This window comes from Camelus dromedarius, chromosome X (genome assembly GCF_036321535.1).
Source record: "Camelus dromedarius isolate mCamDro1 chromosome X, mCamDro1.pat, whole genome shotgun sequence".
In the NCBI taxonomy this organism is placed as follows: domain Eukaryota; kingdom Metazoa; phylum Chordata; class Mammalia; order Artiodactyla; family Camelidae; genus Camelus; species Camelus dromedarius.
The window spans coordinates 59,964,026-60,025,291 of NC_087472.1; the positions used below are offsets into that span (position 1 = coordinate 59,964,026).

At 43.4% G+C, this 61,266-nt stretch overlaps 3 protein-coding genes across 9 annotated transcripts; 1 reads left to right on the plus strand and 2 right to left on the minus strand.

Annotated features, from left to right (window-relative positions):
* Window positions 1–5,918: 5,918 nt before the first annotated feature.
* ITGB1BP2 (integrin subunit beta 1 binding protein 2) lies at window positions 5,919–21,111 on the minus strand. Of its 3 annotated transcripts, XR_837056.3 has the most exons (13): window positions 20,482–21,111; window positions 20,172–20,221; window positions 20,023–20,079; window positions 19,800–19,945; window positions 19,003–19,097; window positions 18,843–18,901; window positions 18,630–18,700; window positions 18,411–18,510; window positions 18,027–18,140; window positions 17,718–17,780; window positions 14,112–14,150; window positions 7,382–7,535; window positions 5,919–6,149 (listed from the first exon to the last, which is right to left on the minus strand). XR_837056.3 is itself a non-coding variant. In XM_031446419.2 (12 exons), the coding sequence occupies exons 1-12, from the start codon at window positions 20,543–20,545 to the stop codon at window positions 7,530–7,532; spliced, it is 864 nt and encodes a 287-aa protein (XP_031302279.1). In that variant the 5' UTR covers window positions 20,546–21,111; the 3' UTR covers window positions 7,218–7,529. The 3 variants fall into 3 exon arrangements, 2 of the variants coding, with proteins under 2 accessions (XP_031302279.1, XP_010977061.1); XM_031446419.2 differs by lacking the exon at window positions 5,919–6,149 and having other exon boundaries at window positions 7,218–7,535; XM_010978759.3 differs by lacking the exons at window positions 5,919–6,149; window positions 7,382–7,535; window positions 14,112–14,150 and adding an exon at window positions 16,983–17,384 and having other exon boundaries at window positions 20,482–21,105.
* A 73-nt stretch (window positions 21,112–21,184) lies between these two features.
* NONO (non-POU domain containing octamer binding) lies at window positions 21,185–34,297 on the minus strand. Of its 2 annotated transcripts, XM_010978758.3 has the most exons (11): window positions 34,142–34,297; window positions 28,464–28,622; window positions 27,390–27,583; window positions 25,891–26,192; window positions 25,194–25,289; window positions 24,806–25,002; window positions 24,386–24,470; window positions 23,876–23,978; window positions 23,261–23,300; window positions 22,925–23,034; window positions 21,185–22,209 (listed from the first exon to the last, which is right to left on the minus strand). In XM_010978758.3, exons 2-11 carry the CDS (start codon window positions 28,612–28,614, stop codon window positions 22,075–22,077), a joined length of 1,413 nt encoding a protein of 470 aa, XP_010977060.1. In that variant the 5' UTR covers window positions 28,615–28,622; window positions 34,142–34,297; the 3' UTR covers window positions 21,185–22,074. The 2 variants fall into 2 exon arrangements, with proteins under 2 accessions (XP_010977060.1, XP_064339123.1); XM_064483053.1 differs by lacking the exons at window positions 21,185–22,209; window positions 22,925–23,034; window positions 23,261–23,300 and adding an exon at window positions 23,307–23,747.
* Window positions 34,298–40,340: 6,043 nt separating this feature from the next.
* On the plus strand, window positions 40,341–58,265 carry ZMYM3 (zinc finger MYM-type containing 3). Of its 4 annotated transcripts, XM_064483054.1 has the most exons (27): window positions 40,341–40,477; window positions 41,464–41,547; window positions 41,790–42,067; window positions 44,644–45,326; window positions 46,273–46,316; window positions 46,634–46,706; window positions 47,118–47,412; window positions 47,649–47,826; window positions 48,181–48,399; window positions 48,695–48,845; window positions 49,079–49,194; window positions 49,364–49,450; window positions 49,580–49,730; window positions 49,967–50,139; window positions 50,342–50,507; window positions 51,177–51,274; window positions 51,357–51,519; window positions 51,800–51,912; window positions 52,053–52,227; window positions 52,411–52,557; window positions 53,191–53,294; window positions 53,640–53,808; window positions 54,106–54,257; window positions 54,866–54,980; window positions 55,498–55,752; window positions 56,552–56,669; window positions 56,790–58,265. In XM_064483054.1, exons 3-27 carry the CDS (start codon window positions 42,060–42,062, stop codon window positions 56,980–56,982), a joined length of 4,146 nt encoding a protein of 1,381 aa, XP_064339124.1. In that variant the 5' UTR covers window positions 40,341–40,477; window positions 41,464–41,547; window positions 41,790–42,059; the 3' UTR covers window positions 56,983–58,265. The 4 variants fall into 4 exon arrangements, with proteins under 4 accessions (XP_064339124.1, XP_064339127.1, XP_064339126.1 ...); XM_064483057.1 differs by lacking the exons at window positions 40,341–40,477; window positions 41,464–41,547; window positions 41,790–42,067 and adding an exon at window positions 42,737–42,840; XM_064483056.1 differs by lacking the exons at window positions 40,341–40,477; window positions 41,464–41,547; window positions 41,790–42,067 and adding an exon at window positions 43,202–43,258.
* The last annotated feature ends 3,001 nt before the right edge of the window (window positions 58,266–61,266 follow it).

Below are 61,266 nucleotides of genomic sequence, written 5' to 3' on the forward strand. Positions count from 1 at the left end.
CCAATCAAGGTGTCAGCCTCCAGGAAAGCTCATGTAGATGGACACACTTGGAATGTCCGCCACCAGCTTTTATGTCCCCTGAGTGAGCCACAGCCGTCCTTCCACATCCCCAGGAGACCCTCTGAATCCAGCAGGCAGGTCTGGCCAGGTTCCTATGAAAACACGGCCTCTGCCCTTGGACATGGTGCACATGAGTTTCTGTGTATGCTTCTCAAGTGAATGGAGTCTCCGTTTCCCCCAGTCCCGTGGAGCTCTCAGAGCCAAGCTCCCCGGCCTTCAAAACCAGATGTCCTGAGGTCTCCTTCTCTTCTCAATGCCAGGACCTGAGCTGGAGAGCCTGACGTGGGGCTTAGAGCTCTCACTCCTGTGGGACTTGTAGGATACAAAATTAATACACAGAAAACTGTTGCATTTCTATACACTAACAATGGATGATCAGAAAAAGAAATTAAGGAAACAATCTCATTTATATTGAATCACAAAGAATAAAATACCTAGGAATAAATCTAACTAAGGTGGTAAAAGACATGTACTCAGAAAACTAAGACACTGATGAAAGTAATCAAAGATGACACATATAGGTGGAAAGATATACTGTGTTCATGGACTGGAAGAATTAATAGTTAAAATGGCCATATTACTCAAGGCAATATACAGATTTAATGCAATCCCTATCAAAATACCCATGGTATTTTTCACAGAACTAGAACAAATAATTTTAAAATTTGTATGGAAACACAAAAGACCCTGAACAGCCAGAACAGTCTTACAAAAGAAGATCAGAACTGGAGGAATCACACTCCCTGACTTCAGTACAAAGCTGCTACAGTAATCAAAACAGTATGGTACTGGCACAAAAGCAGACACATAGGTCAGTGGAACAAAATAGAGAGCCCAGAAATAAACTCACGCACTTATGGTCAACTAATCTATGACAAAAGAGACAAAAATATACAATGGAGAAAAGACTGTCTGTTCAGTAAGTGGTGCTGGAAAAACTGGACAGCTACATGTAAAAGAATGAAATTAGAACATTCTCTAACATCATATAAAAAATGCAAAATGGATTAAATACCTAAATGTAAGACCAGAAACCATGAAACTCCGAGAACATAGGCAGAACATTCTTGGAGATAAATCATAGCAATATTTTTTGGACCTTTCACCAAAGGCAAAGGAAATAAAAGCAAAAATAAACAAATGGGACCTAATTAAACTTAAAAGCTTTTGCACAGCAAAGGAAACCGTTGACAAAACAAAAAGACAACCTACTGAATGGGAAAAAATATTTGCAAGTGACATGACCAATAAGAGGTTAATATCCAAAATATATAAACAACTCATACAACTCAATATCAAAAAAACTCACAAACCTGATCCAAAATGGGCAGAAGACCTGAATAGACATTTTTCCAAAGAGGACATACAGATAGTTAACAGATGCTCTACACTGCTAATCATCAGAGAAATGCAAATCAAAACCACAATGAGATATCACCTCTTACCTGTCAGAATGGCTAACATCAAAGAGACAACAAATAACAAGTGTTGGTGAGGATATGGAGAAAAGGGAACCCTCGCTGTTGGTGGGAATGTAAATTGGTGCAGCCACTGTGGAAAACAGTATGGAAATGCCTCAAAAAACTAAAAATACTTAACTACCATATGATCCAAAGAAAATTAAAACACCAATTTGAAAAGATATATGCTATATTTATAGCAGCATTATTTACAATAGTGAAGATATAGAAGCAAGCTAAGTGTCCATCAACAAATGAATGGATAAAGAAGATATGGTGTGTGTGTATATATATATATATATATATATATATATATATATATATATATATACACAATGGAATACTGCTCATGCATAAAAAAGAATGAAATTTTGCCATTTGCAACAACAAGGAGGGACTTGGAGGGTATTATGCTTAGTGAAATAAGTCAGAGAAAGACAAATACTGTATGTTATCACTTACATGTGGAATCTAAAAAAAATAACAAAAGAATGAATATTTTTAAAAAACATAAAAAGACTCACAGATACAGAGAACAAACTAGTGGTTACCAATGGGGAGAGGGAATGGGGAAGGGGGAGGGGATTAAGAGGTATAAACTACTATGTATAAAATAAATAAGTACAATGCCATTTGCAGCAACATGGATGGACCTAGAGATCATCATTCTGAGTGAAGTAAGCCAGAAAGAGAAAAAAAAAATACCACATATCACCCATATATGGTATCTTTAAAAAAAAAAAAAGGGACACTATGAACTCATCTACAAAACAGAAACAGACTCGCAAACTTAGTAAACAATCTTATGGTTACTGGGGAAAGAGGGTGGGAGGGGATAAATTTGGCAGTTTGAGATTTACAAATGTTAGCCACTGTATATAAAAATAATTTTTTTAAAGTTTCTTTTGTATAGCACAGAGAACTATGTTCAATATCTTATAACAACTTTAAATGGAAAAAATATGAAAACAAATATATGTATGTATATGCATGACTGGGATGTTGTGCTATACACCAGAGATAGACACATTGTAATTGTCTGTACTTCAATAAAAATTAATTAATTAATCAATTAATTAAGTTAAAAATAAATAAGTACAAGAATATATTGTAAAACACAGGAAATATAGCCAATATTTTACAACTTTAAATGGAGTTATAATCTATAAAAATTTTGAATCACTATGTTATACACCTGAAACTAATATAATATTGTGAATCAACTATACCTTAGTTTTTAAAAATTGTTAATAGTTGGCAAGGATGTTGGGAAACAGACCCTCATGTATACTGTTGGTGGGTTTATAAATTAATACATCCTCTTTGGAAGGCAATTTGGCAAAATCTATTAAAATTAATAATACACATATTTCTCCTAGCACTTACACATCTAGGAGTTATCCTGCTCATATACATATTGGCAAAGATGCATGAATAAACATATGCACTGCAGTAGTGTTGTAGTAACAAAAGACTAAAAACCATTTAAATATCTATCAATAGAGGATTTATTAACTACATTATGATATATCCATAAAATGGAAGTTAATTTTAAGAAAGTAGAATTCTACACAGCAAGGAAAAAGAACAAACTACTGATATATTCAACATAGATGAAGCTCACAGACAATGTTGAATGAAAGTCGGAAGCAAAGAGTACAAACTCTGTATGATTCCATTTATATGAAATTCAAACACAGGCAAAACTAATCTATGACCATAGAAGTCAGAAAGTGGTTAATCTTGGGAGTGGATAATGACTGAGAGGGGGCTCATGGAGCTAGCCTCTGCAGTGCTGGAAATGTTCTGTATTTTGCCCTAGGGGTTGGTTTTACAGATGTATACATATGTAAAAATGTATACTTCATATTTGTACATTTTACTATGTTATACTTCAATCAATGAAAAAAAAAAAGAAATGAAGTGGGTTATATACTGATACAGAGTGAATGTCAAGATATATTTTAAGTATGTGTGGAGATACATACATATCTTTATCCGTACCCATATATATGGTGCACTGGCAGAAAGCAGAAGAAACAATGAGTAACTAAAACTCTACTGGGTAATTGCTGGAGCAGACTTTTGCTCTGAAGTCATCTGGTCCCTGGTGGCCTACAGCCTAAGTTTTAAAAGCCTCATGTTTACAGGTGGTATCTAATTAGAGTTCAGGCAAAGAACAGAGAAAACAGTGGAGCAGCAGTATTTGAAGAATAATAGCTGAGAACTGATGAAAAATGTCAGTCTTCAAAACTCAGGAATCCCAAACAGGAAAAAGAAAACAAAGAAAGAAATCCCCACCCAGACACATTGTAATTAAACTTCAGAACATCAAAGAGAAGATCTTAAAAAGACCAAGATACTCTGTGTCTACTTATAGAAGTATACAACATTACGTATCACATATTCTTGCCCCCCAACAATAGAGGAGAAAAACCTAAATCTAATCAAGCATCTAGACTTAATCAATATTCAGGAAATACAAGGAATAGGGGAAAACCACCACAGGGATGCAATTACTAAAATCCATTTTATGTAAAGTGCTATAGGAAAACCATTCTGTTTTTTCAACAAATAAATCCTATGGGAGGATAAAAAAGGGAGAGAAGGAAGGGGCACCTATAGATTAATAGATTTAAGGAACATATCAACCAATTGCAGTGTATAGTCAGTATTTTTTAATGTTTTATTTATTTATTTATTGTTTGGTTTTTTGTTTTTGTTTTAGCGGGGAGATAATTAGGTTTGTTTGTTTGTTTGTTTGAAGGGAGGTACTGAGGATTGAACCCAGGACCTTGCGCATGCTAACCATGCTGTATATCACTGAGCTATACCCTCCCCTCTAATCTGTATTTGGATACCGATTCAAACAAACTAAAAATAAACACACACTTATGAGACAATCAGGAAAATTTGAACAATGACTGTACATTTGATGATATTAAAGAACTGTTAATTATTTAGAGGTGGTAGTTTTGTTGTAATGCTATGAAAAGTCCTTATGTTTTAGAGATATATACCAAAATAGTTATGGATGAGATAAAATAACACAATGTCCGATATTTGCTTCAGAATAAACTTGATGTGTGGGTAGGGGAGCAGGGATTAGTGGAATATAGATGAAACAAGATTGGCCATGAGTTAATAATCACTGAAACTAGGTGACAGGTACGTGGGAATTCAGTATACTGTTTTCTTTACTCTTGTATGTTTGAAATTTTCTATAATGAAAGCAGGGGGAAAAAACCCAAAAGAAAAGACAGATTGATTACCTATAAAGAAATGACTGAAAGCTGATCTATCAACAAAAAAAATCAGGATTTAGAATTGTGTTTATAGTATGCCACTATTTGTATAAAAATAACATATTCACACATATGCTTATATTTGCATTGATTTATCCCTGGTAGTTCACGTAAAAATTGCTACTAGGAATTGCCTCTCAGTAAGGGAACTACAAAACTGGGGAATACAAATGGGCAACTCTCACATAACCTTTGGCACTATTTGAATTTTTTATCCTGTGCTTGTATACCTTAAAGATATTTTCTCAGTAGGCTAGGGACAGGAGAATTTTATAACTCGATAAAGAATATAGAAAAAAACTGCAATCATCATACTCAGTAGAGAAATACTAGTGGCATTCACCTTAAAGTCAGAACAAAAACAAGAATATTCACCTGATTACACAACTGTTACTGAACATTGCCCTGCAGGTTCTAGTCAAAACATTAAGACAAAAGAAAATGAAAGTTATAAATGTTGTAAAGGAAGAGTCATAAAATGCCCTTGTTTATATATGATATACAGACAGTCTAAGAGAATGAACTGAGATACTATTAAAGTTAAACAGAAAAAGAGTTTAATTTTTAAATTAGTAACTTCTCTCTATAAAAACAGTATCCAATTAGAACACAGAACGGGAGAAAAAAGTCCCATTCACAGCAGTGAAAACAAATTATAGGAATAAACCTAACAAGAACCATACAAAATATTTACATGAATAAAATTACAAAACACTACTGAAGACTGTAAGTATGAAGATTTGACAAATGGATAGATGTACAATATTTCTGAATAAGAAGATTCATAATTGAAAACAAATGTTCAAATAAGTATAAATTCCTATAATAATCTCATTAGGATTTGGGAGGAAAGGGAAGGAGTACTAAATAAATTGGTTCTGAAGTTCACCTGGAAGGACATATTAAAAAGAGCCAAAAAACTTAAAAGATAGAAATGAAGGAAGACTTATTTAATAGATTATCAATTTATTAAATAAAGCTGTGATATGTTTCAAGAATAGATAAATATATCAATAGAACTGAACAGAGAGAATTTAGTATATGACAAACATAGCATTTCAAATCCCTTCTGAGGCACTACTAAAAGTATACTAAAATAATATATAAAATATGTACAAACCCCAAAGGACAAAAAGTTCTGGGGGTTCTCTAGATGCAGGGAAGCCATTTGAGACATGGTAACTGAAATAGTAGTTGGGAAGAAATTTTGGTATAGTACAGAGAAGGATACAGATGAGAAGGTGACATTTTACCAATAAAACCATGGAAAGGCTCCAAGATCCAAGACACCAGGCACAGCAGAAGATCGGCATGACATATGGGGCTGAAAACAGAGTTTAATTGAAATTCTGTACATGAATATAGTCATCACCCCTTATCCGCAGGGAATATTTTCCGAGACCCCTAGTGGATGCCTGAAATCACGGATAGTACCAAACAAACCCTATATACATATACTATGCTTTTTTCCTATACATACATATCTATGATAAAGTTTAACTTATAAATTAGGCACAGTAAGAAAATATCTGAATTGTCAGCATCTACTCTTGCACTTTGGGGCCATTATTAAGCAAAAGGCTTACTTGGACACGAGCACTGCGACACTGAGACAGTTGGTCTGATAACCTCCAGGATAGCTACTAGTGACTAATAGGGGGGTAGTGTATACAGCATGGATAAGCTGGACAAAGGGAAACTGAAACCGTGGACAGTGAAACCATGGATAAGGGGGACCACTGTATTAAGTAAAAATATGCTTACCCTTTCCTGTAACCAGAGGAAATACAAGATAAAAATGAGATACCATTATTTGCACATCTGGTTGGTAAAAATTATTTTTTAATTGATAACATAAAGTATTGATGAGTGTATTGGGGAAACTGGTACCTCATACCCTGTTGGGTGGCCATGTAAAATTGAAACAGCCTTTGTGGCGGGAAATTGAGCAATATCTATTAACATTTTAGATGTATAAGGATGTATATACCTTCTTCCCAGCAATCCCACTTCTAGGAATCTATCCTCAAGAAATATTAGCACAAATATTCAAAGATACATGTACAATGATTTTCATTGCTGCATAATTTGTAATAACAGAAAATTGGAAACAACCTAACTGCCCACCAATAAGGAAATAGCTAAATAAATCATGGCATATCCATACAATAAAGTACTATGCAGCACAAGAAAGAACGTCAGAGATCTATATACATTGACATGGAAATATCTTCAAGGACTTTATCTTCAGTAAAGTCATATGCTTAATGATTAAGTAAGTTATAGAAAAATATTATAGAATGATTCCAAGTTGGCCAAAAAGAAAAAAACAAACTTCTCCATATGTATGTAGGTATCTGCTCAAACTTAGTGTCTCTACATGTTATATGCTTATCTCTGTTTGTAAATGCATAGAAAACGTTTGTAAGGATACACACCAAACAGCTAACAGTGACTTTCTCTGAAGAACAAATTTAAGGGTTCAAAATATTGTATTTTCCATTTCATTCACTTCTGCAAGTTTTTTTATTTCTTAAAGATGAAGGAAAATCATACCTATAAGTTGAATGTTTAAGTGTCAGATTGATGCAGATAATACTCAAATCTATCTTCAGTGCCGACTTGTCTCATGAACTCCAGTTTTGCATTGACAATTAACTGCCTGCCAGCATTTCCATTTGTATGCTTTGCCGTCATTTCAAACTCATACCTAAAATAAAATTCACTATGAGAATATTCAAATAATTTTAGTTCTAGTTCCTGGTTTTCCTATTTCTGTTAAAAGCACTAGCCTTCTACCTGTTACTTAAGCTTGAAGCCTTGGAGTGGTTATCTTATACCCTTCCCTCCCCTGTTAGAAGAAAAAAAATCAAGTCCAAGGTTTTTTTATTCTTTTTAAATAATATCTTACATGTCTCTTTCCTGTCTTTCTTTGCCACCCAAATTCAGGCCCTTCATTCAACAAACACTTATTGAGTGTATATTATATATGTGCTAGGCAGTTTTAGGTGCTGGGAATAGTGCAGGAAGACCTATATGCTAGTGAAAGAGAAATAACATACAAGTAAAAAATAATTACACAATAATGTTGTTAGCATTTATAATGCTTATCCTGTGCCAGGCACTGTGATAAATTCTTTAGATATGTTAATTCATTTAATACTCCCAATGACCCCATGATACAGGCATTATTAATCCTATTCTGTAGTTGGGGAAACTGAAGTCCATACCTCCTGAGTAGTTTAAGGTCAGAGAGTTAGTAAGTAGTCAAGATTTGAACCCAGGCAGCCTGATGGTATAGTTTGTCCTCTTAACTGTTATGCTATATTGCTTCTCATGTAAGGAAACCTCAGTTGATGAAAGGGCTTTGGAGAAAATCAAACAGGGTAATATGATAGTAACTTGGATAGTTACGTGCCAATTTGGAGAAGATGGTCAAGAAAGGCCTCTCTGAGAGGTGAATTGTTTATGGAAGAACTCAAGTTTGACCTGTGAAGTTGCTCACTCTGCATTTTGCTAATTGCATAGGCATCGTACAGTTTCTATGTCTGTATTTCCTGCAATTGGCAGCTGGACCCAAAGGCTAGATCAAACTCAGGCTCCATCCCTTTTGTATGACTATAGGATAGACATAATGTCTGATGTCTGTTTATAATCTGAGAAGCTGTTGATGCTTACTACCTCTATCTATTTATTGTGGATTGCAAAATGGTGATATTCTACCTTTATTTCTTTTTATTCATTGTACTAGTTTTGGAAAAAGACATATCCCCTAATCTACTATTTTGTTACCTAGTTTATCTAGGAAAGGCAGGATAAGTGCTTGCTTCTCTCCCTTTATTGATGAATTTTTGAGATTGTGAATTGTTTCCATATCATGAGTGGTGATATTTGAGCTGAGACGTGAATGACAAAAAAGAGCCAGCTACTCAAAGACCTGGAGGAAGACTATTCCTGGCAGGGGGAGCAGATAGTACACAGGCACTGAGGAAGGAGTGAACTGCTTAAGTTTAAGGAACACAGAAGACCAGCAATGGCCACATTATTTTTACTCCTACCTTTGTTATGGACTGAATGTTTGTGTACCCCTAAAATTCATACATCGAAATGCCATCCCCCCATGTGATGGTATTAGGAGGTGGGGCTTTGGGAAGGTAATTAGGATTGGATGAGGTCACGAATGGGATTAGTGCCCTTATAAGAGTCATGAGAGAGTTTGTGCTTCCTCTCTCTGCTCTCCACCTGGTAGAGGTCCCTTGCCAGATCTTGACTCTGCTGGCACCCTGATCTCAGATTTCCAGCCTCTAGAACTGTGAGAAATAAATTTCTGTTGTTTATAAGCCACCCAGCCTATGGTACTTTGCTCACAGCAGCCTGAACTGACTAAGACATATCTCTTAAACCTATTATTCTCTCCTCCATTCTTATTAACCCACACCCACTTAGTCTGGGGTCTCATCTTTCTCCCCTGGCCCACTGCAATTCTCTTCAATTGGGTGCGCTGCCTCCAAGCCTCTATCTCTTCCACCTTAGTCAATTAACTTCTTACTCACAAAAAGCTTTCAATTCGGTGTATAATTTTTTTTGGTGAGAATGCATCCATAATTTTATTAATAGATGTTATTGGCAAAAGAAGATCGATTTAATGGAGGGAGGTGTTTGCTAGAAAGTATCGCTGGACATCAGAGAGCACAGGCTTTGTAGTTAAATCTGGATTTGAGTCCCAGCTCTGACACCTGACAGCTGTGTGACCTAGGGAAAACTATGTAACCTCCCTGAAGCTCAGTTTCCTCATCTATTAAAAAAAATAATCCTTTAATACACTGTTGTGAGAATTAAGTGAAAATATATATCCTCATTTGAGATATATGTACATATAATATAGAAATATAGATCAGAAAATATGTGTATGTATACACATATTTTATTACAGTGCTTAGATCATAGTAAAGGTTTAATAAAGAGTAGTTTAATTTTTTTATTCCCCTTCCCACCATGTATCTTGCAGAAGTTCTAGTTTTGGTGATGAATTCCACCTGTTTAAACGTCAGTCATTGCTAAGAGCTGTCCTAGAGCCATCTGAGAAGATCCAAAACCTAAGGACCCAACTGGGATCTTAGAAGAGGAGCTTGATACCACACCCCTCTAGCCCAGCAGAGTCTCTTTGAAAAGCCTGCCTGGGAACCAGCGAGGCCCTTGGTTGATCAGTGATATCTCACATTGATTTAATGCTTTTCCAAACCACTTTTAGTCTCTGATCACCTCATCCCTAACCTCAGCGGGATCTCTAGAGGTACTTTACCTCTCACTTCATCCAGATCAGTAATTATCTCCCAGTTACACCAGATTCAGTGTTACTGACTCTGGGACCCCTGCCTTTCTGCTCCTGAAGTCCCAGAACACTGCCAGAGGGAGAACCAAGCAGACCAATATAAATTCACACTGTCCAATTTCAACTTGGCCCTTGCAGCTGCTCAGCAACCCTTCTATTTGTCTCATACATTCCCTGGCACTCTCCCCCTGGAGGCTGTTCCAGACCTTCCTCTTTTTCCCCAAACCACAAATTCCAATCTCCCTGCCTCTACTTCCACAGATTTCACATTAGATACTTTCATCAGATTAACTGTCCCTCCTGCAACAAATCAATAATATCTTTCTCCCTTTCAACCCTGTCCTCTAGCCGTCCAATTCCCTTCCTGGGAAAACAATCAACGTTCTTGATCTCTTATTTATCCTTTCAGAGATATTTTATGACTCTACCAGCAAAAATATGGAAAAGAGGGAACTTGCACTGGTCATTAATGATATGTAGGATTTTGATAAATGGAGAGAATGGAGATGATATTCCAAGCAGAGGAAACATTCTGGGCAAAGGCACAGAGGTGGAAATGAATAAGATATATTTAGAAAATAGGGTATAGCAAGTAGAGTAATCCCCTGAGAAATAATCCCAGCTGCCGCCTCAAGTGCTTCCTCTCCTTTTCTAGTTCTGACTTCAGCCTGATCATTGCTTCCCTGACTGTCCTGCTCTACATACCAGCAGAGTAGAAATCTGACACTACATGGCCCCTCACCCATCCTCTCTTGCCTGGACCTCCGTTACTATTTATTGAGCTTTGACCCCAACCATCTGTTTCAGTCCTGCTAAAGAGGTCCTAGCTCCTTCCTGAGTCACTCTCCGGGCCAGACAGCTTCCACTTCTTTGATCACATGGACAATTTCCCCACAACACTGAAAATAGGTCAATGAATATAGAGTATGCATTGTACAGACATTATTGGTCTTACCAATACATACAACAAACAGAGGTCAACGAAACATGTTAATCTATACAACAGAGATGTAATTGGCAAAATCCAGACTGTGAAACTCTACTGAAAAACAACCCAACTTCCTCAACAAATAATTGTAAGGATAAAAAAAAAGACGAGGGGCAACTTTCAGTTTAAAAGTGATATATAATACATATCCACCAATCACAATGTGTGGACTTTATTTGGATACTAATTCAAACAAAAAAGCTGTAAAAAATTCTTCTGACATTTTTGAAAGTATTGGAAATTTAAATACTGACTTGGTATTTGATGATATTAAGGAAATATTGCTTTATTTTATTTGTGCTAATGGTATTACAATTATGCTTTTTTAAAAAGAACCCTTACCTTTTAAAGATATATACTGAAATATTTAGGTATGGAATGATGTCGTATCTGGGATTTGCTCCCAAATATTATGGGGTGGAGGAAATAGATGAAACAGGAGTGTCTAAGAACCAATACAAGTTGAAGCTGAGTGTTTGGTAAATGGGGATTCATTATACTATTCTGTCTACTTTTGTACATGTTTTAAATTCTCCATTAAACAGTTTTTTAAAATGTTGTTGAATTGTCAAGCATCTGATGAAAGTGCGTGTACTAGTCTGAAGGAGTGGAACAGGAGGAGCTGGAATTTGAGAAGAGGAAGGTCTGGAACAGCCTCCATGGGGAGTGTGCCAGGGAATGTATGAGACAAATAGAAGGGTTGCTGAGCAGCTGCAAGGGCCAAGTTGAAATTGGACAGTGTGAATTTATATTGGTCTGCTTGGTTCTCCCTCTGGCAGTGTTCTGGGACTTCAGGAGCAGAAAGGCAGGGGTCCCAGAGTCAGTAACACTGAATCTGGTGTAACTGGGAGATAATTACTGATCTGGATGAAGTGAGAGGTAAAGTACCTCTAGAGATCCCGCTGAGGTTAGGGATGAGGTGATCAGAGACTAAAAGTGGTTTGGAAAAGCATTAAATCAATGTGAGATATCACTGATCAACCAAGGGCCTCGCTGGTTCCCAGGCAGGCTTTTCAAAGAGACTCTGCTGGGCTAGAGGGGTGTGGTATCAAGTTCCTCTTCTAAGATCCCAGTTGGGTCCTTAGGTTTTGGATCTTCTCAGATGGCTCTAGGACAACGACTGAGGTTCTAATCAGTAGCTGTGTGACCTCAAGCAAGCTATTTCTTTCTCTAAGCCTTGGTTTCCTCATCTATAAGAATTTGGGATAATAATGCCTACCTCACAGAGCAGGTGTGTGGATTAAGTAAAATAATGTGGGTAGAAGTGCCCTGCACAGTGGCATTCTATACATGATACTTTACTCCCTCAGCAGGTGAATACAATTTTCCTTAATCCTGAAGTTGATGCAATGGTATGGTAAATATGTTATCACTTTATAGAGTAGCAAACCTGACAGTCAAGAAAATCCTATTTTCTTACTGAAATAAAAAAGTGAATATTAGAGATGGGATTTTTTTCCCTTCTTCTCTGAGGGAAAACAAAAACAAAAACACCCCAACCTTCCCAATAGGCTGAGGTGCAAGCTTTTGGTGAAGAGAAAGAGCAGTAGTAGTGGTACTAATAATAGCAAACACTTATATAGTACTCACTATATGCCAGACACTGTTCTAAATCTGCATTAGCTATTATTATTATAATACACAGATCTGGACCTCAAAGGAAAGATATGGCCTAGAGATAAAAATGTGTGAGTCATTGCATGTAGGTGGTATTTGACGTCATGGGCCTAACTGAAAGTGTCTAGAAGGGAGTTATATACATGCAGACCAAGCCTAGACTGAGTCCTGAGGAACTTCATCACTGGAATGCCAGGTAGAAGAGGAGGAGCCTGTAAAGTAGACTGAAAGGAATGGTCAGAGAAGTAGGAAGACAACCAAGAGGAGTGGTGAGTCATAGAAGCCAATGTAGGAAATGTAGTTCAAGAAAGAAACCATCACGAATGTCAAATTTTGTTTGAGAGATCAAGTGAGATGAGGACTAAAAGTATCCATTGGATTTAGTGACTTGGTGGCCAATGGAGACCTTACCACCACAGATTGAGGGGGTTGGAAGTCAGATTGAAGTATGCTGTGAACGGAGTAGGAAGAAGGAAATGGAAAAAGAGGGGTTATTTCAAGAAATTTGGTTATAAAGGTAAGTAGGGAGTTAAACAGTAGCTGGAGAGGGATGTGAAGTCAAGAGAAATTGTTTTTTTAAGATTGGAGAAACTGGAGCATGTTTAAATGTCAATGAAAATACCCAATGAGAGGGAAAGGTTGAACAAGCAGGAAAGAGAAAGGATAATTAATAGTATAAAACAGACTCATAAACATAGAATACAAACTTGTGGTTGCCAAAGGGGGTGGGGGGGGGTGGGAAGGGACAGACTGGGAGTTCAAAATGTAGAATAGATAAACAAGATTATACTGTATAGCACAGGGAAATATATACAAGATCTTATGGTAGCTCTCAGTGAAAAAACAAAGTGACAATGAATATATGTATGTTCATGCATAACTGAAAAATTGTGCTCTACACTGGAATTCGACACAACATTGTAAAATGACTATTACTCAATAAAAAAAAGTTAAAAAAATAGTATAAGGTTTCTGGGAAGGTGTGAAGGGATGGGATACAAAGCACAGTGGAAAGAAATGAGAAGTACAAAAGGAGGTAGGGAGAGGATTTGTGCTATTGTGAACAAATATGTAGATTTGATGGTGGGAAGTGGGGGATTAAATGAGATAATACATGCAAAGCATTTAGCATAGTGACTGGCAGGTTAGTTTGTATCAGAAGTGGTAGTTGTGGTTATTGTTATTGTTGTCGTTAATAATGTTATACACCTGTTTGAAACTTTCTTACATTCTGGACTTTGGGCTATGTAAAATGAGCTAGCACATTACTTTACTAATGCTGCAAATTTGAAGTTTTCTATACCAAGTTTATATCCAACAAGCGTTACTTGAACTTTTTGATTCCTCACCTCCATCCTCTCCAGGAATTCTGAGTAGTTGCTGGTCCCCTGATTTTGATAAGATAGAAAAAAATTTGGACATTTAAAATTAGTGCACTTTATGCACTCTCCTATATACATTTTACACTTCTACATTTAAAAAAAATGTCCTCCAAAGCCCCTATTGATGTTAACTCACCCGTGGAAAAATGACATTAAAAGTAAGCTGTTGCCAGGATTAGAAAGGATCTGAAGGGTTTGGTTCAAGGGGGAAACTTGATTTGCTCTTCAAATCCACAGAATGAGAGCAGAGAGCTGATCCAGAATTGTTGAATATCCTGGAGGTCCAGGAAATCCCTTTACCTCTGATCAAACTTCTCTGCAAGGTGGAGGTCATACCTTTGGATGCATTCCCTAATATCCCCTTATCTTACCTCAATCTCCAAATCCTTAGCTATGCTATGCTGTGATCCCTCATCTTTGCTGCCCATGTCCACTCTCCCACCCTCATTTCACTCCTAGCTCCCAGTGAAACCTTATGTTCCTTGAATCTGACCTGGGAGGAGAGGGGGCTATGAAAAATACTTAAGACCATCTGAGGCTTGGTGAGCTTCCTAGTTTGATGTTTCTTGGAGGTTGAATCTCCCAGGTTCTTGGCCACCCTGTTGAGGGAGTAAATCTGACTCAAGGGAGACTCAAAAAAGAGACATCACTCCTCTGATTAAGAATCTACAGTTAAAAAGAAAAGGTCTAGAAATTGACACAACATTGTAAACTGACTATAACTCACTAAAATAAAATTTAAAAAAAGAAATGGTTTATTGTGCTTTTTAAACTCTCTTTTAAATCCTTGATCTAGAATTTTAAGCTCCTCCCAATCCAACCACACTCCACTTAACTTTTTTGTTCCCTCCCCTAAACATACCCTCTGATATGTTAGCAGTGGTTACAAGCAGCAAAAGGACTAAGCTTGGAGAGATTCTGAAGAGAAGCATTTACTTCTTCACTGAGTCTTTTACAGTGACAATGTATTGTTTTTGAAATTTAAAACAAAACACAAAAAGTAAAATAAAACACCTTCCTACCCAAGCTTGGCTCCCTCTACTCTTCCATACCTATCCAAATGTCTCATTCTTCAAATTTCCATTCAAAATGCATTTCTTAACCCTCACAGTTATGGTTAATTGATTTTCAACTAGGGTGCCAAGGCAATTCAATGAGGACAGAATAGTCTTTTCCACAAATGGTGCTGAGACAATTGGATATCCATATGCAAAATGTAAATAAAGTTGGACCCCTACTTCATACCACATACAAAAACTAACTCAAGAAGGATCAAAGACCTAAATGTAAGGTCTTTGAAACTGTAAAACTCTTAGTAGAAAACATAGGAGTAAATTTTCATGATCTTGGCATGGTTTCATGACATTAGGCAATGGTTTCTGGGATATGACATCAAAAACACAAGCAACCAAAGGAAAAACAGATAAATTAGACTTCATAAAAATGAAAAACTTTTGTGTATCAAAGGACACCATCAAGGAAGTGGAAAGACAACACACAGAATGGGAGAAAATATTTGTAAATCATATATCTGAAAAGAGAGTTGTCTCCAGAATACATTTTTTAAAAAACAACCTTTTACAACTCAGTAAAAAGAAAAACAACCCAATTAACAAATGTGCAAAGGATCTGAATAGATATTTCTCCAAATAAAATACACAAATGTCCCATAAGCACTTGTCAAGATGCTCAGCATCATAAGCCATTAGGGAAAAGCAAATTAAAACCACAGTGAGATTCCACTTCACACCTGCTAGATGGCGACAAAAAAAAAAAAAAAAAAAAAGACAAACAACAAGTGTTATCCAGGATGTGGAGAAATTGGAACCCTCTTACACTGCTGGTGGGAATGTAAAATGGTGCAGCCTCTTTGGAAAACATACTGGCAGTCAGTCAAAAGGTTAAAAGTTACCACCTGACCCAGAAATTACACTCCTAGGTATATATCCAAGAGAAATGAAAACATGTCAACGTAAAAACTGGAACATGAATGTTCATAGGAGCATTATTCATAATAGCCAAAAAGTGGAAATGACCCAAATGTACCTCAACTGATGAAGAGATAAACAAAATGTGGTATATCCACACAGTGAAATATTATTTGGCCAAAAAATGGAATGAAGTACTGGTACATGTTATAACATGGATGAACCTTGAAAATATTATCCTAAGTGAAAGATGCCTGTCACAATCAACCACGTATTGTATGATTCCATGGAGGCAGAAGATAGATGAGTGGTTGCCTAGAGCTATGAATTTGGGGTGAAATTATGAAGTGACTCATAATGGGTACAGGGTTTCTTTCTGGAGTGATGAAAACATTCTAAAATTGATTGTGGTTGCATTAAGTCTGAGTATACTGAAAAAAAAAACACTGAATTTTATGCTTTGAATGGGTGAATTGTATGGGATGTGTATTGTATCTCAGTAAAGCTGTAAAAAATGTACTTCTTCCACGGAGCTTTCCCTTTCTACTACAGTCCACATTAATCACTCCATTCTCTCAACTCCTACCATTTTTAAAAACTGTACTGTACAATGTAGCATTCAGTTAAACTACCTGATAATGTTTATTATTATTTCATGGAGAATAGCCTTGACTTGTCAGCCAGACTGTAATTTTCTGGAGAGGAATGAATAAGCCTGTTTCTCAGATACCTCTAAACCACCTAACACATAACTGGGCGCACAGTAAGTACTCAGTAAATACTTGGTGGTTGTGAAGAACAGACTGAATGTGCATGTGCTTGTTTTCACCCATGTGTGTTGAACACACATGGAAGTTGGGGGGAGTGGATATAGTCTTGGATAGTGAGGTGAGAGAACGACACTATGTGAAACTGCAGAATACAAGATTTATTTAAGGGAAAAAACAGCATGGTTTGGACACTTGTTCTCCCCTCCTTCTGCCTCCTGCTGCTCAATGACACCACAGGGCCAACCATATCCTGGTCTCTGAGATCCTAAGGGAGTCACTGAGAGCCTATCTAGACACTTAACTGTCTGGTGTCACTATTCCCCCATCACTTCCTCCTCTTCCTCCTCCTCTGTCCAGCTCAGATCATCATCTGAATCCTCAGATTCTTCCTCATCCATCTCTAACCCAACCCCTGCCTTAGCCTTCTCAGCCAGTGCATCGGGGTGCTCCAGCTGGGCCCAGGATCCTGGGTCAGCCTTGACCAGGGAGATTTCAACCCGAGATGGCATCAAGGAGACAGAGCTCTGCTCCACGTTTATGACCTGAGGAGGAGGGAAAGATAGAGGAACACAGAAGAGAAAATGAGGAAATCCAAGCGATTGGGATCAGGGTGAGGTGGTGATGAATGACAGGGAGAAAAATTTTAAAAGGTAAGGTGGGGGAAAATATAGGGGAGGAATAAGATCATAGGAAGGTAGAGAGGAAAGCAAGGGGAGAGGCGAGGGGGAGGAGAGGGAGAAAGAGAGAGAGAGAGGGAGAGAACATCAAAGCAAATGAAGAGAAAACCTCCACTTTCCCACTACACTCTTTCCCTCAAGACACCCCCTATTCACCCCATCAGCCTCCCCTTCCTATGCCCCCTTATCTTCACTTACCCCCCAGAGCTTCATCTGTGCTTGGAACACACGGTTACCATCAAAGACAATGTGGACGTGAAGCTGAGAGAAAAGAATGACAGGGGTAGTAACAATCCCCGAAGGTCAGAACAAGTCATTGTGACAGAGAAGCAGGCCAGTGGTGTGATCCCTACATCCACAGGTCAGCCAGATACCCCCGACCTAACAGCTCTACCTTCCCCTCACGATAATGGAGCCTACATGTTAACTGCCTACGCCAACTCTGCCTGGAAGGTTATAATATCACCCAATCCACTGGCTGCCCATCCAGCATCAGACATTCCTCACCTCAGTTTGACTGGCCTTCACCCAGTTGAAAGCAGGAAGTGGAATCTGGCCATATACAGTCACCACTACTAAGGAATCTGTCTGGTGCCAATCATGACGGCAAGATGCTGGCAGCTAAAGAGAAGGTGTGACATGTGAGTGGTAAGAATGAACTCTTAACCCAAGAAGAGTTCTCACGGTGTATGTGGAGAAGAGACAGAGAGTCTCCAAAAGATTAACACTGCCTCAAATTGCAAAACCGCTGGGCTGGTGAAGGATAAGGAGCAGACTCTTATTTGGTCCACGAAGAAGGGAAAGAGAGAGAGCTTGGCCATGAGGTACAGGGAGGAGAAATTATTTCTGGAATTGGGTTTGAATCAAGGGTTCAGGAAAGTCAGGACTTACGTGCTTCCCCCAGTCATGTCTACCAACTCTGCATCCTGGCTGTGCCAGGAATGCTCCGAAATCCAGGGTCTGGATGCCACAACAGCTCCAAGACTTCATCCTGAGGTAGGAATAGAATTCATCTAAATATCCTTTCCCCTCCCCATAAGCCACCACTTCCATCTTATGATTAACATTGGGAGAAACCGGTCTCACAGCCCACCCACTCCCCTCCATCACCCCTCATGGAATCGAGGTGCTCCTGGGTGGTAGGTACATGGAGTAGCATCACTCTCTGGGCCTTGGTAAACCTAAGACAGATAAAGGAGAATCAGGAAAAGAATCAGGTCATTTAAAAATGTACCCCGTTCAGCCTCATACCTATACCCAGTCATCTGTCAGGTTTAGCATCTCTCAGTCATATGCTTGAGTCCTCCACAAACTCTCACTTACAGCATCACATCCTGGATTCTGGCAGCTGGCTCCAGTCCGGATCAGGCTACTGTCAAGTCCTGGGCAAAGGAAATAGAGTTAGGAACCTATTCATTTCCTCTACCTTATTGCCACTTTCACTAAATTCCACTCTGTGAAGCCTGTCCTACTAAGCACTCACCTGCTCCGGGTTCTTGGTCTAATTCCTTCTGTTCCAGTGCCATTTCCAGGGCTTGGGATATATTTAGTGGAAGCAGTTTTGGAGGCAACTCTGACCTAGAGGGTATGGGTGGTCTGATTTAGTCCTGACCCACTAACTGTGATCAACGGCTCCAACACTCCCACCAGAGGCAATGGAATCAAAGAAGTCTAGTGAAAGCGGGGCAGGGTTGGAGAAGATGGCTAGCAACCCCACTGCCTTTGTTGCCTGTGGACATGTCAAATCCTTGAACCCCAGGTAATTCCCCAGGGCTTCTCTTGCTCATTTACTCAGTTGCTCTAAATCTAATCACATTTCTCTGCAGAACTGCATCATTTCCTCTTCCTCTTCATCTAATTAATCGCAGACCTCATATGACTTTTCTTGTTACTATTTCCACAAAATTAACTCACTCTTTTCTGCAGCCTCCTAGCTGCCAATATATCCTTTGCTTGATGTAGAACTTATTTTAAAGCTCTTTTCCAAAAAGAAAAAAAAGTCATACTCAACAATCCCCCACATATGATCGCTAAGTACATGTTTGTGAGGGGCTATCTACTGTTGACTCAAAATATCTATCCCATCACCCCATACTACCTTAGAGCAAAGGACATAATTTCCAGACACAAATTTCCCTTAAGGCATAAAATGTACCCCAAACCTTGACACTTGGGTCTCCTCATATCTCTAGTCCCTAGTTCCCAAACCTCAGTGACCCATTAATCACTCCTAGGAAGCTCCATGAAGTAGGAAAAACCCAGGGATCTCCTCTTCTTTACTTGGGCCTCTCCAGGCGCAAAGTCTCTGCTGACTTTGGAATCATATTCGGAGGGTTTTGCTCCTGAAGTGAGCTGCTTGTGGCAGGGCCCTCAGGTTGAGGGGCCTCAGAGAGCTTCTCAGGACAGTGTGGTCCTACAGTACAGCCCTAGTACAGACAAGGAGAGAGGATTAGGGATAGAATCTTTCTATTAGGGGCAGAATCTAAGGAAGTAAAGAATTTACCTTAATGTTTAAGAACTCAGAGAAATCTACAGTTCGCTTCCGGCAGCAGGACCAACCCTGATAACAAGAGACCCAGCTCAGCTTAGATTCCTGGGTGTGCTTCTTTGGGGAAATGCTCTTTCTATCCCCCACCCTTGCCTATTTCTCACCTTAAGTGCATCATGGAAGATTGGGACCCCGGGGTGATGGCAACAGGAATCTGTGGATATCAGTAGAAGGATCAAGGAAAGAAAGGTAACTATATCAAATATCACTTACCTCTTCCCCAGGTTTATATGCTTACGGTTTTTCCGGATGATGCCAGAAACAAACAAAAAACCAGTAAAGAATGAAGCTCACCTAGACCAATTAAATTAGGGCAAGTACACTAAATTTCTTTCTCTGTTCCTTAACAGACTACCCATAGCTTACCACTCCCCCAGCACCCAGAGCCCCTTTGGCAAGGTCAGGATTACTCACCAGGAAGGTTGGTTTTGGGGTCAAAGTGCTGCCCGCAGCCTTTGTTATGACAGAGTAGAGACATGGAGGCGTTGGTAGAATGACTGAAAGGGTATTTCAAGGAGTCTGGCTGCCGAGTGGGGAACACCTCTTAGTCCGGAGGCTTTTAGCTGCCTGGAAGGGCCAGCTGTTTCTATCTTTAGTTCAGGAGGCGTACACCTCCTAACATGGGCAAGGGAACTTCAATTGGCCTCCCCAGCCAATAGGAAAGAGCTCAGGAACATTTTAGCTCTGAGGCTCAAGAAAAAAGGATCAGGCAAAGTAGGACTTGGAACTTGGGTGAGGTCAGCTAACCACTGCTGAGACAGTTTTAGATTTACCATGCCAATTCCAAGCCTCTGACCTACCAGCAGCTGCTCAGAAATGAATACCAATTTTGAGACCCCTCCCAGCATGGTGAGGGTACCCCTATTCCTCCAGCCCATTTTCTTCCTCTTTCAAAGCAGCCACTTTCCTCCTACCCTCATTACTTCTGTCTACCATGAATAGCCCTGGGCCTTTTGTCAATACACTTCAGCCATAGTATGTACCCAACATTCGTGTTTGCCTAGATGGGTGATTAATACTTTAAGCAAATGGTCATAAAGGATTATTCTTACAGCCTTGTGCTCATCCAAGACGGAACTCCCCTCCCTCCCTTTCCCTTCAAAAACAGCACAGAAAATTAAAAGGTTTAAAATGTATTTTAATAAGTTGATGTTGCATTACTTCTCCATTTCTCAGAAAACTCCAAAGATATCAGGGACAAATCAAACATGGTACACCAATAAAAAATGCACAGCGTAACTACCTAAGATAGGCGAGGCTAAGAGCTACTGTCCGACCATCAGCATACAGCAACCCTGTTCTCAAGATTGTACTAGGCCTATCAAGAAAAGCTGTGAACAGCAACATCATAGACACAAAAGGGCCATTCCTGGGTTGTTCTTACCCAAGAAAAAGATGGAGGCAAGTTAACACAAGATTTTTTAAAGATATACTAAAATGAAAACCTCTAAGAGAAAATGTCTTCCTTAGGACATGAAGGGGTAATATATGGGATATAACAGAACCGTATGTATGCTGTCTGTGACCTCTGTGGACATTTGCCTGAATTCCCACCTGGGAGTGAATGGAGCAATGGGGCCAAGGTCATTGGGGGATGTTTGGTTTTTGTGGTATATGTGGCAGTGTCTCTGGGGTGGGGGGGGTGTAAGAACAAGAAAGCAAATAGAACAGGATGGACAAAGAGTGGAATGATTAAGATTAACGGGGGGCTCTAACTGGATCCATTTTCCATGGCTCCCTGCCCCTCCCAGACTCTCAACAATTACATGAGACTTCAGGAATGCACCACACAGAAATGGTTAGTTAAAGGATATACCACACAGAACTGATTTGTTAAATATCGCCCCTCCCTTACCCTCTGCCTCCAGCATACTCCCTAGAGTAGTACAGGCAGGGAAGACCTAACTATTGGGAGGAATCCCTAACACTTTTCCAGGGTAGAATTCTGGCTAGTCCAAAAAGGGTCCTTCTTTTAAGGGTTTTGGGAAACTAGACACTGCAATTTTATTAGTATCGGCGACGTTTGTTTGGAGCAAATTCAGCTCCAGGAGCTGCACGGTTGAATGCAGGAGGGGTTCCACCAATTGCCCCAATTCCTTCCATTGTAGCAGCTTGGCCAAAGCGCTCAGTTGTTGGTGGGGTCTTAAAGAGAAAAAAAGAGGAACGTTATAATAGAACCTATGCGCTAAGCTTCCCAATAATCTGTAGTCCATTTCCACTGAACTATTCAAGGTTTCTGATGGTAGGGGTGACTAAGCCTGTCACTAGTGAATGTCCCTGAAAGGAAGGCCTGAATTAAGGACCCACCCAACTATTCTACCTTTAACTTTTTATCCCTATTTCTATAGGCTAAGCATTATTACACACTAAATTCCTAGGCTGGTAAGTTCTAAGCTAAGTCCTTTTTCCTGAACTAGGTATATGGACAAGGGCAGATCATCACTCTTGACCTCAGCAACTTTAAGCCTATCCAATTTTAACAGTTTGACACTAGAACTAAAAGCACCTCAGGATTGTATGAGCCATATAGCTTTTGGATTCACATCTGTTTTATGTGGTAATGCCTAGCCTTCATTGCCTTCCCTCTAAAAAAGAACCTATTCACCCAGGGTAGCAACTAAACAATCAATCAGACTAGCCAGTAAGACAGAGGTATTTGCTTAATTCCTAGATAAAATATAGTTTAAGACTGGGTTTCCACAAGATTCAAAAACAAAGATCTTGAGGTAACATTTTATGGGTAACAATGATCCTAAAAACTGGTATCTGTAGCAAGATCATGGCAGGCCCAGGGACCACGAAAGCGAAGTCCTTTCTCCTATCACCAGAGTTATTATTAGGCCCTGAAGTTTATTACCAATCCCAAGGTTCCATCTGGCATCATAGTGGCAGGTCCTGGAGGAGCTGGGGTACCAGCTGGCACAGGAGCAGGGGGCATGGCGCCTCTGTTGTTTATGCCCATAGCACCTAAAACATAGTAGTGTGATCAGTATAGGAGACAGAGATTGTCAATCTTTTTTGTGCCAAAGGAAACAATTCAACAAGACCTCTGGGTTAAGACATGTTACCCTCCCTCCAAGATGATGCTCCCAGAAATGCCAAGCCCTTAAATCTGGACTAGGTAGAAGCTACATAGTTCACCAGAGACAAAACAAAAAAGGAAATCAGAGCCATTAACCTCCTAAGTCCTTACCTCCCATAGCCATCTGGCCCATCCGAATCTCCTGCTCTCTCTGAAAAACAAAAAACACTCAAGACAGTCCAAGACAGCACTGCATTCATTCTACCACAATCCACTGAGTACCATATACTGAGGGAAACAGAGTGATAACACATCCTAAATGCACTGAGACCAAGCTGAGGAACATCAATAGCTCCTTGCTAGTTGTACAATGAGTTCAAGGTCAGAGCTACTAGGACACAAGTCAGTTTCCTACTAGGAATAGGAGGAGATGAAAGGGGAGAGAGAGTTGATTTCTTCTAGGGCTCCAACCTGTACAACTGCCGAGGACATCAGAAGACTAGTCAAGGCAGGCTGCTACAGGACTGGATATATTTCATCCTGTAGTCATTGAGTTTAAACAGCATACACTGGGCCACAGCTTTTCATCCTAAATTGCCTGTGAGGCAAGAAGAGCTCCTCTTCAAACCTTACCTTTCCGTCTTATGAATGTTTCTTTCTAAAAAGAGTGTCAGAACGAAAAAATCGGTCATAGCCTAGTGTGTTTTATAATCCTAATGGACAATTCATGGTGGGTTTGTCATATCATAACTGGCCTAGTATACCAAGGGCACATGGGAGATATACCGCATCAGGGAAGGTTCCCTTGAATCCTTCCTGCTGTCGCCGCATCATTTCTTCTTGTTGCCGCCGCATCTCTTCCTCACGGCGCCTGCGCTCCTCCTCCTGCCTACAGAGTCACCGTGATATTTAAGCAGAGGCATTCCAGAACTTAAGCAGATTATCTTAATAGGGGACTCAGCCAAGGAGATCAAGAGCCTACTGAAAACTATCATCTCTCCAGGAAACTCACTGTTAAATGTGCCCAGCCCTAAAGCAACCCACGTGTGTCCTTCAGGGGAAAAAGTTCTTTCCCAAAGGAGCCAGCCTCATGAGACCAGCACTCAGCTGCTTTCTCTTTAGGTGCGGTCCCAGGTAATTCCTAGAACCACAAGCTGAAACACCTCCCATCTAAAGAGAACTTGAGAAGCAGCCAGCACATTTACAAATGCATGAGGGTAGCATGGTGGTAGGAAGCAGGAGTGAGACATTACCTTTTAGAGTTGTCAGAGAAAGAACATTTGGAAAAAGAGTTACCTGAGCTCCAGCTGCTTTCGTTTTTGCACTTCTTGGTTGTGCAGCTCTTCCATCCTCCGAAGTTCTTCTTGACGTCTCATCAAATCTAGAAAAATAACAGATTGAGAGTATTCTTCATTCTCCTCATACAAGCCCAATTATTTTCCACAAAGATACAGAAAGCAAAGGGGATATTTAATCTGAGTGGCCATCTGAGGTATCCAGATTCCAAAAATGAAGTCAAACCTATTATTTCCTTCTCCACAGAATCCAGTATCCTCTCCCACATCTCCAGGCTCATTTGCCTACCAAGATCAATAAAATATTTCAGAGAATAAAAGTAGAAGTTTAGGTCTTTCTCTACTGATCCATACAAAGAAACACCTGAAAAAAGTTATTTTGTCCTTCTTCTAGTTTTAAGACTTACAGGCCTATACTCACCCTGCCTCATTAGCATGACCTGGTGCTCATGGCGAGCAGCCTCCATCTCCATCTCCAGCTTCTCACGAGCTTCCTTGATGTTGCGGTCCACTTGGTCCTGCTGCTGCTTCTCCATCTCAATAAGTGCCTTCCAGCGCATGGCATACTCATACTCAAAGGAGCCAGGCTGTGCAAATCTGGGTGGCTGCTCTCTCTCCCTATGGACAAGGTTCCTGGGTTACTAAAACTGTCCAAGATTCCCCCAGCTAAGCACTGCATTCCTCCTGAGGGCCAAGATAATGGCTGCCAGTGAACACATATAGCAAAGACATGCCTCTTTTTATATATCCCTTTACAAGCTTCCTTAATAGGCAAACACCCTAATAGGGAATCTGTCATGACCACATACTTGTGAAATTGTTGGTTCTTTATAACCAGCTTCTCTGGAAGTCCCTCTTCATCATCTAACTGGTCCATTGGCTCCACAGTCACAGGCCGAGGAAATCTGGGAGAAAAAAATAAACTCAGTGTTAATCAAATTATACCCTACATTAGGCTACCTCTCTACATGTGTCACTGGCACAATGAACTAGTTGGGGTCAGGACTAGACAATTAAACATAATTCTGAAGGGATTTTATACCCAGCCCCAAGTAACTAAGTCCTTTTAATGACATTATGTTGAATTATGTGGTTGACAGGATGAAGTCAGGTTTCAGATCTCTGAATACAGCCTTTAAGTAGGTAGAGTAATTAATTAAGTGCAGCCTATATATCTGGTATCCACAGAACTCAAGATAATGACTTCGGATAAATACTGAGATGATGCATGCACAAAACAACTTTTCAGAGTTCTAAAACTTCAAAGTAAGGGGAGATTTAACACTGATTAAGTAACAACCTTCCACAAGACTGAAAAGGTTTTTATTTCTTAATTCTCATACCATTTCCATTCATTTAAGATTACACTGAAAACCTTACTACAAAGCTGAATTGTATCAAGTCTTTAAATGAACACAGGAACACGGTTCCTAGAGGTTAACTCCCAAGACCACAGAAGGAAGTAGCAACCTAAGGTATTATTTCTAAAAATGACCCTTCACTCACGTGGTTAGCAGGAAGGAGCCTTCACTGCATCTGTCCAGAGCTTTCCGAGCAGCTGGCTTCCCTGAGAATTCAACAATGCCTTTTCCTGAGGGCCTTCCTCGATCATCCACAATGACCACAGCCCTCTCCACCTGGCCAAACACAGAAAAGGCTTCCTCCAGCAGTTCATTGGACACATACTGAGGAAGGTTTCGGACTGTAAGGGATGCACTATGGCAGGCAAAACGCACACGCAGCTGCTTTCCACGGAGTGGCATGTTGTCCAGCTCTACTTTGGCAATCTCCGCGAGGGTCCGGGTTTCCTAGGAAGCAAAGGAAGTCAGAATAACAGTTTTTGTCAGTTATTTTGTCAGTTTTGTCTAACTTTGTCAGTTAGACAAAGACCACCTGCATAGCCATCAAGAGTCTGAAGTAGCATAGCTCAATACCCCAATGTCTCAAAACAAACAAACAAACCCCTTGGCAACACACATACAAAGAAACATGACTAGAACTGGAAGAATGGAGTCATGTGTTTCAGATAAGTCTTTGGTTAGCCTAATTGCTCTGATGGCCTTGCAATAAATCAACTGGAAATTGTAGAGTTAATACCACTTACATGGTCATCAGTATCACAGGTTATTCTCTGAAGTGGTAACAGATCATCTGGGCAACAATGACCAGCATAAAACCTACCCTTACAATATATCAGCCACAATATTTTAATTTTAGCTAGCTATATACAGGTTTAAGCAGAACCATCAGGCCCTCCAAGAGGCTTCTTTAGAGCCACAGACTTTGATGGGATCCCCCTCCATATTACTAATGAGAAATCTGAGCCTCAGAAAAAATGACTTGCCTACAAAGTCTTGATTAGTGGTAGACCTGGAATGAAGACTAGTTCTGATCATATCCAGTGATCTTGCTAGCACATTATGTTCCTCATTTACAGAGATAGATAATGCCTAGAAAGGTTTCCCTCCATATACTTAAACACATTTCCTAAATCAAATCAGATTTTAAAAAAAGATCTTCACTTAAAAACGGTCATGATAAATGTTACATTATGTGTATTTCAGCACAATCAAAAAAATTTTAAAGTAGATACAATTAAAACTGTCTTCTCATGGTTTTGAAGAGTCTTAAGTGAGACAATACATGTGTTAGGGCTTTGGAAATAAATTATATAAACCTTGATCATTACTAAAATAAAAACCTTTTTCCATTTTTCTGAAAAAAATCTAACTTACTCAAATATTTATGGGGGGTAGTAAATAGGGGAAGAGTATAAATAAAACAGTATTAACTATGAGTTGACCTTTGAAACAAAACAAAAACCTATGAGGAAAAATAAAAATAAAATCTGCATTTTTCTGTCCTGTTCCACCAACTATATAATCACAAAGCTTTTAAAAAAACACCGTCTGAAAATTCTTTCTACTTCCTAATTTTCCATATCCATCATTCCCCAGCTTCCCCATATTTTAGAGTACATGCTGTAAAAGCCCACAGTTGCTCACCAAGCGGATAAAGCCAAAGCCCTTATCCTTATGAATGAAGACTTCGCCTGCCTTCCCATATTTCTCAAATAGTTTCCTCATTTCCTCCTCAGTGATGTCAGGAGGAAGATTGCCTACAAAGAGCCGGCTACGTTGGGTGAAGGTCTTCTCTCCTGGTTTCCTAAAATTCTTCAGGTCAATAGTCAAGCCTTCATCTGAAAGATGACACACAGTCACTCAAAAGATTGGGGAAAGAGATTTACAGTCACATTCTTATAGTTACAAGTGCAGCTAGATTAGGAAACTTAATTGCTATAGAGAAGTCAAACACTATTTCCCAATGAAATCTATCCACCAACCACTTGTAAGTAAATTGCACCTTAGAATGTGAAAGCAGTGTGCAGAGATCTGGGGGACTTCTCAACAGCTGTACTATGGGCCAGGAGTCAACATGGAACAAGTCAGAGACAAAAAGACAATACAGGAGCTTATTGGTCAAACATAAAATTAAGCAAGTCAAGGAGTTCTATGTCAGAAGGGATTAGACTTTTAAGACGTAATTGCTCCATTTCCCATCTCCCACCAATCTTTATAATCTTAAGAGTTCCCACTCTTTCAGGCTTGGGGTAATGGAATGAAAAGAAATGAGTTAGGAAAGAGTATTCTTTGTAGGACTCTCTGGAAATAAAGAGGGTTGAGGTTGCTTCTAGTCTTGGAGGCACACAACAGGTGCTCAAAGTTTGCTGAATGGATGGGAACATACCTTTAAAGACTTTTTACTGATTAAAAATGATTACCTCTAAGAACCAAGCTCTGAGGTAAAACACGCAGCCATGTGTTTAGCAGTAAAATGTGCCAATACAGCAAAGCAACCTGTACTCAACTGCTATCCTTACAACATGTCTGTCTGCTCTTTATTTCAGAGAATCAGCCCTTTTCTATCCTAAGAAGCCTTAAGAGGTAAATAGTGAAAAGAACAACAAAGGTGTGCCACAAAGGCCTATTCCTTTATAACCCTAAGAGTATAATCTAAAAATCAAGAAACTGTTCCCAAGAGGGAACCTATTTCTACCCCATTACCTAGCATGTACTCACTCTGGCTGCTGGCTTGCTGCCCATTTGCAGGTATTGGTGGAGGTGGTGGCTGCTGCTGTTGCTGCTGGTGGTGCTGCTGATGGTGATGCTGATGATGCTTCCTTGGAGTGTGGTTTTGCTTTTCCAAGTTAAAAGTCTTATTGCTCTGCATTTTCGCACCTTGAAAAAAAAATGTGTAATGTCAAATACATTCAGTGCCAAGAACACAATCAGTCATCTTCCTGATGACTTACATGTGGTATCTCGGCTTTTGCCAAATCCAAACAATTGGTTATTTTGAGCAAGTATTGCAAAGGAGTAAATTCAAAAATCTAAAAACAACCAGCACTAGCAGTTGTGTTGCACACAGAAACCATAGTCAAGTACTAGATAAAAACAGCTTGCACTAGAATGACTTGAGGAAACTTCCAGTTCAATAATTATGTGCATTAATAACAAACCTCCCCCCAAAGCTTCTACTTCTTAAAAATTGGCCCTATCATATTAAAGCCAGGGGATAATAACATTAAAGCATATTTAAAAGAACACTATGATTGAAATAGATTCTAGCTATCACAAAAACTAATAAATAAGTTATTCTTCACTGGCACCTCGCAGTCCTAGCCTACTGTAGATACTGTGAAATGAACAGCAGGAAATGTATGGACAGTGGAGTTAGCCATACTTAGATTTGAAGCATGGTCCTAACACTCACTTACTAGCTATGTACTACTCAGTAAATTATTTCACCTGTTTCTTAAGCTGTTATAAAGGGGGTAATAAAAATACCTATCTCTCAAGGTAGCTATGAAGATTAATTAAATGTGAAGACGCAAGTTCTGTACTGGCATATAGTAAGCACTCAGTAAACATTGTTACTATTCACAATGGAAAGATAAATGACTACCAAAGCAATAAAAGCAGCAAACACAGAAAAGAATATACAATCACAAAATCTTAAATTCTGTCATTTGATGGTTTAAAAATGGAAATTTCCTAATGGATCAAGTTAAGCTGAGGACCATCTTCCTCATCCAAAGGCAGTTCTCCAGTAAATAAAAGGGCAAAATCAATCCTAATCTTTCCCCCTAAACAAAAGACCCTCCAGCCAGATTTAACTTAAAATGCAGAAAAGGATCTTTTTTTCCTGAATACTGTATTGGTAACATTGTGAGTCCTTTAAAATAAATTATATTCCTCAGATGAAGCAAATATGACAAAGGCTTGGTAACTGCTACTTTTTTATTGAAGTATAGTCAGTTTACAGTGTGTCAATTTCTCATGTACAGCATAATAGTTCAATCATACATATATATATACATGTATTTATTTTCATATTCTTTTCCATTATAGGTTACTGCAAGATATTGAATATAGTCCCCTGTGCTATACAATAGAAACTTGTTGTTTATCTAAGGCTTGATAACTGTTGATTTTGGATGATGCGTATTAAGAATACTTTTATGTGTATCAAAGCTTTAGTACATTTCACATCATATCCTACCAAAACTGAAAACATCAATGCAATTATTAATTTCTGTATCTATAAGTTGTTTCATTAAGAAAATAGGTAACAAGAGCTATAAAGATGTTCATATTCTTTAACTCAGGAATCCTACTTCTAGAAATTTATCCTAAGAATTTTAAAATATAAAAACTATATCCATGAACCATTCAATGTAATGGACTCTATGGTAAAACAATAAAAATGACTTAAATACCCAACATTAGGGGCAATGTTTTTAATAGGTTATGGTACATCAATACAGTAGAATGTTACACAGCATTAAAAATATAAAGACCATGTAAACATGAAAATGTTTGATGCTTTAAGAGGGAAGGGGTTTTATTAAAAATGCATGAATGTAGACCAGAAACAGAAGGTAGGCAAAAATGAAAACTGTTCTGCTTGTAGGTTATTCATAATTTTTTTTTTTTTTTACTACTTCAACAAATAGTCACTGAATGCTTACTATTTGCTAGGCACTACTGTAGGTGCTTGGGATTCATCAACGAACAAAGCAAAGATTCTTGCCTTCAGCAGGGATAACCTTCCAGTGAGAGACAAAGCAAGACATATAATAATTAAATTAGATAGTACTTAAGAAGAGGTTAACTATTAGGGGTAAATAAAAGAAGTAGGGGAGCCAGAAAAGTGGACAGGAGGTGAAGGGGGAAGACTGCAATTTTAAATACAGCTGTGAGGTTATTAACTTCACTGGAAAATAAGATGTTTAAGCCAAGACTGGAATTCTCACATTTATATCATTTCATCAATCTTATGTTTCTCATTAATAAGGTACCTATTACAAAATACATCTTTAATACAGAAAACTTAGAAATAAAAACAAAAATAAAAACCCAAAGACCAGCCACTAAACACTGTTAATTTTGGTATATACCCTTTCATTGATTTATATATTTGTATGTACTGTAAGTGGGATATTATAAAAACTATTTTGTAACCTGCCTTTTCTACTTAATGATACACAACGGACAGCTCTCATATCACTGAATCTTTCACATTAATTGTTAATGAACACAGTATTCAGCTGTCAACCAAGCCCCTATTGTGTTGGGCACCTGGACTGTTTCTAATTTTTTGCCATTATAAACAATGCTCACAGCTAAATCTTGGGGGCACATCCGTGAGTAAATACTCCTTCCACAATTTCCATTTTTGCTTGTCTACCTTTAAGACATACATTATCATTTCAATAACTGCAATCATAAATGCATCATTGTATATCACCCCTTCATTTCTACAGTGTCAACATAATTCCAACTTTTAATGGCTACATAAAGTCCACGTGGGTGTACACTAATTTACTCTACTCCCTACTATGAGACGTTTTGGCTGTTTAGTTTTTTTCCTATTATAATGCCACAATAAATATCTTCTTGCTTACAGCTTTATGTTTATTTCCTTAGGAAAAATTCTAAACATAGAACAATTCAATGTCTTTGCGACTCTTGCCACATAGTGTAACAACTTTCAATACCATGAATAAGTTTAGCAGTTTCACAGCAAATGGGATACATTTAAAAAAAAAAGGAAATCATGTTTTTAAGAATAAGATAGAAAAGTAGAAAATTAAAACATACAAAATTTAAAGTCTACTGCAGCCACAGCTGGGGATGCGTAAGGTGGACATTAGAATCAGATCTTTTCCTATTTGGGTCCCACGTATTAAAACACCTCCCCATTCCCTTGACCCCAAAGTGGTCTATAGCAGAAACTGAAATTATTTTCACAGCCATCTCTCCAACTAGTTCTTCTTACCTCTGGCTAGAATCCAAAGAGCCTTTTTTTCCCTCCAGCTTTTAATTTAGGAGTCATTGGCCCTAGCCTCAACACCCCAGCATCCCACTCAGGAACCCACAACTTATATGCTAATAGAAATCCTTATAGAGATCCATTCAAAGCTGAAATATTATAAAAACTCTGTATTTAAATCTTAACCACACCTCACCACTCCATTTCAAAAAGGCCATTTTACAACTTGTTAGTAGAAATGATCTCCTTGAGGATAAAGCACTGGGATGTTGTAAAGCATTTAAGATGACTTCAAGGTAGGTTATTTTTGGTTTTAGAAAGTATAGCCTGGTAGTTAAGATGATAATACCAGATATTTATCGATCACTTTATGTCGAGCACTGTGCTTAAATCTCTATTATCTCATTTAGTGTTCACAACTATTATTCTTCTGAATAAGAAAACTGATGCACGTCCAAGATCACACAAATGTGATGGAGCATGGAGTAGAACTCAGGTCTGTTGAACTGTTAAGCTCATATTCATCAACGCGACAAACTGCAAACTCACCTTGATTTTAGGGTTTAGAATACAAAAACTTACTAGCATGTCAACCTCTGGGCCTCCGTTTCCTCACCTATAAAATGGGGGTAACATCTATCTCACAGGGCTGGTTATTTTAAGGATTAAATGAGATTATGTACACAGCTGTCACTTGTTCTGCTGGCAACCATTACCCTATGTAGAATATGGTGGGTGCTCCAGTTAAGACAAATGTCATCAATTACATTCTTCCCCTCTTCTGGATTCTAGCAAAAATCATTTTTTACAACCAAATTGCCTACCTTTGTGTTTTTTAAAATAAATGTCTCCAGAATGCTAATCTTTATCATCTTTCCCTTCAGTTTATTTCTCAAGCAGGCATTCAATGATGAACCCTAATCATTGTATAAATCTCCTAAAACAGTGCCCACAGGGTAGCAAGTTCTCAGTAAGTATTGTCCCTATCTATCATCCACTTCTGATGATGATCACCAATGTAATTTGGAAATATGTGCAGATATCTCTTCTGAGTAATAAATTCACTGCCCCCAAACCACTGGGCCTCTGGGAAGAGAACAAAGCACAAAGATGAGCAGTAAATATTTTGGTCTACTCATCTGTCCTAAGGACTAACTCTGATGGACCTTCTGGAGAGGAAGTACGTATTGTTGTTAGAAAGACTGGGGCTATCAGGCACAATGCAGTTGCACAAATGTTTAGATACAGGACCAAATACTACATTACACATTCTGAAATCTAAATAAATGTCCCCTTAATTTCCAGGAAAAGGATCAACTTTTTAAGTGTAAACTGTGGAGGAAAATCAGGTAAAAATCTCCCAGATGGAGAGCCTGAAAGCTATAGGAAGCACTGGTATGGTAAGGTCCCTTCCTAAGAGTCTTAGGGCCTTTCAATCAGTAACAAGGAAGTTGGATAAGAACACAGTATAAATCTAGCCAATAGCCCCCCCCCATTAGAGTTGCCAAATTCATCAAATAAAAATACACTACAGTTAAAAATTTGAATTTCAGATTTTTAAAAAATGAGTGGTTTTTGGTGTAAGTCCCACGCAATGTATACTAAAAAATAATTTGTCGTCTTTGTGAAATTCAAATCTAACGAGGTGTCCTGCATTTTATATGGTAAACCTTACCCCCTACCTCAAGTTAAACTGAAGATAGCAAGGTGCCCCCAGTCCCCTCTAACCTCGACTTGTCTGTTAAGAACACAAAGAAAAGTGTCAGCTTACGACAAGTTTCTCCAAATGGAAAATACTCGATAGGAAATCCACAAAATTAATTTTCATTTAAAAAAGTGATGCCATAGATGAGTCGGGTAGCTAGGCAACAAGAGTTTAAAAAAAAAAAAAAGAGGCCTCCAGGAACCTACCTAGGAAAACGGCGGGATCTGCAATAGCAAATGAACTTCCCAGCTAAGAGTTTTGACAAAGAAACATCGCTGGGGGGGGGGGGGCACTTTCTCCTTCGGAATTAATGGCCTCGCTAGGCCGAGAGGAGGAGCGCCCGACAAAGCGCCTCCTCCTCCAGCCGCGACTTCACGGCTCTCGGATAATAGACCCCACACCCTCAGGCCCAAGGCGGCTCCAGGGCCAGGAACTTACTGACAGGGCTTAGATTCCAGGATGAGTCGCACAAAGAAACAGGGCGGGAAGGGAAATGCGAACCAGGTTAAAGCAGAAGGCGAGGCGTGTTGAGAGCGATGGGCCCCCGCGGGTGGGCTGAGGAGGCCGTGTGGCGGCAGGGACAAGGCCTCAAGGGGCCTCGGAGCGAACGGCCCATCTCCCTCCAAACCCAGCCTTGCCCTCGGCTCTTCTTTCACAGATTGTCGCGAGAAATGCTACTCCCCTCTCGAGCAAGAACTCAGTCGTCCCGAAACTCACCCTCTACCGACTGTTTTCTCCTCAGAGTAACGGCGACGCTACACGGCCTCTACCGTCCCGAGAAAAGAGCGCGCGACCGCCGGAAACGAGACGACGGAGCTCGGTGCCTCCCAAGGGGTACAAAGGGGCATTCTCAATTGGCTAGCCGACCTGCCAATCAAGGTTTATCTCCAGAGGCGGAATCGTTTTTCCACCATTCCTTCGATCTTATTGGCTACTGAATGCAAAAGCCTTGAGTTCGTGTGAACGACAGATGGGGACAAAGAGCGAGGCTTTATACCGAATGCGCATGCGCAAGTTGCGTCCGCTAGAGACGGAAAAGGAAGGGGGGAGGGGGATAAAGCAATAGGTGGGTGGAGGGTCGGAGGGAGAGACATCAACGGACTAACGGAAAGACTGAAAGACCAAGTGATGGGAGGAGGAAAGAAGAGGGGGAAAAAAGGGAGAGAGGTGAAAGTGGAAAGAGAAGGGGAGAAAATGTGCGCGTAGGCGTGCTCTGAGAATCCCTGCACTGCGCCTGTGCAAGCAGCAAGAGTAACAATGTCATTGTATTCAGCGTAGTTGATCTAGCCTTTTCCTTCTGAAAAAGTGCCCCGCCATGTTTCTTTTTTCACACTCCTCATTAGGGCTTGCACTCTGACACTCCTTACTTAATCGGATTTCTAGTTGCTTCTGCTGCTGCCAGGTCTACTCCTGAAGCCCAACCGAAATAGTCGTCACTATGGTTACGGTTATAGAAAAGCGTGGGGGAAGGGAGGGTGGATCGATACTTTAGTCTCTGCGTGATTACACAGAATTGTAACCAGCACTTTCATTTCCATGGTAACCAGGGAACCCAGCAGTCCAAACACCATTATTGTTCCTATGATTTACTGAGAGATTCAACAGGTGTCATCTTTGCCGTGGATACATAGTAGGCCTCCAGAGAAGACTGATTCTGTATTCCACAGGATGCCAATCAGGTAATCACCTTCATTTTTCAGTAATGCCTATTAGCCCTGTAGTTAATCCAGGGCTACAAGGCACAACTGATAGGTGTTTATAGTTAATTCCCACTGATTAATTAACATTCAGGGTTTCAGGGTGTCCCAACTGGCACCATCTTCTGTGGGAACTCAGTGATCTATATCTGCACTGTCCAATAGAATCTTATGCAACGATAGAAATGTTCTATATCTGCTCTGTTCAGTACAGTAGCTTCTGGCCATATGTGGCCATTGAAGGCTTGAAATACGACTAGTGTGACTGAGGACCTGAATTGTTAATTTCATTTATTAATTTTAATTAGCTAAAATTTAAATGGTCACATATGGCTAGTGGCTACCATGTTGGACATATCCAGATAAATGGTTCCCATTTTGAGAATAAAGGATACCTCTGTTATGAAAAAGGCATTTTTTTCCCTGCTTACAGAAAAAAAAAATCAACACCCAAGAGTAAAAAAAGAAAAGTCTCTCCGTGTACCCATTACAATGGTTACAATTATGACTACATTCTTGCATTTCTATTTTTTATGTTTGTACTGTCTTGGTCAAACAGAAAAGTTTATACCTTTTATACATGTAGGATTAAGCTATACATACTTTTCTGAGCCATGACTTTCTCACTTAAAAAGTACTTTAGCTGTCTTTCCATATAAAGGCATAAAGATCTATGAGGACTTTTAATATCAAATATTTTAGACTCCCACATGATTGTTTTTAGTGTCTGTGGAGTGAAAAAATACATAATTACAAACAAGCTACAATAACATTTTAGTGAACTTATACTTTGTTAATCACATCAGCTGTTTACACCATTGGAAAACTAAAATAACAAAAGATAAAATGCACCTTGGTGTTATCTCCTCAAGGCAATCACAACAGAGCAGAGAAATGTTAATGGAAACAATTTCAGTACTGTAGGCAAATAAAATCATAGTATCATATTAGAGGTAAAAGTAGCACAGCTCGGCTTGAGTGGATCGAGAATGGCTTCATAGAAAAGAACACCCTGAACTGAGTCTTAACAGACTCAGAGATCAGTGTGCAAAGGGTCAGAGTCAGAATGACTTATGTATTAGGTAACTTGTCATGGCTGAAGAGAAGTGGGGAGGCTGAGTGACAGGAAGTCAGGCTAGAGAGAAAGGCATAGGCCAAATAATTAAGGGCCTGTGCCACGCTGAGAATTTTTTATTTTATAGGTGATGGAGAGATATTGAAGGGTTTTTTTCTGATTATAAAAGTAATATATGCTTGTTGAGGGAACAATTCAAAAATACACAGAAGTGTAAAAAATCATCATAATTTATCCCCACTATGCAGAAATAACTTAACATTTCAGTATATTTTCTTCCAGACTATCTATCACAGATATACACAGACGCATATGTGTGTGTTCATATAGAGAGGGAGAGAGCAAGACAGAGGCAAAGACACTGAGAGACAGAGATAAAGAGAATAAATTTTTTCCATGTATGATAGGTTTGAACTGCATAAAGATCAATATATTAATGTCCTGAGGTTGCTGTAAAAAATTATCACAAACTTGGTAACTTAAAGCAACAGAAGTTTATTCTCTTACAGTTCTGGAAGCCAGAATTCTGAAGTCAGTATCATTGGGATGAAATCAAGGTGTCTGCAGGTCCATGATCCCTCAGGAAGCTCTAGGGAAGACTTTCTTGTCTCTTTCAACTTCTGATGGCTGCTGGCATTCCTTGGCTTGTGGCTGCATCACTCTTAATTTCTGCCTCTGTGTTCACATGGCCTTTTCTTTTTCTCTGTATGTCAAGTCTTCCTCTTCCTCTCTTTTATAAGAACACTTGTTATTACATTTAGGGACCACTTAGAAAATCTCCCCACATTAAGATCCTTAACTTAATCACATCTGCAAAGTCCTACTTTTTTGCCATATAAGGTAACATTCACAGGCTCCAGGAATTAGGACACAGGTATCTTTGGGTGGGGGTCATTATTCAGCTTACACAATCACCCCAGCAACAGTGCATAGAAAAGATTGGAAGAGATAAGCTAGGAGATGGGGACACCATTTAGGATACAATCATAATTTCAGGTGAAAGATGAGGAAGTCCTAAACTAAGACAGTGGTTGCAGGGATAGAGAAGAGGAAACCAAATCTAAATATTTAGGGGGAGGGTATAGCTCAGCAGTAGAGTGTGTGCTTAGCATGCACGGTCCTGGGTTCACTCCTCAGTACCTCCACTAAAAAATTAAATTAAATTGAAAATTAATTTAAAAATACATTAAGAAACCTAATTACCACTCCCCCCACTGCAAATAAATAAATAAATAAATACTTAGAAGGTAGGATCAAGGGGACTTAGTTAAATGTAGAGGGTAAGGAGTAGAAGAAGACTAGAATGATTCACAGGTTTCTGGTATGGGTGCCTGGTTGTCTGGTATTGCCATTAACCAGGTTTGGAAAGAGAGGAGGCAGAGCACCATTGGAGGGAAAGTCAATCAGTGTGGTTTTGGTCAAGTTGAGTTTAAGGTGAGAGGAGCCAGCCAACAGAGCAAAAGGGTCAAAGCAAGGCTCTGAGAGGTCAAATTGTTTTCTAATTATCATTATCAATCATATAATATTTATTGAATATTTCAAGGTACCAAACATAATAATATGGGGGTTTTCAGTACTAAGGATGATTTCTGTCCTCAGTAAATGATCAAGTAACTAGATAAACAGGTAACATCAAAGAAAAGTGAAAGGGGGAGCGTATAGCTCAGTGGTAGAGCACATGCTTAGCATGCACGAGGTCCTGGTTCAATCCCTAATACCTCCACTAAATTAATTAACCAAATTACCTCTCCCCCCACAAAAAAGTGAATGGCCTAGTATGCAAGACTGTCTTAAGAACTATAAATGGATGCCACCTGTATTCAACATTGCACTAGAGGTTCTAGTCAGGGCAACTGGCAAGAAAAAGAAATAAAAGGAATCCAAAATGGAAAAGAAGAAGTAAAACTATCTCTACTTGCAGATGACATGATCTTGTATATAGAAAATCCCAAGGAATCCCCTAAAAAAATGATTAGGACTAATAAATGAGTTCAGCAGGGTTGCAATATACAAGATCAATATACAAATCTCAGTCGTATTTCTATACATTTGCAATGAAGAATTTGAAAATGAAATTCTATTTATGATAACATGAAAAAGAATAAAATGCTTAGGAAAAAAATTAACAAAAGAAGTAGAAAACTTATACTCTGAAAACTACAAAACATTGTTAAAAGAAATTCAAGAAGATCTAAAAATATGGATTTTGAATAATCAGATGACAAGTGTTAGCAAGAATGTGGAGAAACTGTAACTCTGCTGGTAGGAATATAAAATAGTGTAGCTACTTTTTTTTAATTCTTATTTTTTATTGAACTGTAGTTGATTTACAATAGTAATTTAAGATGTACAGCAAAGAGATTCAGTTACATATATATATATATACATACTTTGTTTTCTGTTATAGCTCATTACGAGAAATTGAATATAGTTACCTGTGTTATACAATTGGTCCTTGTTGTTTATCTGTTTTATATACAGTAATGTGTATCTATTAATCCCAAACTCCTAATCTATCCCTCCACTCCTACTTTCCCCACTAGTAACCATGGTTTGTTTTCTATGTCCATGAGTATATTTCTGGTTTGTAAATAAAATTTGTATCTTTTTTTTAGATTCCACATATAAGCAACATCATTATGGTATTTGTCTTTCTCTGTCTGACTTACTTCAGTTAATATGATAATCTCTAGGTCCATCCATGTTGCTGTAAATGGCATTAAAATAGTGCAGCTACTTTGGAAGACAGTTCCTCAAACAATTAAGCATAAAGTTATCATATGATCCAGAAATGCCACCCCTAGTTATCTACCCAAGAGAACTGAAAACATGTGTTCACATAAAAGCTTGTAAAAATGAATGTTTATAGCAGCATTATTCATTATAGCCAAAAGGTACATCAACTGATGAATGGTTAAACAAACATGGTATATCCATGCAATGGGATATTACTCAGTTATAAAGAAGGAATGAAGTTCTGATACATGCCACAACATGGATGAACCTTGCAAACATTATACTAAGTGAAAGAAGCCAGTCATAAAAGACCACATGTTGTATGATTCCATTTAAATGAAATGTCCAGAACAGGTGAATCTGTGGAGAAAGAAAGTGAAATAGTGCTTGCATAAGGCTTTGCAGATGGGGAGATGGGGGGAGATAGCTAAAGGGTACAAGTTTTCTTTTAAAAATGATGAAAATGTTGTAAAATCGACTGTGGTAATTAATGGTTGCACAGATCTGTGACTATACTAAAACCCACTAAGTCATACACTTTATCTTTTTAACTTTTTTGTGGGGGGTAATTAGATTTGTTTATTAACTTTCAGAGGAGGTACTGGGGATTGAACCCAGGGCCTCATGCATGCTAAGCATGCACTTTACCACTTGAGCTATACCCTCCCCCTAGTCATATACTTTAAATGGCCAAATTGTATAATATATGAATTCTATCTCAGTAAAGCTCTTATTTAAAAAAAGAAGTGTCAGTGGGACCTGAAGAAGTAATATTAACCTAAGTTGATTTCCCAAGGGACAGCACCATAGCAGAGAGTCCTGTGGAGATCTTGGGACCCACATAGACCCTAGGACGTGTGTCTCATAAAGTCAGTTGAACTTCTGTGGAGTAAATTAGGGTATGTTGCCTTCTTAGCTGAGAGAGATGTTTGGACAGGACAGAGTAAATGGTAAAGAGTGGAGTGTAGTCAGGATCACACTAAGTCAGACTGCCACCATTGGACTTGCTTGCTGATGAGGAATAGGTGCTATTTGACTACATTTCACTTATCCTTCTTTTTAAAGATAAAGATGAAGATTCCTTTTCTTTGCCTGCCTGCCTGCCTTTGCTCCCCACTTGTTTCACTCATCTCTTTCCTTCTTAAGCCTTATATTACAGAAATATTACTGCAATTTGAGTTTATTGAGGCTTTGTTCCCCCTTTCCTGATTCATTCACCGACCAATTCATCTGATAAACACATGAGGGACTATGCTAGATGCCGCAGATAGAGATGAGTAAGAACTGGTCCCTATTGTTGAGGAACTCATAGTGTAGCATTTCCCCAATGTTCCTCTAAATGCACATTTCTCCTTCTTCATTCCAGGGTACTTTAGACTGGTATGAATCATTAAACAAGAATCCATGTGTTTCTGGAGGTGGTTCTACAGAGTGAACCTCATTCTAATCAAATGGCTGCCAAATACTACCTCCATTTGTTTGATCAAGTTATATGTAGACTCGCCTGTCATGAAAAAATGATGCAAGTTTGACATCCAGCAGCAGGTTAGTAAAGCATGGCACATGCAGATGTGGAATAATATACAGCCATGACAATTATGTTGTAGAACGTATTGTGCAAGATAATTCTAATTATGTAAAAGATATATATGCAAAAAGAAAATAAGGACTGGAAGGATATACATCAAAAAGAGTAGTGGTTATCTCCAGGTATGATAGGTAGGATAAAAGTGATCATTGCTTTCTTCTTTAGACTTTCTATGCTTTCCAAAATTTTTACCGTGAACATTTCTATTTTTGTAATCAGAAAAATATACATATAATTAAAATGAAAGAGCTCTCATGAAGACAGGGATTGAGTTTTTACCTGTCTTATAGTGCTTTCAGCACTTTTAATTAAGAGTGCTTTATAAGTGGTGAATAACAAGTAATAGCATTGTGTACTATGCCATAACTAACAGGGCTGAATATGAGTGTTGAATTGCAGGCCACACTCTTACTCAACACCCTCCCTCTACTCCCCTGTCCCCCATCAGCCCATTCTGTGTTAGAGCCTTTCATCTGTAGTTATACATAGTTAGACATATCAACTGTGGGCACTCTTGGCTTAGTCAAAAAGAAAAAAATATATATTTCTTGTAAGGACATAAAGGCTCCAGGCTGTAAAGACCCAAACCATGTCAGCTGTATTTCTCTTATAATTATAATAGTAACAAGTATCTATTAAACACCTGCTATGTGTCAGGCAAGTATACATCTCACTTCATCCTAACAGCATCCCTATGAGGTATTATTATCTCCAGTATTTCTTTCTAGTCTTTCTTTCTATGCATACAGGTATATAGAATTTCTCTACAAAGTTGTATCATATTTGAACTCCTTTTAAAAAATGTAACATATCAGGAATGTTTTCATGTGTCATTTTTTGGATAGACTTTATTTTTTACAGCAGTTTTAGGTTTGTAGCAAAATAGAGCTGAAAATACAGTTTCTCATATACTCCCTGCCCGCCCTGCCTCCCCCCTGCACAGCCTCCCTTGACTGTCAACATCCCCCACCAGAGTGGAACATTTGTTGCAACTGATGAACCTGCATCATTATCACTCAAAGTCTAGGTAAGAGTTCACTTTTGATACTGTGCAGTCTATGAGTTCTGACAAACATATCATAACATGAATCCACTATTATAGTATCGTACAGAATAGCTCCACTGCCCTAAAAATCCTATGGGCTCTGCCTCAATCATTTTTTTAATGTGGTTGTTAATGACTACATCCATTGTACGAATATAACCAAAACTGATTTGACCAATCCCCTATTCGTACATTTAAATTGTTTTCTTCTCTCTGTTTAAAAGATGAGAAAAATAAGACCTGGTGACTCGACAAGTGATGTATCCAAAGTCAACTGGCTAATAAGCAAGCAGTCGAGATTAGAATCCTGGTCTGTCTCCAGAACCCACACGCATTGCCTCTGAATACACCATCAATCCCCTTTAGATTGTCTCCCCTCGACTTGAAACCAGGCATTCTCCACCGCCAGAGCTGCCAAGGATCCAAGCATGTGTTGAGAAGGGCAGGCAATACAAAGGAACGAGGTGGCCCAACTGCTATGGAACAAATTGAAAATGCAAAAGTAGGTACAGGGGCATAGAAATAAGCAGAAAGTGGGAGATGGGTACACAGAACACTGGTTAAAATAAAGGGGAAGCTGGGTTGCGGAAACCTGAAGGGGAAAAACTCTTGCTTTTATCACTGTACATAGGAGAGAGCAAAGATACCCTCAAGGCCATGGGGGGAGCCAGGAAGGATAAGGTTTCTGGGAAACTGAATGAGACGAGGGAGGATAAAACTCCCGAGGACTATAAGGCTAGGAGAGGCTTAGTGTGGAAGAAAGGCCCAAAGCAAAAAGGCAGGCCAGAGCAGGCACTGGACACCAAACCTACGTGTTCCTAAAAATGTGGCGGGACTCCCTTTCAGCCTGAGCCTCTCCCAGTATCTCAGATACTAAATACTCTCCAGCCCTTAGGGGTTGGAGGAGGGAAGTGGAGAGCGGGGGACTGTAAAGTGCTCTAACTGAGAAAGGATCCTGGCACACATTTTTGAAAGCCACTAGGCCTAATGCTAATGCCCCCTCCCCCTACCCCACTTCTCTAGCTTCAACCCCAGCCACACCCACATGCTAAGGACCATCCAGGAGGGGGAGTGTGTGTGTGCGCGCGTGCGTGCTCGTGCCTAAGAGAGGCTGAGAGACAGAGACGGAGACAAAAAGAGACCCGGAGAGAGAGTGCGCGCCAGAGAGGGAGGGGGGAGAGGGAGAGAGGGACAAGGACAGAAAGAGAGAGGGAGGGAGGGAAACAGAGACAGAGACAGAGACACAGAAAGGAGGAAGGAGAGCTGTCGGCCTCGGTGAGGAAAACTACTGAAGAGAGAACGCTGGGGGCTCCTGCAGGAAGACTCAGGGAGAAGATCCCAGAACTTACCCTAAGACTGTTTAAGGAGTGGGGGAGTGTCTTTGCAGGACCCAGTTTGGGGGTCAGCAGGCAGTAACGGTTGCTGCAAAGGCGTTGTCACTGAGCCAGAGCCATTGAACCCACCCTGGGGGGCTGGAGACCAAGCTTAAGACACCCCACAACTATGAGTCTCAGAATGCTTAGGGGGGCCCGAGGCTGCAGACAAGGGGAGGAGGGGCACGTGAGGGCTGGGTCCCTGCCTCCCCCCACCCTCGGCTGTCACTCATTACCTCAACAGTCGGCCAGGGGGCGGGCCCCGGAGAGGTGGGGTTGGGGGGAGGGTAATCTTGGCAGGCGCCTGCTGCATGGCGTAGGTAGGGACTGGGGAGGGGGGCGGACGCCGGGGGGTTGAACACGAGTGGGAAGCGGAGAGAGACACGGGGAGGGGGAGGGGACCGGGAACCATTTGAATGAGAGGAGGGGATCACGGGTAGAGTGGGCTCCAGGAGGTAGGGCGGGCACGGGTGTGACGGGGGGCCAGACTCTTGAGCCAGGTAAGGGAAGCAGGTGCGTAGATCTGTTTTTTGTGGGTTAGTGTACTCGGCCCTTTGGTGGAAAGGGGGTGCCGCCTTCCCCGGGGGCGGGCTTCCAAGCTCCAGAGGCTATCTTTTCCTCTTCAACTAACGGGGCCCCGGGCGGGGGCTCCAGCTCCAGCTCCAGTGCTTGTGTTCCACTCCGCAATTTCCAGGCGTCCACTGGGCTGGGAGTCTCGCGCCGGGGGCCGGCGCTGTCTCGCGAGCCCCCTCCTTGAGCCAGCCAATGGGGTTGGTTGCTGGCGCCGCCCGCCCGCCTGGTGCAGAGCGCTGGGCGCTGTGAGCGGCGCTGCCATTTAAAGGGGCCGCGACCCCTGTCCCGGCTGCTAGGGAGGGAGGTGGAGAAGGAGCGCGGGGCCGTCGCTGTCTGCAGTTCTAGGCTTGTAGCCGTTACACTAACCCTGCCGCAGGTAGGGGTCGGGCCTTATCAAGCCGAACCGAACCTGCAGGCGGGATCTCGCAGTAGCCGGGAGGGGGGTCTAAGGAGAAATCGTAGCTCCAAAATGTCTTCCTGTAAATGCCTAAGGTGGGGGGTGGGCAACAGGAGAAGGAGGACTGGGGGAGCAATAGGAAAGGGGGACGGGGGCTGAGGAAGTGGGCGACCCTGAAAGGTAACTGGGGGGGGAGGGGTTAAGAAGGGCAGTTTGTGGGGGCGAGGGAAGGGCTGAGGGAGGACCATGCTACGCGGGGAGGGGGGGTGGGGCCAGACAGGGTGGGTAAAGACCGGGGAGCTGGGGGGCTCTAGAAGAGAGGGAAGGGGAGAGAAACTGAGATCGCGGGGGCGGGAAAGGCTCCCGGTGGCAGCGGCCCTAGGAGACTCCAAGGGGGCGGTCAGCTCGAGTTGGGGGGGCTAAAGGGGAGGGGGGGAGGGGAATTGGGAGTTGCAATGGGGTGGTGGGGGGTAGGCGGGCGGGTGGAACGATGGACTGCCTGGCGAGTGTGGGCACAGGGCCAGGGCGGGGAACGCCTCTCCCCACAGGGGGCGCTGTATGTGGGGGGGGGGGAGTGGTCATTTGGACTAGAGCCTGTGGAAATGCTTGTCGGTTGTGGTGGGGGCGATTCAGGAGAAATCCAAGTGGATAATGGGGTGTGTCCCAGAACCTGTATGAGAAGGAATTCTGGCAAAGACCACCTCTTCTGCCCCCTCTTCTACCCCTCATCTACAGCACATACCCAGTCATCCTCATGGACCCCAGTGATTTCCCCAGTCCGTTTGACCCATTGACCCTGCCAGAGAAGCCCCTGGCTGGAGACCTTCCAGTAGACATGGAATTTGGAGAGGATCTACTGGAATCCCAGACTGCCCCAACTAGAGGATGGGCCCCCCCTGGCCCTTCTCCATCCTCAGGAGCCCTGGACCTGCTTGATACCCCTGCTGGCCTGGAAAAAGACCCTGGAGTCCTGGATGGAGCCACTGAGCTGCTGGGGCTGGGGGGGCTGCTCTATAAAGCCCCCTCTCCCCCAGAGGTGGACCATGGTCCCGAGGGGGCCCTTGCATGGGATGCAGATCAGACCCTAGAGCCTGGACCAGGGGGCCAGACCCCTGAGGTGGTGCCACCTGACCCAGGGGCTGGGGCAAATCCCTCTTCACCGGAGGGCCTACTAGAGCCTTTGGCTCCAGATTCTCCAATAACCCTGCAGTCCCCACATATTGAAGAGGAGGAGACCACCTCCATAGCTACAGGGAGAAGGGGCTCCCCTGGGCAGGAGGAGGAGCTTCCCCAAGGGCAGCCACAGAGCCCAAATGGCCCCCCCAGCCCTTCGGTGGGAGAAACTCTGGGGGATGGAATCAACAGTTCTCAGACCAAACCTGGGGGCCCCAGCCCCCCTGCACACCCTTCCTTGCCAGGTAGGTTGCCTAATCAGCTGGAAAGTCAAGGCTGGGGAGAGGGTAGGGGTAAGGAGGGTGGCTGTGTGTTTGGGGAAGAAGTGGGGGAGTGGAGAGATAAGAGTAGTGTCGTGTATGGAGGAGCTGGGGGTTTGGAAAGGAGAAGTGGGGGGGTGAAGAAGATTAAGGAAAGGAGGGTGGGGGGAGCTCAGTGGCTATGGGGGAGGACTGGGGTGGGTTGGGAAGAGTGGATTTGGCGGGAGAGGTTCCCTTCTTGCCCCAGTGGGCTTTTGGTACCAGGGTCCTTCCTTCAGGATTTGGGGAGGACACCAGGCTTCTTGGTTCTAAGATCTTTCCAGCTGTTTCGTTCTAGATGAGAGTGGGGTTTCTGGGTTCAATGGATGATAAGTAGGTTCTGGAGCCATCAAGTGCATAGTGATTTCAGAGGAATGGTAAACATGCAGGGCCTAGGATTGTGTCTCCGATAGAGGAGGGCCAGCCTAGACCTGAGAGGCTCTGGTTTCTCCCCAGTTCTGCCTAGTGGTGTGTCTCTCCCAGGCTGTGATCAGGGTCTTAGGGCTTATATAACCACCTGAGTCCAGGGGAACCTACCCATACGCTAATACTTCCTTTTCCCCTTGCTACCTTTGGGTGGTTGCATTTGTTTCTGTTGGTAAACTAAATTCTTGATGAAAGGTGTGTTACCTGTGTTCCCTTACCTCCCAGCGATTGGGACAGAGAGCTGGTGGGAAGGTAGGATTTTTTTTCACGGAGAATAGCTGCACCCCCCCTACTTAGTGCAGAGCTCGAGGTAACCCTGAGAGGGGCCCCAAGAAGCCACAGGCACTTGAGTTTTCCCTTTCAGTTTTGAGTAAGTTCTTCCCTAGGAATGGAGGCGGGGGTTGGGCCAGGGAGGGGGTGGTGAGGGCAGGCTCAAGCTTTAGGCTGCTTTCTGCTTCCTTTGCAGGAGATGGCCTGACTGGGAAGGCGAGTGAGAAGCCGCCTGAGAGGGTGAGGGGGGGAGGGGATTGGAAGGAGTCTGGTTCCCCCTATAGCTCTGGGAAGGACAGACCCTTCATTTTCCCTCGCAGATGTTGTTCTGTGGAGGGTGTGTGTGAGGAGAGTTAGGAGGAGGGAGGGAGTGCTTGTGTCTACTGCTTCTTAAGGAGAAAGTCCAGCCTCCTTTTCTCCCCTCCTCCTTAAGGGCTGGGCCAGGGGTCCCTCCCCTCCCCCTCCCATCTCTGTACCCCCCTCAAACCCTGTAGTAGTGCAGCTGGCCTTTTAGCCTGCCCCTGGTGTCAGCTTTCCTCCCTCCCCGTGTTTCCAAGGTGCAGAAGAGAAGCGAGCGCGTTAGAAGAGTAGAGCCTCCCAAACCCGAGGTTGTGGATTCCACTGAGAGCAGTGAGTAGGACCTGAGGATGTGTGACGGTGCGGGATGTGGTGGGCCACAGGTCTCCTGCCTCCTGAATTGTGAAATGCCTATCTCTGCTGTGGGTTGGCATGGGAATCCCGGGCAGTGGGGGAAATTGAAAACAAGCAGTGAGAATGGAGTTTCCTGTTTCAGTTCTGCCATCCCTGTCCCCCAAATCTTCTCACTTGGGTCCCACCCTGCCCCTCCCTGGGAGGTTACAGAGTAACGAAGGGAGAGTGACACTGGTGGCTGGAGATACCAATGTAATGGGGGGGCGAGGTGTAAAGCCAGGAACCACAGGGATTGGGATCCCAGGATCAGCTGATCTACCTGTTGGTCAGGTGATGACCAGAGGCCCGGTCCCTCAGCCTTTCTCCCTGCCCCCCCCCCCACTCCCTCAGTTCCAGTGTCAGATGAGGATTCGGATGCCATGGTAGATGACCCCAATGATGAGGACTTTGTGCCATTTCGGCCCCGGCGCTCTCCTCGCATGTCCCTACGCTCGAGTGTGGCACAGAGGGCTGGGCGTTCCTCGGTTGGCACCAAGATGACGTGTGCCCATTGCCGGACACCGCTGCAGAAGGGCCAGACGGCCTACCAGCGCAAGGGGCTGCCGCAGCTCTTCTGCTCCTCATCCTGCCTCACCACTTTCTCCAAGAAGCCCTCCGGCAAAAAGACTTGTACCTTCTGCAAGAAGTACGTGAGGATTCGTTCAAGGGTGTGGGGAGGGCAGGGATCAGGCTGGGAATGATGGCTGAGATGGAGACTCTGTTGGCCAGAGCCTAGCAGAGTGGAACTGGGAGAGGGGGCCAGTTTAAGGAAGGGGTCCAAGAGTACTTTGGTTCTGGAGTCGTTGATCCTAGAGGAGGGGTGGAGGCTGATGAAGTGAGGGGTGGGAACGAGTGAATGCACCAACCTGTGCCCCCTTCCAGGGAGATCTGGAACACCAAGGACTCGGTGGTGGCACAGACTGGCTCAGGAGGCTCCTTCCACGAGTTCTGCACGTCTGTCTGTCTCTCCCTGTATGAGGCCCAGCAGCAGCGCCCACTCCCCCAGTCTGGGGATCCCGCTGATGCAACCCGCTGCAGTATATGCCAGAAGACGGGAGAGGTGAGGAAGCTCAATGGGGGCTGCTTTACAGAGCCTGGCCAGCCCTGAGCGGCCCCTGCAATCCTGGGGCTGCAGGGGCCAGGCCCTGTGGAAGAGGGGAGTGGGGAGGGGAGGCAGCTATCGTGAGGGAGCGGATCCAAGGATAGAGCTTCTCCAGGATGTGTGCAGCTGGCCTTCCTTGCCTCCCAGGACCTCACCATCAAGTCGGCAGCCCGATGTGCAGGTTGGGGGGTCCCTGGGCCCACCGCCTGCTGTGAAGGTCTAGGGTGAGGTGGGGTGGGCTGTCCTCGCACTGGGTGGGTGGTGGTGGCCAGGCCCTAGCTCAGGGTGTGTGCGTGTGTGTGTGTGTGGCAGGTCCTGCACGAGGTCAGCAATGGCAGCGTGGTGCACCGGCTCTGCAGCGATTCTTGCTTCTCCAAATTCCGGGCCAACAAGGGACTGAAAACCAACTGTTGTGACCAGTGCGGCGCTTACATCTACACCAAGACCGGGAGCCCTGGCCCCGAGCTCCTCTTCCACGAGGGCCAACAAAAGCGGTTCTGCAACACAACCTGCTTGGGGGCGTACAAGAAGGTGGGGCCGAGGGAGTAGTGCATTAGAGGGCTGTGGAAGGGGGTGCGGTTCTTGGGTGATAAATAAAGGTGCCTGATGGGTCGAGGGCTGGGATAAATAAAACAAATAAAGGGGGTTTCCATTGTATCTGTTATGTTTTATTTTTGAAGCTGGCTGGTGGATATACACAGGTCTTTGTTATATCATCATCTATACTTTTTTTTTGTATGCCTGAAATATTTCATGTTTTAAAAATTTAAAAAATAAAAGTGAAGGGACAAATCCAGCCTCAGCCTCTCCTTCCCCATCCTCACAGAAAAACACACGGGTGTACCCATGTGTCTGGTGCAAGACCCTGTGTAAGAACTTTGAGATGCTATCCCATGTGGACCGTAATGGCAAGACCAGCTTGTTCTGTTCCCTGTGCTGTACCACCTCTTACAAAGTGAAGCAGGCAGGGCTCACTGGTAGGTGCAAAGCCCTCTTCTCTGAGACCCCTGCTGGCCTTCCTCCTACCTCCCGTACTCCCTTCTTCTAAAGTAACCCCTGCTGCCCGACTTCGGCCCCAACCACATCTTCCCGTGGATTTCCTGTTCCGTCTCTGCACTGCCTTACACTTTCTGTGTGCTCTCTCTGTCTCTCTGTCTCTCTCTCTTTCTCTCTCTCTCTTCCGCTCTCTCCTTTTCTCTCTATGCCCCAGGCCCTCCCCGACCCTGCAGCTTCTGCCGCCGCAGCCTCTCTGACCCCTGTTACTACAACAAGGTTGATCGCACAGTCTACCAATTCTGCAGCCCCAGCTGCTGGACCAAGTTCCAGGTACTCCAGACCCTGGACCAGGGATAAAGGGTGTGGCAGCATAGAGAGGGTATGAGAACTGGGGTAGATAGGCCTGGGCAGAGCAAAGAATGAGCCTGACTTCCCCTCCCCCCACCCTGCCCACCACGCACATCTCGCCCCTTCCCTTACTTGTCTTCCTTCCCTCCAGCGCACAAGCCCCGAGGGGGGCATTCACCTGAGCTGTCACTACTGCCACAGCCTCTTCAGTGGCAAGCCTGAGGTCTTGGACTGGCAGGTAAGATCCCCACCCCCACCCACATCTTGCCACGCGACCAGACTTTGGTCTGAAGGGGCCCTTCCACTTGGCTCTTGTCAGGTCCAGATGTCACAGCCCTGTCCTCCCCGCCCTGTGCCCCCATCCCAGGACCAGGTGTTCCAGTTCTGCTGCCGTGATTGCTGTGAGGACTTCAAGCGCCTGCGGGGTGTGGTGTCCCAGTGTGAGCATTGCCGGCAGGAGAAACTCCTCCATGAGAAACTCCGATTCAGTGGGGTGGAGAAAAGCTTCTGCAGCGAAGGTAAGGAGATGGGGAAGGGGCAGAGGGCTGGGGAGAATGGTGGATTAAGGAGGAGGGCTTGGAATGTGGTCCGTGGGGCAAGGGCCTTCTACTCGGGATGCTCTACCCTGTCCATCCTAAGGCTTTGGGCATGAGAGGCTGTTAGAGGTTTCCGGTGTACTGTCTTGAAAAGGTTGGGTCTCGCAGCCCTGGAGATCTCTGTGTCTCTGGACTCTTCCCGCTCACCCTCTTCCCAGGCTGCGTGCTGCTGTACAAACAGGACTTCACTAAGAAGCTGGGACTGTGCTGCATCACTTGTACTTACTGCTCCCAGACGTGCCAGCGCGGAGTCACTGAGCAGCTGGACGGCAGCACCTGGGACTTCTGCAGCGAGGACTGTAAGAGCAAGTACCTGCTGTGGTACTGCAAGGTAAGGGGGGCAGTGCATTAGAGAGGAGGGAGAGGGCAGCAGGGAGCGAGGGCTGTTGTGCCGCAATCAGGGTGTGGACCGATCTCCAGGGAGGGGGCTCCAGGTGGCCCAGCCTCTGAGGGGAGTAGCACGTCCCATCCCAGGGCAAAGGGCTCAGCACATTTGAGGGAGGCAGGTCTGACCATCTTGTCGACACCCTCAGGCTGCCCGGTGCCATGCCTGTAAGCGCCAGGGGAAGCTGCTGGAGACCATCCACTGGCGCGGGCAGATCCGTCATTTCTGCAACCAACAGTGTCTGCTGCGCTTCTATAGCCAGCAGAACCAACCCAACCTGGATACCCAGAGTGGGCCTGAGAGCCTCCTGAACAGTGAGTCCTGGGCAGGGGGCACCCTTTGTTAGGACTGGCCTCGACACTTCTAATCCTGGGCCCAGCCCCTCTCCTGCTTTCTTCCTCTCCTGCTTTCCCCTCATCCCTGGCCAGAACTCCTGGTACCGTGTCCTCTTTTAGCTTCTGGACTGTGCACGTACTAGAGGAGTCTCCTTTAAGGATTTTTAGAGTTAGAGCCTATTGATTTGCTGTAAGGGGTATATTTTAGGGAATGAGTACCTACCCCAGGGAGGGTGGAGCATATAGGGCTGTGGTTTCGTTTTCAGAGAGAAGGAAGTGTCAGCAGAAGCTCTACCTTTAGTGAGAGTGAAGATTGGTGTCATTTCCAGAACGTTACCCTGGCCCCTCCGCACTCCAGGGTTACCAAACTCCTGAGGGCCATCTCAGTGGAAGATTTCAAATTATGGATCATTGGGGAAACAACACTAATCTTCATCCTTCTTGGCAGCTAGGAAACAAAGAGTCTTGTTGGCCACTGGTGCTGGGACCTAGAGAAGACTAGACCTGGGTGGTGTGGAGGGAAAAATTCTAGAACTCTATTTACATTTGGTGTTCCTCTTAATGAGGATCTCCTGGAACTGGGGTCGGGAAAACAGAGCTGATTCCTCAGATGAGCAGGTGAGAGCATTCGTTTGTTTTGATCTACAGGTCAATCTTCTGAGGCAAAGCCCCAGACACCCTCTCAAACCAAAGTGGAGAACAGCAACACCGTGAAGACTGCAGAGGAAAATGGGAATCTGGGCAAGGTCAGGGCAAAAGCTAGCGGGGAGGATGGGCTTGGAGGAGGGTGCCCTCGTTGGTGGCACTCATGTTCCTTTGTCTCTGCAGATCCCTGTGAAGACCCGCTCAGCCCCTGCTACTCCCACCCCTCCTCCACCCCCACCGCCCCCAGCAACACCCCGCAAAAACAAAGCCGCCATGTGTAAGCCACTGATGCAGAATCGGGGGGTCTCCTGCAAGGTGGAGATGAAGTCCAAAGGGAGTCAGACAGGTGAGTGGGGGTACCTGGATGCACCGGGCTGTATTCCCTAGTCTTAGTCCTACAGCTCTGTGCCTGGGAGCTGGACGAGGAGGTTTCTTGAGGTGGCTGAAGTGTCCCACATATTGTTGTTCTAGAATCCCAGAGTTATATCTCAACATCTGGTTCAAGGGCAGTTTTGGGACACTGAGCATGTGTTAGCACTTTTGGGGGTGACAGACAAGCATCAGGTCCTGGGTCGGATGTGACCCGTTCAGCAGAGGCTCTGAGAAGACCCCTTTCTTGTCAGCAGAAGAGTGGAAGCCGCAGGTGATCGTGTTGCCCATCCCAGTGCCCATCTTTGTGCCAGTGCCTATGCATCTGTACTGCCAGAAAGTCCCGGTGCCTTTCTCCATGCCTATCCCCGTAAGTTTCCCCGCCCTTCCTGGAGGGGCCCTCTGTTACCCTCCTAGGCTGGGGGCCTGCCCCTCCACCTCCCTCCCACCAGCCATCCCTCTCATCCACTGGTGTGGTTCTTGGCGCTTAGTTGGGATTTGTTCTTCCAGGTACCTGTGCCCATGTTCCTGCCCACTACCTTGGAGAGCACAGACAAGATTGTGGAGACTATTGAGGAGCTGAAGGTGAAGATCCCTTCCAACCCCTTGGAGGCTGACATCCTGGCTATGGCAGAAATGATCGCAGAGGCTGAGGAGTTAGACAAGGCCTCGTCTGACCTTTGTGGTATGCCATGGAAGGTGGTGATGAGGGAGGCGGGGTACTCCCAGCCTGCCTCTGCTTAAGGGGCTGGAGAGTGGTGATCTCTGAGCCTGGCGGAAGCGGGGAATAGTTGGGATCAGCCCCTGAAAGCCTGTGAAGGCACCAGGCAAGAGCTGCAGGGACTAAGCCAGCCTCTCTGCCTCCCAGATCTGGTGAGCAACCAGAGTGCAGAGGGACTTCTGGAAGACTGTGACCTGTTCGGGCCAGCTCGGGATGACGTCCTGGCCATGGCTGTCAAGATGGCCAACGTGTTAGATGAGCCTGGGCAAGACTTGGAGGCCGACTTCCCCAAGAGTGAGTAGGATGCACAGCGTGCCCACTGAGTACAGTACCATCAGGAAAGGAGTATTGCTTGTGACCCCGAGTGTGACCCTGAACAGAAGACTCTCCCAGAAAGCAGTGCCAGAAATACCGGGACAGGTGTACTCTTCTACACTTGAGTCTTGGTTTTTATTTATTTACCTTTTTTATTGAAGTAGAGTCAGTTTACAATATTGTGTCAATTTCTGGTGTACAGCACAATGCTTCAATCATATAGGAACATACATATATTTGTTTTCATATTCTTTTTCACCATAGGTTACTACAAGATATTGAATATAGATCCCTGTGCTATAAGTATAAACTTATTGTTTATGAGTCTTGCTTTTTTTAATCGTGGCAAAACACATAAAATAAGATGGACCGTCTTAACCATGTCTAAGCGTGCAGCTCAGCAGTGTCAGGAATATCCCCATTGTTGTCAGTTGTGTGCCTGTGCCTCTGAGCACATTCCCAGTGTATAGCTCTGCCGACTCCTAGTGAGTAGGATGAAGCTGTCTGGGAGGCTCCTCTCGAGTCTCCTGGGCAAGTAGCAGGGGTTGGGTGGGAGGACCACAGTGTTGAGGGCTTCAGAAATTGATGTCTTCTTCATTTCCCCTCTAACAGATCCTTTGGACATTAACCCCAGTGTAGACTTCCTCTTTGACTGTGGCCTGGTCGGGCCAGAGGACGTGTCTACTGAACAAGACCTTCCCCGAACTATGAGGAAGGTGAGGGCTGGGGCTGCTGTATCCACGGAAGAGGGATGGAGGCTCAAAGGGCGGGTGGGGGTGGGTGGCTTTTGTAGCCAAGTAGGCAGCCTGAATTTGGCCTTCTTGAGCCTCCTTTCTCCACCACCGTGAGTGCTAAGATGCAGCCAAACTCTGTTCTCTCACCAGTTCATCAGAGGTCATCAGAGATGTTGCTGGGGCTCTATGCTCTGGAAGCTGGCTATGTTCTTCCATCAGTCCCTGTCCCCTGATGGCGGACACTGAGCTGACTAGCTTCCATGGTGCCCCTGGCCTTACCCCTGCTACCTTTCTCTCACCCACCTGCTCCTTTCTCTTCCCCTCTAGGGTCAAAAGCGGCTCGTGCTTTCAGAGAGCTGTTCCCGGGACTCCATGAGCAGCCAGCCTAGCTGTACTGGACTCAACTATTCCTACGGTGTCAATGCTTGGAAGTGCTGGGTGCAGTCAAAATATGCCAATGGAGAAACCAGCAAGGGTGATGAGCTGCGCTTTGGCCGTAAGTACCCAGGGGAGGTGGAGGGGAAGGGGAGAAGGGGCAGAGCTGTGATTCAGCTCAAGATGTCTATGAGTGATCAGGCTGTGATCAGTTAAGGGTAACCTGTGAAGATGGGGAGAACTTGCAGAATCAGGGGAAATGCTGTCTAGGTTTCCAGGCTGAAGACTCTTTGTAATCAGTGGGTTTGTTCTGGAGCTGGATGTGACTAAGGGATGAAGGGATTAATGGTGGAGCTAAATGAAATTCTCCATGTGGACTTGTCTTAATCCCATCCACCTCAACTGTATATCACTGCAGCCAAACCTATGCGTATCAAAGAGGATATTCTGGCCTGTTCAGCTGCTGAGCTCAACTATGGTCTGGCCCAGTTTGTGAGAGAAATCACTCGACCCAACGGTGAACGATACGAACCTGACAGTATCTACTATCTGTGTCTTGGCATCCAACAGGTACCCCTCGCCCCCTGCCTCACTGGCCATCACTCAACACAGCACACAGGGTCCCCTCAGAAATAATTCCATCCCACTCCCTATTCCTCAGCTTGAGGTTCCTACCCTGTTCCTACCCTGAACAGGCAGCTTGCCTTTCAGCTCCAGCTCCAGACAGGACAAGATATGGGCAATACGCTTCTAAAATCAAAGGCTGCATTCCAGGGCTGTTGGCCAAGGAGCTGTCTTCATTGCTCTCCGAGTCCCCTTTGTCACCCTCAAACCCACTCTAGGAGGGGAGGGATGGGCAGAGCTTGGTTCCCTGAATGGTGGTAAGGTTTAGTTCCCACTAGGAGAGGCCAGTCATGCATTAGCTGACAAGAGAGTCTGGGCTTGTGAAGAAGCAGCTGTGACCCATCTCCTCCAAACTCCCTCCTCTTCCAGCAAGGCCTCGGTACCACGGAGCTGTAGGTATCCCTGGGGGAAAGCACTCTGGCTTACTCAGTCAAGCAACTGTTTCCCATTGTCTCCTAATTGTCAAGGTCACTGTGCCTGGGGCCTTCGGCCTCTTGGTCTTTCGTCTGGGGCCTGGAGTCTAGCTCTATGTATGTCTGTTTTTCTTTTTCCAGTACTTGTTGGAAAATAACCGAATGGTGAACATTTTCACGGACCTTTACTACCTGACTTTCGTTCAAGAACTCAACAAGTCTCTGAGTACCTGGCAACCCACACTCCTCCCCAACAGTAAGGGACTGGGACTTAGCGACCCCTACACCCTTCCCTCCTTTCCTCCAAGTCCCAGGACATCTGGGCTGCCACTCTTCACAAAGGGTCTGAGGGCAAAAGAGTGTAGTTGGGTGCCTCAGGGTTTAGAGCTCTAGCAGCTGAGCCCTTGTACTTGAACTTGGGGAGGGGATAAAGAGTTAGATCTGAAGAGCTATCTCTGGGCCCCCAAAAAGTGACCAGGGTTTGAGTGGTAAGTGAAGAAAGAAAAGAAAAAGCTGTGGGACTCCTCAAGGTCTCCATCAACCTGCTGGTAAACTTGAGGATGGTGAGCGAAGCTCCAAATGCAGGTGGAAACTGTAGAGAAACATCTGTCCTCCTGTGCAGTGTAGTGGGGTTTCGGGGTTTCACACACAGTGGTCCCTTACAAATGAGTCTGGTGTGCTCAGTGCTTGTGAACAGGGCATCTGGGAGCAGAAGTGGTCGGGTTTGGGTGGTCTATCCCTCCTGACCAGCCTCTCCTCTTTGCCCGTTGCAGATACGGTGTTCTCCCGAGTGGAGGAAGAACACCTTTGGGAGTGTAAGCAGCTGGGCGTCTACTCACCCTTCGTTCTTCTCAACACCCTCATGTTCTTCAACACTAAGTTTTTTGGACTGCAGACAGCTGAGGAACACATGCAGCTCTCCTTCACCAATGTGGTGCGGCAGTCCCGCAAGTGTACCACCCCTCGGGGCACCACCAAGGTGGTGAGCATCCGCTATTATGCACCAGTCCGCCAGCGGAAAGGGCGAGGTACGAGGCTGCCCCCTCTGTGGCTTTCTCTACTTCTCTACTTTCCCCTTCCATGCCCCACCATGCCACCAGTTTGGCCCTCTCCATTGCCACTAGCTTCCCTATCGTTCCGTTCCTGAGTTTATAGAAAAGATCAAAACAGCCAGTCCTTCAATCTGATGGATACTGGCTATTGCATCAACAGGAGATCACTCAGCTGCCCATTTCCTGCTCTTCCTCATTTCAGAACAATTTCCTTGCTCGCCTGCTTTTCTGGGGAGTGGTGGACAGGTGGAAAGCTGTTGGGTGTGGTTGGCTGTGGGGGAGAGTTGAAAGGAGTGAATGACAGGCTTTCTATGGCTCTTTACTGGTGGATGTAACTGCAACAGCACCTTGGTTTCCATTCTGGCCCTGGAATCAGTTCCCAAGGTCCCTTCCAGACCTGAGCCTCCACCAGGACTAACGTGCTGGGGGCTGGGGCCATCGCTATTTATCCCTGAAGGTGAGCCCAATCTTGCAGTAGGGTCCATTTTGTCAATTTGAACATGTAACTTCTGAGACCACCTCTTCAGGAAATCAACATGGGGAAGATGCTAGAGAGAACCTAGCCTTGAGAACCAGGGTACACTGCAGAGCAACACCCTACGGAATGTTTGGTTGGTGCGGACAGACTGACTGACTCTTCTACCTGTTTCTTCATGGGGACTGCATTTTGTGTCCCGAGGCCTTACCCCCACCCTCATGCCCTGCATTGTGCTCTTGGAGGAGTCTCGACGAGACTGCACTTTTAATGAGTCTGGGTCACTTGCCTCCGCTACAGACACAGGTCCTGGGAAACGGAAGAGAGAAGATGAAGCCCCCATCTTAGAGCAGCGCGAGAACCGCATGAATCCCCTCCGCTGCCCTGTCAAGTTCTATGAATTCTATCTCTCAAAATGGTGAGTTGGCAGGCTTGCAGGAATGCCGTTTGCATGGGGACCCACAGGCTCTACTTTGCCCAGGTACTGATATCTGTCCTTCCACCTTCTGCCCACCCCCGACCACCACCACCATTGCAGTCCCGAAAGCCTCCGGACTCGCAATGATGTGTTCTACCTGCAACCTGAGCGGTCCTGCATCGCCGAGTCCCCTCTCTGGTATTCTGTGATCCCCATGGACCGCAGCATGTTGGAGAGCATGCTCAATCGCATCCTGGCTGTGCGTGAGATTTATGAGGAGCTGGCTCGTCCCGGGGAGGAAGATCTGGACTGAGCCCATGTGCTGTCCGTATCCATCTTTCACACCAATGTCTGTCCCGTGGCCGCGTCCCACAGGGCACCTGGCCCTGGAACCAATGCTCCTCATCCTGAAGGGCCCTGACTGCCCTTTTCTACTCATCCATTCCCTGCCTTCCCTAGGAATCCCCGGCTTTTACCTTTTCCCAAACCACTTGACAACCACGGGGCCCCAGTCCTTTGGACTCAGGGACTGGTCTCCCAGTGATGGGCAAAAACCAGCTAGGCCATTTTCTTCATGTTGCAGAGTCAATCCCCTCTCCTGGGGCCAGACTCTGGGTGGAGTGTTAATAGCTCTGGTGATCCTATTGGCTTTGGGTTTTCTGACCTGTCTCACATAGGTAAAGGCCCTTGTTCCTAGGTTTGGCCAAGGGAAGAACCCAGCTGCCTTCTCTGCCCCTTGCCCACTCCCTTCTCTACTCTTCCCTGGTACCACTCTGAAGGGTCTGGGATGAAAGATTCAAAAGAAACTATGAAAGTAATGAGGGGACCATTTACCTAAAATACAGAGCTTAGACACTCTTCCCCTCCCAAGAGATAACTGGTTGTTGGAACCCCCTCGCCACCTTGTTCCCCCTGCCCCGCAAGCACCAGCCCTCGGTGCTGCAATGAAAATATCTTCCAAATGCTTTCTTTTCCTCAAAGGCAGAGAATGACTCTAAGTACGGGGAGCAGACTCCTGTCCCCTTGGTTTTTGTGTTTGTCTCTCTCTGCCATCTTAGGTTGGCATGAGCCATGGTGTCAACATGCTTAGCCCCCTTCTGTAACTGCCTCCCTTTAGTTCAGTGGACGGAGTTCCCAAGGCAAAAACTACCTTCTGACTCGGGTTGGGGCTGGGTTCCCCACTCTTGTTCTTCCCCCATCATAAGAGCCAGGCCAAGCCTGTGGGGGGCCCTGGGTCATGCAGGATGGGAATCTGTGGTCAAAGGATAGGTGAGGAGCTGTGGGCATGGGTCCTGCTCCCACTGCCTCCATCTTCTCCCTGCCCCATCTTGCCTCTGTAGTTCCAGAAAACTCTTAGCATCTGGCAAAGGGGGTACCCAGTTCTTTCCCTGTTGGCTTTGCTGTTCCCCAGCCTCCTTTTTGTGTTTTTATAACTGTCACCAGTTTAGCCACTGTTTAAATTGTATATATTGTTCTGAGGCGCCTGGCCTGTCCCTTCAGTGAGCCATGCCCGCCCTTGTGTTGTAGTGAGAAGCTGTTGTCACGACTAACCTTCTGTCTCTGGAATTGTTTGTTTCAAATAAAGAGTTAAAATTGTCTTTTGCCTTCTCTGGGGGAGGGAGAGCAGTGTTTGGAGGGGTGAGGGAGATAGAAGAGCAGTGCCAGACAACTTCACATCTCTCAGGGTGTAAAGAAGTGAGGTGTCCCACCTCAGTTTGCCAATCATTTCTGCCCACCTCACTGAATGAATCCACTGGGAATAGGGTCCTTGTTATAACCAGTTTCCAAACACTTAAGGGAAAACATTTATTCAACAGCTGTCTGTGAAGGACCTACTGTGTTTAAGGACCTATATGACATGTTTGAGAGAAGACGAAGATTAATTAGACCAGGATCCTATCCCCAGCAGGTTCCCAGGCTAGAGGGGAGACAGACCAGTCAGTTGCAAGACAGGCAGAATGAAATAAATAACCTCGTGCTGTGGGAGAACAGAGAATAAGGAGCTCATTTCAAGTTTATCCAATGCAAGTTCACTGAGGGAGGTGGCATTTGACCTGGGCCTCAAAGAATAAGTGGGAGGGGTTGGGGGACCGGCACAATCAAAGGCTGTGATTTTCCAACCAGGGAATGACAGGATCAGATCTGTTGCTTTAGGGAGGAGATTCCCTAGAATGAAATGAAGGCTTGGGGGTGGGGCAGGTCTCAAGGCCAGGAGTTCAGTGAAAGGAGTGTGGCTAAGAGATTCTGGAGGCCTCGATTGGGGTTGTGGGCTTAGAGAAGGAAGAAGAATTCAAAATGAGTTTCAGACATTTTGAAGGTCAAGTCCTTAGGCTATGGAGAAGAGAGAACAGCATGAAAGCCCAGTTTCTAGACTTGATGATTGGGAAAGTGGGACACCTTTAACCAAGTTGGGAAATGTAGGGACAAAGTTTTGTTGTTATTTTATTTTGGGTTTTTTGTTTTTGTTTTGTTTTTTTGCTGGGGAGTAGGGGTCAGAGGAGGTTGGTAACAAGTTTGAGGTTTTGATCACGTTGGGTTTGAGACTCCATTGAACCATCTGTGTCATGGTCTATGTAACATGGCGTAGCAGAAAGAACACCAAACTTGAGGGTTTTTTTTTCCTTCTCCAGCTTTCTTTATTTTTTTTGTATAAACATACATATATTCATTTTCGTATTCTTTTTCATTAAAGGTTACTACAAGATATTGAGCATAGTTCCCTGTGCTATACAGAAAAAACTTTTTTAAAATCTATTTTTATATATAGTGGCTGACATTTGTAAATCTCAAACTCCCAAATTTATCCCTTCTCATCCCATTTCCCCTGGTAACCATAAGATTGTTTACTATGTCTGTGATTCTGTTCCTGTTTTGTAGGTGAGTTCATAGTGTCCTTTTGTTGTTTTTTTTAGATTCCACATATGAGTGATATCGTATGGTATTTTTCTTTCTCTTTCTGGCTTACTTCACTTAGAATGACAATCTCTTAGTCCATCCATGTTGCTGCAAATGGCATTATTTTATTCTTTTTTATGGCTGAGTAGTATTCCATTGTATAAATATACCACAACTTCTTTATCCAGTCATCTGTCGATTGATATTTATGTTGTGTCCATGTCTTCGCTATTGTATACAGTGCTGCTGTGAACACTGGGGTGCATGTATCTTTTCAAATTAGAGTTCCCTTTGGATATATACCCAGAAGTGGGATTGCTGGATCACATGGTAAGTCTGTTTTTAGTTTTTTGAGGAATCTCCATACTGTTTTCCATAATGGCTGCATCAAACTACATTCCACTGAGAAGTGTAGGAGGGTTTCCTTTTCTCCACACCCTGTCCAGCATTTATCATTCATGGCCTTTTGACTGATGGTCATTCTGACTGGTCGAGCACCCAAACTTGAGCTTTTAATCATAGCTCTGCCACTGAAACTTGTGCAAGCCTACCTTTCTGAGTCTCCCCTAAAAATGCATTCCGATTCTGCCCTGACTTTCTCACAGAATTGTTGCAAAGATTAGATGAGAAAGTGGACATGAAAGAGCAATACTGATAGTAGATGTTATTGTATATCCTAGGCAATTGGAAGTATGGGTCTGAGGCTTAAAAGAGGGATGAGGTGTCTAGTTTTTCAGCTTTATTAAGATATAATTGACATGGAACATTTATAAGTTTAAGATGTACAGTGTGTTGATTTAATACACATGTATTGCAAAATGATTACCACTGTAACATTAGCCAACACCTCCTGTCATGTAATGACAATTTCTTTTTTGTGGTGGGAACACTTAAGATGTCTTGTAGCAACTTTCAATTATATAACACAGTATTGTTGATCATAGACACCATACTATACATCAGATCCTCACACATAATCGTCTTAGAACTAGAAGGGTACCGTTTAGCAAACATCCCCGAGCTTTCCCCACCCTCTGCACACCACCATTTTACTCTCTGTTTCTATGAATTGGGCTTTTTTAGATTCCACATATAAGTGATATCACACAATATTTGTCTTTCTTTTAGCATAATGCATGAGGTGTCAATTTAGAAGTTATCTGCACAGGGCTCCTAGCTGAAGTTCTGGGAGTGGACAAGAACACTCAGGGGAAAATGGAGAGAGAAGAGGACCAAAAAATGGTACCTTGGAGAGTATCTCCAGTTAACCAGCGAAAGGAACTGAGAAGGAGAGATCAGAGAAGTATGAGGAGCCCCACATCTACCGGGTCCCAAATACAGAACCACCTGATGAAAAGCTATCCTCATACTCCAGGCCAGGATGAAGTCTATTAATTTGCTTTCTCCTTCTCCTATCCTCAGCAGGACTCAGAGCCATCTGGCTCTCCTACCTCCTTCACCTACTGGAACAGAGAAGGGCTTGATGTCATTTGTTCGACTAGATTTCCGCTCTGTGCCCAGCCTTGTGCTAATCACTAGGGATACAAAGATGAGGAAGAACTTGAGGTTTGCTCTTGAGAATTCTTCAGTCAGGGAGGACCAGGGCTGGGACTGAAGTGAGACAATCAAGGTACTTAGGGTGCAAAGTTTAAGAAGACACTCATTGCCAGGGTCATGTGAGTACAGGGTTGGCCTTTGAACC

Coding starts and splice junctions, on each gene's coding strand:
- ITGB1BP2 (XM_010978759.3), bottom strand. CDS start 20,545: ATGTCTCTACTCTGTCATAACAAAGGCTGCGGGCAGCACTTTGACCCC. Junction 20,222..20,481: donor CCCCAAAACCAACCTTCCTG/GTGAGTAATCCT, acceptor TGATATCCACAG/ATTCCTGTTGCCATCACCCC. Junction 17,385..17,717: donor CACAGATGAAGCTCTGGGGG/GTAAGTGAAGAT, acceptor CCTCCTCCTCAG/GTCATAAACGTGGAGCAGAG.
- ZMYM3 (XM_064483054.1), top strand. Junction 49,731..49,966: donor GAAAAGCTTCTGCAGCGAAG/GTAAGGAGATGG, acceptor CCCTCTTCCCAG/GCTGCGTGCTGCTGTACAAA. Junction 54,258..54,865: donor TGTGTCTTGGCATCCAACAG/GTACCCCTCGCC, acceptor TTCTTTTTCCAG/TACTTGTTGGAAAATAACCG.
- NONO (XM_010978758.3), bottom strand. CDS start 28,614: ATGCAGAGCAATAAGACTTTTAACTTGGAAAAGCAAAACCACACTCCA. Junction 25,290..25,890: donor GGCTCCTTCCTGCTAACCAC/GTGAGTGAAGGG, acceptor TTTTTCTCCCAG/ATTTCCTCGGCCTGTGACTG. Junction 22,210..22,924: donor CAGATGGAACCTTGGGATTG/GTAATAAACTTC, acceptor TTTCTCTTTAAG/ACCCCACCAACAACTGAGCG.